The sequence below is a fragment of the Hakea prostrata genome, unplaced genomic scaffold (genome assembly GCF_041222555.1).
Source record: "Hakea prostrata isolate BN-2017 unplaced genomic scaffold, UWA_Hpros_2 contig_27, whole genome shotgun sequence".
NCBI classification, from domain to species: domain Eukaryota; kingdom Viridiplantae; phylum Streptophyta; class Magnoliopsida; order Proteales; family Proteaceae; genus Hakea; species Hakea prostrata.
In genome coordinates, this window is record NW_028291146.1 from 286,198 (window position 1) to 358,286 (window position 72,089).

General features: G+C 41.2%; 1 protein-coding gene and 1 pseudogene across 1 annotated transcript; both read left to right on the forward strand.

Annotated features, from left to right (window-relative positions):
- The first annotated feature begins 16,581 nt into the window (after window positions 1-16,581).
- On the forward strand, window positions 16,582-17,340 carry LOC148999193 (exopolygalacturonase-like). The gene is made up of 3 exons (XM_089141395.1): window positions 16,582-16,773; window positions 16,878-17,018; window positions 17,107-17,340. The coding sequence occupies exons 1-3, from the start codon at window positions 16,582-16,584 to the stop codon at window positions 17,338-17,340; spliced, it is 567 nt and encodes a 188-aa protein (XP_088997521.1).
- A 33,280-nt stretch (window positions 17,341-50,620) lies between these two features.
- Window positions 50,621-52,370, forward strand: LOC148999194 (exopolygalacturonase-like; annotated as a pseudogene).
- The last annotated feature ends 19,719 nt before the right edge of the window (window positions 52,371-72,089 follow it).

The following is a 72,089-nucleotide window of genomic DNA, read 5'->3' on the forward strand; positions in this document are numbered from 1 at the left end:
CATGATTTCTTCTTGTGCCTTACCTTCCCTTTGATAGGAGGATGATCTTAAATCATTCCCATGACTGATCCTTCTATCCCTGCTGTTCTAGAGTGGACCTCCATACACTCTATAACCTTGTGAATTCTCCACATGATGATTTTGAAAAGAAATCAAGTGTGATCTCCATGATTTGTTATTCCTTCTAATTCTTTCAAGACTTCAAGCTTTTCATCCCCTATTCTTCAATCAAAGAATTGTAATCTCTCTTGTGTTGTATTGATCTACTCTTGCTATGATTTATTCTTTGAGATTGAGATTATGAAGTAGATGTTGCATCCTTGTAACATATTGATCCTTGCAACCATCTCTTCTACAATCTCCTTTCATTCTTAAAGTTTTATGATCTTCATATTAATCTTCGCCATGATCCTTGTGAAATCTTCATGAAGCCATGATCATACTTTCCATTTGATTTCAAAGCATGTCAGATTTACTCCTTGTTTTCTTACAAAAAGACTTATTGTTATTTGTTTTCCGTGGACTTTGGGAAAAGGAAGCCAAGATAATAGGAAAGTACCCCTGCCTTTTTGAAACCAAGCACTCTCCCAATTTCGAGGACGAAATTATTTTAAGGGGGGGAGAATGTGAAATCCAGCCCAAACCTAGCCAGGGCACCCTATCTGTTTTGGGTAAAGAAGGGTTAGTTTAAATGTTTGACCTTAAAGTTGGACCTTGATTTGATCTTATCTTTTTGCTTGTAGACCCTTTTGGTTGACGATTTGGTGTCGGAACCCAAGCCCATGGACATTGTCGATGATGCCCCTCACTTGAGAGCATTGTCAGTGTTAGTTTTGAATCTGCGCACCGAAGAGGGGTGAATTAGTTGAAATACCTAATGAACTCTTGTGCCCAATCTGAATATAGTTCCCGAAACTAGACTTCTTGATGGACTTGTAGGAGAAAATCTCACTCAATTTGACCCCATATAACCTTCCAAATCCCTGTCCGAAGTTGCTGAACTATGCCTGTCAAATCCTGCTTGCGCATCGAAGAAGATGAGCCTAGTTGGTGGACCTAATGAACTCCAATTCTTGATCCGAAGGTATTTCTCGAAACTAGACTTCTTGATTGACTCGTAGAAGAAAACCTCACTCAATTTGACCTTGTATAGCCCTCCGAATCCCTGTTTGAACCTTGCTGTCCCGATTGGTCGACTCATTGGTCGACCTGGACCAAAGAGACCAATCCAATCGACCAATGGTGTCTGAATTTACCAATTTGGTCCTGTCTCCTCTATTTAAGTCAAATCTCGGGATTACTTTGCCTCCTATGCCTCCTAAGTCTCTGGAATGAGTTACAACCCTAATCTAATCAATTCCCTTGCATTCCTTGGTGATCTCTCACAAGACTTGAAGTAATCTTCTTCCTCTCGCATCAAAGGTATGTCTACTCTCTTTTCTTTCTTCTCCATCTCTGATTTTCTTTCTTTAATATGTTCTTGGCTGAGATCAGGAAGAAGATGATGCACTCTTGCAACCATCCACTCCATGATCTCATCTTGTTCCTTGAGATCTATGATCATCATCATGATCTCAACCCCAGCCAGTGGAATCTTTGAAAACCCTAACCTGGGTGATTATCTGAGAACCTTTTTGGTAACCTCCCATGTGAGGGAAACCTCATGGGTAATGTGGAGGTTGATCTAAATTCAATATTCTTGTTGTAATTGGCCAATCATCAATTCCCTCCCTCCTGTGATCTTAACCTTTTTATGGGAACCATAAGGGTGAAACCCTAATTTCTTGGGTTAGATCAAGAACCCATCTTTTGACCATGATTATCTTCCCATAATGTTTCTATTAACCTAAACAAGATTTTCTTATTATGTTCTTGATTGCAACCATTCCCTTTCTTCCTGTGATCATAACCTTTTCATGAGAGCCATAAAGGTTGAAACCCTAATTTCTTGGGTTAAATCAAGAACCCATATTTTTACCATGACTTGATGATTTTATCTTCCCATATGATTCTAATACATCCTAGGAAGTTCCCCTTCGAATTTCGGATCAATCCGACTTCAAACGAAGAAGTTATGGCCAAAACAGTTTTCACTATTCCGCATCGACTCGATTGGTCGATCGATTGGTCGACCGGGTCAAGAGACCAAGGCAATCGACCAATGAAGTCGGTAGCTTCAATTTTTCGCTCGATTTGATTCGTTTGCTCTCTGATCTTTTAGGTATCTTTCCTAATGTTGTATCTATGCTTGTTAGGGGTTTATTTGCCCTGTTTGGTGTCTCTCTCTTTGATCTTTGGATTATCTTCGGCGATAATCAGGTAAGGACAGTTAATTCCTTAACTACATAGATTGCTTGTTCTCTGGTTTCTACTTTATGAAACTATGAGATTACCTACTGTTATTGTATTTTAATTCTGATCTCCTACTGTGGGAACAGTAGCACTTATTTATATCATCTTTTCATTGTTTATGTTATATGAATTACTTATTACCGCTTAATCTCGATGTTGCTTTTACATTCTCTTTTATATGATGAACTACTGGTTGTGTATGTCATGACTGATCTGAGAATGTGTTTGCTTAAGTTTGGTTTGGGATTGGGAAGTGTCCTTTGACACTTCTGTCCTTGGACATTGTCGGAAATAGTATGGGATGTTTCCGGGGTTGCCCATCGACACTTTCCCGAATCAATGGTTGTCATACCTAGGGATGTCTAGCAGTGTTTGGCTAGGATACACCCCTGTTATATCAGACCCGATTCGGAAGGGTATTGAGACCGAACGACCCGTGGTAGCAATGGGGATTCACGGGCGCTCAAGACCGGTAACCAACCCGTGAGAGGACGGGAATCACATTGTGGGGGCCATTTATTGGAGGGTTGCATATGGCTAGACTTGGGCTCATGGGCGCTCGAGACCGGTGAGTTATATCCGTGAGAGGACATGAGAGCTTCCCGTTTACCATATGTGGATAACCAATAGGGTTGATGAGTCCGTAGTCCGAGTTGGTCGGTGCCATAGGATACGCTGACTCTAGGGCGAAGGATACCGGAAAGGATCGTCAGGGACGAGGAATGGACGTATCTGGAACTGAGTTGATATAACTGACTAGATGACTTGCATTGGGCTAGGCTTTTCCCTGACATGCGCCGGTACTTATGCCAAACGGTTGTGAGAGAGTGTGTTGACTTAACCCCTTACCATGGAAATTGTCCGAGAAGGATGCAGGACCCAATACCAATCGGTCGCCCGAGATATCTTAAATGGTTGGAGGGAATCCAAGATATCTTAAATGGTTGAGGATGTGAGCGGACCTACCCAAAGAAGTACGGTGCTATGACTTAAAGCATGTCTGCCATAGAGACCAGCATACATAGAGTTTAGATGCATACATACATTACTTGTTTCATATTGCATTGCATCTTGTTATGGTTTGCTTCCATGTTATTTATGTTGTTATGGATTAACTTGCCTTACTGAGTTTCTTTCGAAACTCATTCCTTTTTTTGTGCAATCTGTTGTTAGCCTTCTCTACAGGTTTGTATTTCTTTGACGGCCCGTATGAGGAAGCGCAAGGTGAAGAAGATGAAGACTGAAGAACAAGAAGAGCTGATTGAAGATGTGGATTAGATTTCCTTTGTTTCTTCTAGACTTATCTTTTACTTTACTTGTATTAGCTTAGAGCTTTATTTAGATTTCGATCTACCTTCCGCATGTGTTTGTAGGGTATATTTCCGCTATACTCTACAGTTGTCTTTTGATTTGGTATCTTGTTATTCCGCACTCTGATATTCTATAGTGATCCTTTTGAGATCCTTTTTTGACTTTTCTTATAAATTACTTGAACATTATGATTTGTTCTTGCTTTTGATTATGTTATTGTGCGAAATGGATATGATCGTTCCTAAACTTGATCTTTTGGGCTGTGGATCACACTCTCGGGTATGCCAGATAGGGTACCGGCTGGGAGGATGTGACAGATATCCTTTGCCTCGGATTGATGACCTTTTTGATCAGTTGAAGGGTGCTGCTGTCTTTTCAAAGATTGATTTGAGATCGGGATATCACCAGCTGAAGGTGAAGTCAAGTGACATCCTTAAGACAGCGTTCAAAACAAGGTACGGACATTATGAATTTAAAGTGATGCCTTTCGGCTTGACTAATGCCCCTGCCGTGTTCATGGATCTCATGAACCGAGTATTTCACGATGTACTCGATAAATTTGTAATCGTTTTCATTGATGACATCTTGATTTACTCAAAGAATGAGGAAGAGCATGCGGAGCACCAGAACTGCACGTTGCAAAGGTTGGGAGAAAAGAAACTCTATGCTAAATTTAGCAAGTGTGACTTCTGGCTCTCAAGTGTAGTGTTTCTTGGCCATGTTGTTTTAGCCGAGGGTATTCGTGTTGACCCAGAGAAAGTCCAAACTGTTACTGATTGGGAAAGATTGAAGACCGTGACCGAGATAAGAAGTTTTCTTGGATTAGCAGGATACTACCGGAGATTCATTGAAAACTTTTCTAGGTTGGCTGCCCCTATGACTAAGCTAACTAGAAAAGAGGAGAAGTTTGTCTGGACCGATTCTTGTGAGAAGAACTTCGAAGAGCTGAAAGTTAGATTGACAAGCGCGCCGGTTCTGACTATACCTGATAGTTCCGGTGGATTGACAGTCTACACTGATGCTTCTAAAATCGGTTTGGGTTGCGTGTTGATGCAACACGGAAAGGTAGTGGCTTATGCCTCTCGACAACTAAAGGATTATGAGCGGAACTACCCCACTCATGACTTAGAGCTTGCAGCTGTTGTATTTGCTTTGAAAATTTGGAGACACTATCTATACGGTGAGACGATCGCCATCTTCACGGATCATAAAAGTTTGAAATACTTCTTCACCCAGAAGGAGTTGAATATGAGACAGAGAAGATGGTTGAAGTTGGTCTCTGACTATGATTGTGACATCCAGTACCACCCGGGTAAGGCAAATGTAGTGGCGGATGCTCTTAGTAGAAAGAGTCAAAGAAAAGAATTGGATTTAAATGCTTTGAGTCGGCCTTTGTTGTCCTCGATGGAAAGATTTGGTTTGGAAGTGATCCCTAAGGGTTCGGATTGTATTCTCTATGCCATGACTGCAAGATCCTCCCTTAGAGATAGAATTGTTGCTTTGCAAAGTTTTGATCAAGAGTTGAAAGAGAAGATTGATAAGATTGCCTCGAATTCAGAAATGGACCCCGCTTTTAGTACATCTATGGATGGTACCTTATTGTTTAGAGGTAGACTCTGTGTGCCCGCTGTTGATGAAATCAAGAAAGAAATATTGAAAGAAGCACACCAGTCCATCTTTACAGTACACCCTGGAAGTACCAAAATGTACAAGGACTTGAGGGAACATTTTTGGTGGAATGGTTTGAAAGCAGATGTTGAAGACCTTGTTGCCAGGTGTGGAACTTGCCAACGTGTGAAAGCTGTTCGCCAACCCCCATCTGGATTACTTCAGCCCCTTCCTATTCCTAGTTGGAAGTGGGAAGATATCTCAATGGACGTTGTGACTAGCTTGCTGAGGACGAGTAAGGGAAATGACACTGTGTGGGTGATTGTTGATAGGTTGACTAAATCAGCCCATTTCATTCCTATGAAGATCACCTACTCCTTGGATAAGCTAGCTAGACTTTATGTGGACAATGTAGTTCGTCTACACGGAGTACCAGTGTGTATCGTTTCGGACCGTGATCTTAGGTTCACCTCAAGGTTTTGGAATGGATTGCAGAAAGCCTTGGGAACCTAATTGAATCTGAGTACAGCTCATCACCCACAGTCTGATGGACAATCTGAGCGGACAATTCACATTCTTGAAGACATGCTTAGGTCTTGTGTGGTTGACATGGGTGGAAATTGGGATGAACACCTAGCCTTAGTCGAGTTTGCCTATAACAACAGTTATCAAGCAACAATAGGCATGGCTCCGTTTAAGGCTTTGTATGGTAACACTTGTAGAACGTCCTTGTATTGGACAGAGACTGGTGAAAGAAAAGTCTTAGGTCCAGAGATGATTGAAGCTACCAGTGATATGGTTGACATGATTCGGGAAAGGATTATGTATGCTCAATCTAGACAGAAGTCATATGCCGACAAGAGAAGAACCGACTTAGAATTTCCAATTGGAGAGAAAGTCTTCCTTAAAGTATCACCTATGAAAGGGGTGACAAGATTCAATGTGAAAGGAAAGCTTAGTCCCCGCTTCATTGGACCTTTTGAGATTCTGGAAAGGGTTGGACCGGTAGCATACCACTTGGCCTTGCCTCCGTCACTTACTGGAGTTCACAATGTGTTCCACGTTTCAATGCTTCAGAAATACCTAGAAAACCCGGAGCACATACTACAGCAAGCACCCGAAGGACATAGTGCCGATCTTTCTTATGATGAAGGACCAGCCGAGATCCTAGATAGAAAGGACAAGCAGTTGCGGAATCGCACCATCCCTCTGGTGAAGATCCGATGGAAAAACCATACCCCTGAAGAAGCTTCATGGGAGAAAGAAGAAGACATGAAGGAGAAGTTTCCTCATCTTTTTGGAAGCACAGGTACGCTTTCAATTTCGAGGACGAAATTCTTTTAAGGGGGGGAGAAGGTAATATCCAGCCCTATTCTAACCTTGACCCTGACCCGGATCCACTGTTGTATTCAGGTCCGAGGACCCTAAGCGGTGGAAGAAGAGATTTATGGACCATTCTGATTGATGATCATGATTAGGAGACCGAGCCCATGGACATTGACAATGATACCCCTTGCTTAAATGCATTGTCAGTGTTTAAGGAAAGTCTGCGCATCGGAGAAGATTAATATGGTTGATGTACCAAATGACCTTCTGTGCACAATCCGAAGGTATTCCCAGAAACTAGACTTCTTGATTGAATTGTGGAAGAAAACCTCACTCAATTTGACCTTGTATAGCCTTTCAAATCCCTACTTGAAGTTGCTGTTCTAAACCTGAGTTTTCTGCTGAAAACATTTTGGTCGATCATTTTGGTCGATACCATCGACCAAAATGTCCTAGTCTGCCAAGTTAATGATTCCATGGAATATTCCTTTTCTATTTAATATGACCTCGAGCCTTGAGCCTTTTGCAATCATTTTTCTCACCTGGGAACGTGGGGAGAGCTTCCCAAAGCAGATCCTTGGTTAGTGTGAAGGGTATCTCATCAAAGACACTTAGTTTATCATTGATTCTTGCCTTCATCTTCTACACTAAGGTATGACTCTTCATTCCACTCTCTACCCTACCATTTCCTACTCTTTTCTATTGTCATCTTGCTGATGGGACATTTGGAATGGTGCTGCAACCTTGCAACCACCACTCCAAGTGCCTACTCATGCTCAATCCATGATTCCCTTAGCCATTCATTGATGCTAATGCTTATATCTCATGCCTAGCATATGTATTCCATGATTTACCTATTAACATCATACCATTTGATATCAAACTGAGCTATAAAGTGTATTATGTTCATGTTTAACATTGCCATATGATTCCAATCGAATTTCTATTAGTTTCTCTAGCTATTGCATGCTATTCCTCATCAATGCAATCAATTCCAACTCATGCCATGATGTTTATCACTTGAACTTGATAGCTCAAATTGGGGCTTTTTAATTAGACCATTGGATTGGGTAAATTCCTTGATTTATAGTGTCCTACTACTGTTGTTAAGTATGCCTCCAAGTTTCAGATTGATCCGAACACCGGAAGACTCATTTCGGACCAAAATCCCCAAAATCCACTATTCTGCCCGAGGATTATTTTGGTCGATACCATCGACCAAAACCATCGACCAAAGCTGTTGCTGACAGCAACCTTCGTCAGTTTTGACTCAAATGACATCCAATCTTCCCGACTTCTTTTCTAACTTATTATTGATGTTTGTTTAGGGCCTTAACACTTCTATTGGACTATTCTTGGTATTCTCAATTCATCATCAACTCATCCAAGGTAAGGATGGTTATATCCATAAACATATAAGTCATCGAATATTGAACTATGCTTTATTCAAAAAATGAAATCCCTAAATTTCTTTCAATCATTATGATACTGATACATATGTGTTAGAACAGTAACATTTAAATCTTTATACATTTGTTGTGTTACTCTATCATTTTTATTTGCTTATGTTTATAATGATTCTTTTCAATATCATGATTTGAGTACTATTATGAATATGCATTGGATGCATGAGAAATGATGAGATCTGATGTGTGATTGCTTACGTATGACTTGGGATTGGAGGGTGTCCTCTCGACACTTCTGTCCTTGGGCATCAGAGGGAATAGTATGGGATGTTCTCCGATGGTGCCTATCGACACTCTCCCGAGTTATTGGATGACATACATAGGAGTGTCTAGTTGTGTGGCTAGGTTCATCCTTGTCATGTCAGACCCGAATCGGAAGGGCATTGAGACCGAACAACCCGTGGTAGTGTATGGTTGGATGGGCGCTCTAGGCCGGTAGCCAATCCGGTAGGGACATAAACCATGCTACGGATACCTGAAATGGGCCATTTATTGGTAGAGTTGCATATGGATAGACTTGGGCTCACGGGCTCTCAAGACCGGTAACCAATCCGTGAGAGGACGTGAGAGCTTCCCGTTTACTATATGTGGATGACCAATAGGGTTGATGAGTCCGAAATCCGGGATTTCGCTGACTCTAGTGTGAAGGATACCGGAAAGGATCGCCGGGGGCAAGGAATGGACGTATCTGAATCTGACTTGACCGACTGAGTAGATGACTTGCATTGGGCTAGGCTTTACTGTGACATGCGCCAGTACTTGACCAAATGGTGATGTGAGAGAGCGGTGACCGATTCCCCTTACCATGGTTTTTGATGACTTTACCGATCTTCCCCGGGCATTCCCAAAATATGGAAATGGGAGAGTGACTGACGACCCAGAGAAGTACGGTGCTATGACTTAAAGCATGTCTACCTTAGAGACCAGCATTCATAGAGTTAGGCTCATATCTGCATCATATGTTCCATATCACATTGCATTATTATATGTTATGAATGTGTATGATTTCTAATTATGGAATAACTTCCTTCCTGAGTTCTTCGAACTCATTCCTTTTGTGCAAATGTTTTAGATTACATTCCAGGTACCGAAGATTACGATGGCACCTCCTATGAGGCGGACTATGATTCCACATACTACCCTTTGGGTAGTGGCATCGGTGAGGATTCGTATATTGCAGCCGAGGAGGATTATTATTCGCACCATGGTTAGCCCCACAGTTGTGCGGGAGCGGCAGCGCTGGGTTTACTTCATCCGTACTGTTGAGGAGACTACCATTAGTATAGAAGAAACCCTAGCATAGTGCCCCATTCCCCAGGTGTATTTGTGGAACCTTGGATTTTGTAATTAACGTGTCTTTGAATTATTCCGGTGATACTTGGATATGTAACTAACTTGATTTAATACTTTTCCGCTGCCTTGAAAGGGTGACTACCATACCTTCTCGCCCTTTTTGATTTTGATCATACCTTATTTATTATCTATATTCCGCACTCTGATTTAGTTAATCTTGTCTTATTCATGATACTTGATATTAGTTGTTTTTACCATTGATTATTACTGTTCATGATTGTGTTACCGTGTATGTGGGACGCATGGACCTCAGATCATTGATCCTTGGATTGTGGATCACATCCCGGGTATTCCAAATGGGGTACCGGCTGGGTGGATATGATGATCGGGAAGTTGAGATCTGACTGAGGCGCACGACAGAAAAAATATCGTTTGCGCCATCCTTTGTGATTAGAAGGGCAAGTTCCTTTGGCAAGAATGCTCACATCCTCCCAGCCGGTACCCTAACTGGCATACCCGAGAGTGTGATCCACAGCCCCGAAGATAAGTATCGAGGAAATCATCCTCCCACATATACAATAACATAATCATAAACAGGAAAAGAAATCAAGTTTTAATATTATAAACAAGGTTCAAAACAAATAATGAACAATCAGTATAATCGAGTGCAGAAAGATACCAGATATCCAATGATATCAAAAAGGAGTAAAGTGAGGCGGAAACTCACTTCACCAAAAATAGCGGAACGTAGTATGAAAATCAAAAGGAATTACAACTGAAACAAATGTACTAAGAAATAAACTAAGATCAAGCGTCTTCAAGTTTATAGATAATGTCTTCATAAGTATGGACTTCATCAATCCAATGAATCCGTTCTAACTCTATGCAGTTCTCAAAAGTAGTGCGCAGCTTGATCCGCCTAGGAATCATCAAAGTAATCTTGATCGTTGCCAGCACTTTGCGTGTAATACGCTTCATCAACTTGTGCTTCGCTGTACTGCTCGTCATGATAATCTATATCTGCAGGATAATCTAACAAAAAGAAATATACAAAAGGAATGAGTTTCGAAGAAACTCAGTAAGGTAGTTAATCCATAATATCATAGATAACATGTGGAAAAACATAACATGATGCAATGCAGTATGAAACAGATAAAGTATGAATGCATCTAACTCTATGTATGCTGGTCTCTATGGCAGACATGCTTTAAGTCATAGCACTGTACTTCTTTGGGTAGGTCACGCGTACAGCTCCTGTTCGTAGTGGGTCCGGCATCCCTCTCGGACAAACCATGGCAGGGGGTTAAGTCAACACACTCTCTCACAACCATTTGGCATAAGTACTGGCGTATGTCAAGGAAAAGCCTAGCCCAATGCAAGTCATCTACTTAGTTATATCAAGTCAGTTCCAGATACTTCCATTCCTCCCCTCTCGGGATTCTTTCCGGTATCCTTCACACTAGAGTCACGGATATTACTCACCGGACTCATCAACCCTATTAGTTATCCACATATGGTAAACGGGAAGCTCTCATGTCCTCTCACGGATATAACTCACCGGTCTCGAGCGCCCATGAGCCCAAGTCCAGCCATATGCAACCCTCCAATAAATGGCCCCCACAATGTGATTCCCGTCCTCTCACGGATATAACTCACTGGTCTTGAGTGCTCGTGAATCCCCATTGCTACCACGGGTCGTTCGGTCTCAATACCCTTCCGGAATCGGGTCTGATATAACAAGGGTGTATCCTAGCCAAACATTGCTAGACATCCCTAGGTATGACAACCATTGATTCGGGAAAGCGTCGATGGGCAACCCCGGAAACATCCCATACTATATCCGATAATGTCCAAGGACAGAAGTGTCAAAAGGACACCTCCCAATCCCAAACCAAACTTAATCAAACACATTCTCAGATCAGTCATGACACACACAACCAGTAGTTCATCATATAAAAGAGAATGTAAAAGCGACATCAGATTAAGCAGTAATAAGTAACTCATATAACATAAATAATGAAAAAGATGATAGAAACAAGTGCTACTGTTCCCACAGTAGGAGATCAGAATTAAAATACAATAACAGTAGGTAATCTCATAGTTTCATAAAGTAGAAACCAGAGAACAAGTAATCTATGCAGTTAAGGAATTAATTGTCCTTACCTTCTAACTCGAATGGAATCTTAAAGAATCAAGTATGATCTTGACTAAACCGGAGAAGACAGTCCTAAACAAGTGCACACAACATGTTAGGAAAGATGCATAAAGGAAAAGATCATAAATCAATCGAAACAGACCAAGATTGAGGTTGCTGTACTCATTGGTCGATTGATTGATCTGCTAGACCAGTCGACCAATGAGTCGACCAATGCAGACAATGGCCTGCAAGAATCCGAATTTTGAGAATCCAGAACCAAATTCGATGGTTCAAAAGGATACAAATTAGAGGGGAATTCTCATGGTAGTATTCTAGGATATAGAGAATATCAAATCATAAATCAAAACAAGTTCTCAAGTTACAACCTAGAAATCATGAGGTTAACCTAATTAGGTTGAACATAGGTTAGGAGGGAAAAATAGAAAAATTAAAGATAATGAACTAGGATAAGAAAGAATTCAGATCTAGTAAAGAAAACATAATAATTGGGTTAACATGATCAACAAGGGGGTTCCTGGGTTTAATCCAAGAAAATTAGGGTTTCACCCTTTTGGCTCCCTGGACAAATAATTGTGACATCTGAATGAACAAAGACAAATCAAAACAGGAAAATATAGATGATTAAGTTTTAGGTTAACACAAGGTCACCCAAAAAGGATTTCCCTTTCACAAGGTAGGTTACCAAAAGTTCTCCAGACAATCACATAGGTTAGGGTTTCAAAGAATTAGGGTTAGATTTTCAAGAATTCAACAGGCAGGGTTTAAGATCATGATGATGATCATGAGTCTTAAAGAATATGGTGAGATCAGAGAATTGATGATTACAAGAATGCTTCATCATCTTTCTGATCTCAATGAAGAACAGAATAAAAGAAAAAAATCAGAGATAGAAGAGAGAGTGAGTGAAATCATACCTTTGCCGAAGAAAGATGAAGAATTCTTCAAGTCTTTGCGAGAAATCACCAAAGGATGCAAGGGAATGGGTTAGATTAGGGTTCTAACTCATTCCAGAGGCTTAGGAGGCGGAGGAGGCGGAGTATTCCCGAGATTAGACTTAAATAGAAGAGACAGGATTCAAATTTCAAAAACAGAATCAATTGGTCGATTGATTGGTCGATTGGACCAATCGACCAATGAGTCGACCAATCAAGACAGCAACTTCAAAACAGGGAATTGAAGGCTCAGATAAAGTCCAAACATCAAGGGGTTTTGCACACACCTAGAGTGACATACCTAGGAGTTAGAAATGCTTTTGAATCAATACAGAGACCACTCCAAGACCATCAACTAATCCAATCTTCATCTAGGTGCAGTTTCCACCATTGGGACACTAGCATCAACACTCATGGATTCCAATCCAGCCATCAAGTCTTCAACGGAAATGGCCCAAAGATGACTTCTTGCCTTACTTTGGGTCACTGGACCTACAAATAACATAGTTTCTGGATTAGGGTCAGGGCTGGGTTTCACAATGCTGCCCCTCTAGTCAAGCTCAGTCTTATTACGCTTGGAGAGTACAACCCAGCCGGAAGGATGGGAGATAGAAAGAAGATGAAAGTGCACAAAAAGAGCAAGAGATGGCATAACGCCAAGTTCAAAACACAAACCCAAGAAGCCGACGATGAGACGCCAGCTATTGGGAAGGAGCATTCCAAGGAAAATGTCCCAGTGATTCAGAATGGCTGAGAACAAAGGATTGAAAAAAGGAAAGCAAACCCCGCTTTCCAGTGCATCTATGTACAGGGAAAACTCGCCCGGAAGGGTCGAATCAACCCTCTCATCAGGATGGGGAGCCCTAATATGATAAGAGGAAGGAAAATCAAAACCCTGGATTGCCGAAAGAAGGGTTTCCTCCTTGTAAGAGGAGGGAACAGAACTAGGTCCGCCATTAGACCTAGAAATTTGTTTTGACTGCCAAGAAGACTCGGTAGTCACCCTAGGAGTCTTGGAAGATCCAGACTCAGGAAGGGCGGAAGGAGTTTCGTCCTTTCTCTCTAAACTTTTATGGGAAACTTTAGCAAATTCGCGCCAGAGGACAGTTAGGGTTTTATTATCACTATCCGACTGTTCGGAAGGAAGGGAAGCAAAAGCTTCGTTACCACTACTATTACTTACACTGGGTACCAGGGAAGAAGAAACCCTATTATCCTCCATTACAAGTTTCAGTAAGGTACAAAAAAACTGGAGACAGGAAGTTTAAATTTTGCAAAAGGATCATCAAACTTACTGATTCAGTGAAGCAAAGGCTTGAGAGCGAGAAGGCGCAAAGTAGACGACGAAAGTTCAAATTCCAGACAAGAAGAATGAAACCTATGAAGACAATGAACCGCTTTTAAGCACCCGCATGAGTGTTCGAGGACCTAAACGATAAAGATTGATTCAACATCAACGGTCAAGATTTGAAGACGTTTTGAAAGTTTGAACTCACAAATCCAAAACAGGCGTTCGGAAACCGTCGCTTGGGTTACGTGAGCCACGATTGATCGCCTACAAAGAGACGCGTGGCATTGTCCTCACAACACTCGAGGAAAAGTGACCACCGCATTAAATGTGATATTACATTTAGTGGAATATGCAGAGACTATTTCCTGACGAAGAACCCAGTTAAAAACCAAGCCCTCGGAATTGACCGAATGCTTGGTCCTGGGGGGCTCGTGATACGGAGGAAATATGATCGAACCTGGTTCGTACTCGGTTTGACGCTCGACCCCGGTCGAGGGGAGAGGGAATCGACTCGCTTCCGAGCGAGCCGGGTCTAGAAGATAGCTTGCTGAGGAAGAAAAATAAATCGGCCAGAGGCACACCCTAATCCGACATATGGATTAGGTTAATTACCCTAATGATGGCAAACAAAACTTGGCGGCTGTCACTTATCATTATTGAAGGGATAATCCTTGAATAACCAAGAGGTTATCTCAGGAGTCCTCTACTAGTTCAAACTAGTAGAAGTCTATTGCTCAACGGATCTAACTGTTAGGATCCAATGACTATCCGAAGAAGGCTCAAATGCATCCAACGAAGAAGATTGGAAGGTACACTCTATATAAACCTTACTTACCTACGAGGTGAGAAGGACTCAGATCTATATACACACTGGTAGACGTAAACTATCAGAGGTTTACGATCTAGAACACTTTCCTAGTTTTTCATTCCTTAGCTCTGTGCGTCTAACAGAGCCGTTTGTGATTATGCTCATCAACTGACTTAGCCTTCGGAGGTGGACTCCCGACCCCAACGGTCAGGCCACATCTGAAGCTTTCATTTTATAGGTCATCTCAAGGAGATCTAAGGGCTGAGCAGATTTTGGACACATCAGAGGCTATGTCCAACATTAGGTTTTTCACTATATTATTCATGAAAACAACTACATACAATGCTCTATTAGAAGAGAATAATTATATGGGAGCTTAGAAACCCTAAGCCACCGCTATTCATGGCCCCACCCTAAACAGAAAACAAACTTCAAGGCCCAAAAAAACATGGACCCTCTACAGGCTATGGAGGCATTGCCTACACACCTCCGCTCACTCACCGGGTAGCTGGACCCGTGCTTGTCTGCAACACAATGAGAAGCATGAGCCATACTCAACAAAAACTAATGTGATTTACTTGATAAAATAATGATACATTGGTTATAATTTTGCCAATAACCCTCAAAGCACACCGTTAGCACTCATATAAATAATCCCTAACTATTCACATTTTACCGGTATTTATAACCCATAATCAACCTTAATCCCCCCTCTCTCTCTCTGCCACTTGGCATGATCTAAGGGCCTATCATTCTCCCTTCCTATTGCTTATATACAGTTTTCTCCTCCCCTTATTCTTCTCTTTTGTTGTTTTTTTGGGTAATTTGACATTCTATGCTCCCCTGTTTTGCTCGAATTTAAATTATTAGTTTATGTTTGAAACTTCTAATGAGTTTTAGGTCTGGAATCAATATATTCATTCAACCTTTAAGAGTTCTCTACTTTTTGAGACTTTAGCTTACAGTTGGAGATGGTGCCCCAGCCTTCAAAAAGTCTATGTTCACTGAAATGACATCGCCTTCTTCCTTCAAACCCGCCTTCACCATGTCCAGTTGGGCAGCTCGGAACCTCCTCACAATCTCTATGCTCTTCAATAAGTTCTCCATGGCACCGTCGTCGTAAGGTTTTGACCTTAGTGGCTTTGATCACTAACCACCATGGACATCTCTCCGCAAAGAAAACACGATAATTTTCATTGGGTGATGCAATCCTTGCAGAGTTTCAAATCAAGGGTTTGTGATTCAAGGCCGATGGATTTGGCTTGAGAGTGAATGAAATCTGCAGCAGCATAGTATTCAGGGCAAGGTATTGTTGGAACCTGAAGATTATCTCCGTTGAATCATCTGGTAACGAAACAAGTACTGTCGACATGAATAAGAAGAAGAGCATAATGGAAATTCTCTCCATTTTTTTTTCTTTCAGGAGAGAGAGCACTGAGAGTAGTGAAGTTGTTCTTCCAGCTCTGTCTTTAAAGAGGTGAACTCTCCAGTTTGAAACCATTTCTCTAAGAGATTTCGAGAGATCAAACCAATGCAAAAGAAATCGCACGGAATAGAACCAAAAGTTTCCAGTCGACTAATTGGAGCAAAAACCATGCATTAGAAGGTTGTTAACGTAAAAAATGCATGCAATAATCATGCAGGAAATATATATTGTTTGATTTAGTGATTTAAGGATTCTTTTTAATATGAAAAATAAAAATTTATGCATTTGATTCACTTTGTGAAGATGTCACCAAGGTAGAGTGCTTACATCCGCAGAAGTAGAAGGAAGGGAGGAAGAGAGGGATAATAGGTAGTTCATTCCCGATTTCTAGTGGATATTTTAGCTGACGATTGTGGCTACAGAAAAAAGTAGATATTCTTGGAAGAAGTTAGTTATGGCCGTTGGTATCCAACCCAAGTATCACAATGTTGAATTTCATATAAATTTGAATCTCCTGTTGAGAGGAAAATGGGAAAGATCATCCTAAAAACAAATTAAGTTCCATCCAAGAAAAAGAAAAAGAAAAAGCCAAATAAAAAAAGGAAGAATTATGCATGGTGCTATTCTTTTCTGGATTTTCTTAACTTCTTTTACCTGGATTGTTAATGGAGAAAGAATCCTTGGAGAAAAAGCAGTTGCAACGACCCCTAAAAAGACAGCAGCTGCACCAGGAGGCTCCGGCGGCACTTTCGACATTATGCGTTATGGCGCTAAAGGAGATGGACGAAGTGACGATACCAACGTAATCAATCCACAATTCTTAATTCTCATTCTTTTTTTCTTTTTTCTTTTCTTCTTTTTCTTTTATGGTTTGCAGAGAGATATTATGAACCCTAAATTTTGCAGGCTTTCATGGCGGCTTGGAAAGAAACATGTCAATCTTTAGGTTCAGCTACACTTTCCATACCAAAAGGAAGCTTCTTAGTTGGTCCCCTTAAATTCAAGGGGCCCTGTAAAAACACTGGTTCCCTTACTGTCCAGATGCAGGTGTATTTCTATAGCAAAAAAACCATTTCTTTCTTCTCAAAACAGATTGGATTGTTCCCTAACCTGAGGTTTTCGATTATCTATACAGGGTGACTTGAAGGCAATCATGGATTTGGGCAAGTATGATTTGGATGATTGGGTCGAGTTTGGATGGGTGACCGGATTGACGTTGACCGGAGGTGGGACTTTTGATGGCCAAGGCGCTGTATCATGGCTTGCCAATAAATGCCCTAAAAGTCTCACCAATTGTAAAGTTCTTCCAACAGTAAGTGGATATGGATTCAACTATTTTACTTGCTGGTTTTGTGTAATCTATCGTTAGGGTTTCATTAACAAAGGTAACTTATTTTGGATACAGTCAAGATAAAACATTGCGGCACAAGGCTATTTGGATTTTCTGGAGAGTCTATTTCGGTAGAAGGAACTGTGGAACTGACAATAACACTGGGAACACATCCACAACCGGTAACTACAGTTACTAAATTTTTGTTAATAAAAAGTCTATCAGCATACAATATAATTCTCGGGAGACCAACGTTGAATGCTATTGGGGCAATAGTTTCGACGAGATATTTGAAGGTCAAGTTCCCAACTGAAGGAGGCATTGGAGAATGCAAATCGGATCTGAAAACTTCAAGGCAAAGCTATACAACCTTTTTAAAGGATTCAAAAGCACAAGGTAAGGCACTCGCCCTTACTGTGGAAGTTACGGATAAAAGGGATGAGGAAAAAATTCAAAGAGGTGAACCGGTAGAAAAGATGGAGAAATTTTGTTTTGGTTTGGAGAATCCAGAAAAAGGGACCATGATAGGAGTTGATCAGAACAGTCAGGACAAGGAGCAATTGAGAGAATTTCTTCAGCAAAACAGTCAGGACAAGGAGCAATTGAGAGAATTTCTTCATTTAGCGCCTGGTCAACACAAGACATGCCAGGTTTAAGCAGAGAAGTGGCAGAGCATTGCCTTTGGATAGATAAATCTATCAAGCCAGTGAAACAGAGGCGAAGGAATTTCTCATCAGAAAAACATGATGCAATTAAAGTTGAAGTGGACAAGCTTAGGAGATCTGAGTTTATTGAGCAAATCGAGTGTCCAAGGTGGCTAGCGAATGTGGTAATGGTAAAAAAGCATAATGGAAAATGGGAATGTGTGTAGATTACACTAATTTGAACAAGGCATGTCCCGAGGATTGCTATCCTTTGCCGTGAATTGATCAGTTAATTGATGCTACATCAGGTCAGCAAATGTTGAGTTTTATGGACGCTTATTCTGGTTATAATCAAATTCTTATGAAAAGGAAGACCAACCTCATACGACATTCATGACCAATCGGGAAAGCTATTGTTATAAGGTTATGCCTTTTGGGTTAAAAAATGCCGGTGCAACATACCAAAGGGCAATGAACAAGCTGTTTGCTGATCAGATTGGAAGAAAGATGGAGGTTTATGTAGACAATCTTCTTGTAAAAAGTCAATTTAGATATGATCATCTCGCTGATTTAAGAGAGTGCTTTGATGTATTGAGGAGAAATGGAATGAGACTCAACCCTGAGAAGTGTGCATTTGGAGTTTCATCTGGTAAATTCCTTGGTTACATGGTCACGCGAGGGGGTATCGAGGCAAATCCAGAAAAAATCAGGGCTATCTTAAATATGACAGCACCCAGCAGTATGAAAGAAATTCAAAGCTTAACAAGAAGAGTTGCAGCATTAAGTAGATTTATATCAAGATCAGGAGATAAGTGTGCACCATTCTTCAAGGCGTTGAAAAATCTAAATGCACTCAACGAATTCAAATGGTCGGAGGACTATCAGAATTCATTTGAAGAGCTAAAGAGGAGGCTTACCAGTCCACCAGTTTTATCTCGACCAAAGCCCGGAGAGAGCTTGCAGATATATCTATCTTCTTCAAAGGTGGCAGTAAGCGCGGTGTTAATCCGGGAAGAAGGTACTGTCCAAAATCCTATCTACTTTGTAAGTCATACATTGTTAGATGCAGAATCTAGATATCCGGAATTTGAGAAACAGGCTTTCGCCTTAATAATAGCAGCCAGGAAGCTCAGACCTTATTTTTAGGCTCATCCAGTTATTGTTCTTACCAACTGGCCTTTAAAGAAAATACTGCATAAACCTGATATGGCGGGGAGAATGGTGTCATGGGCAGTAGAGTTAATAGAACATGATATAGATTTTAAACCTAGAACTGCGATAAAAGCACAAGTTTTGGTTGATTTTATTGCTGAAAGTATTTCATCACCAGAGGGGGAAAAAGATTCTAGTGAGGTGTCTTCTGTGTGGACCTTACATGTAGATGGGTCAAGTCATTCACAGGGATCAGGAGCGGGGGTGATTTTACAAAGTCCATTCGGATTTGTAATTCAGAATGCACTCTGGTTTAATTTTCATGCTTCAAACAACGAAGCAGAGTATGAAGCTCTTATTGCAGGATTACAACTGGCCAGATCCCTCTGTGTACAAAGCATTGAAGTAAAGAGTGATTCTGAGCTGGTGGTCAGTCAAGTCACGGGAGCATATGGTGCAGAAGATGATCGAATGGTCAGCTATCTTAAAAAAGTATGGCAATGTAAGGAGTGGTTCACACATTTCTCAGTCACGAGGATATCTCAAAATCAAAATAATGAAGCAGATTCTCTGGCAAAATTGACATCCGCAAAATCTATTTCTATTCCACAAGCTGTATATTATGAGGAGCTAGATATTTCGGCATATTCAGAGCCAAAGATAATGGAAATTGACGCGGAGATATCTTGGATGGATCCTATTATACAGTATCTGAAGGATGGTTTTCTACCTGAAGATAGGGAAAAGGCCAGAACTGTGAAAAGAAGAGCCGCCAGGTTTATTCTAAAGAATGAGCTATTATATAAAAGAACAGTTTCTGGGCAACTTTTGATATGTTTGGGACCCTCTAACGCTCTTTATCCCTTATCGGAGGTCCACGAAGGAATTTGTGGAAACCACTTAGGTGGGAAAGCTTTGGCTTATAAAATTCTAAGACAAGGATTTTATTGGCCACGTATGCAATCTGAGGTGATTGAATATGTAAGAAGGTGTCATCAATGTCAAATTCATGCCCCAATTCAGAACCAGCCAGCAGAGCATCTAACATTAATTCTTAATCCCCTTCCATTTGCCATGTGGGGTATGGATTTGTTGGGGCCTTTTCCTGTTACAACTGGAGGGAAAAAGTTTTTAGTGGTTGCAATCGATTATTTCATGAAATGGGTAGAAGCGGAAGCCCTGGCAACAACTACAACAAGTAATATTGAAAAGTTCTTCAGAAATCATGTCATATTCAGATATGACCTACAAAAGATTCTACTGACTGATCACGGACCACAATTTGACAATGAAAGATTCAAAGAATTCTGTGCAGACTATCATATTGAATGCAAGCACTCGTCTGTGGCATATCCTCAATGCAATGGCCAAATTGAGGTAACCAACAGAACACTTTTGCAAGGAATAAAAAGGAGGCTAGATGAAGGACATAGCTTGTGGATTGATGAACTACCTCATGTACTATGGGCGTATAGGACTACAATCAGGACTCCAACAAGAGAAACTGTGACACCCAGCCCAAATCTAGCCCGGAAACCCGATCTGTTTTGGGTGAAGTAGGGTTTGTTAATGTTGACTTTGAAGTTGGACCGTGATTTTAGTTTTGTTTAATGTTGACTTTGAAGTTTGACCGTGATTTCAGTTTTACTATCTTTTAAAATCTTAGGAAGCCATATCAGACCTTTCCCTTAGAGTTGATCCAATGTCCCAAAATGAGGAAGATGTCTTTGTGGGCCATCTCAGTAGAAGATATGGTGTTTGACCCAAAACCCATGGATATTGATGATGGTGTTTCCTTATGGAAACCTTATTTGATTTGGTGTTGAACTATTTATTTGTGAAGAAGAACTTGATTGATGGACCTAAAGCTTAGTTGGACCTGGTTTGAAGACATCCCTCCATACTAGGTAAGTAGTATGATGTGTTGAAAGAAGCCCATCCAAAAATATTGAAGTTAAGCCCATTAAATCCTTTGTTTTGAACCAAGCTGTCCAGGCAGTGGCATTTTGGTAAATATCTGTTTTGAAGGTTTTCAAAAGCTTTATTTCTTTTAATTTCGTGGTAAACTATTCCCATTATGTTTCTAAACCTCTAGATTGTTGGATCGACCTTTGAACTTCCTCTTTGGCAATCAATCAACCACCGGGGGTAGTTTGGTCAGTTTGGTGAAACCCTAGTAATTCTTGGACTCTTTGTGCTATTTAAAAGGGGGAACTCCATGTTTTTCACTCTCAATCTGTTTCTAAGCCTTGGAGAACGTGGGATAAGCCCTAGATCCTCTCCTTCGAAGCCAAGGAAGATCCTCAAGCATCTGTTCAGATTTCTTCATCGGTTTCTCTTCTAAAAGGTTAGTATTCAATTCGTTTCTTCTTTAATTCATTCTTTCTTCTCTACTTCTGATTTTCTGATCATGAGAAGGGTATTACACTGCTGTAATGACCTCTTCTTTAATTCTTTTAGCCCTAGAGTGAATTCCACAATTCACTCTATGTTCTTGAAAGCCATATGGCGATGATCCTTGAATTTAATTCCACCAAAGCTCTTAATGATACTTTCCCTAATTTTCTACCTATCTTTATAATTGTGGGGAAGGTCTCATATTATTACCATGACCTTCCCTTGTGTCCTCATGATTGATGAGTTGATCCCTAATTTTCCTTGGAACCATTGGAAGCCAGAAGGGAGAGATTTTGAGGGGAAATTCTTGGGTAACTCTTATGAGAGGGTAAGCAATTGGGAACCCTTTTATTTTCTGTTAATTCATTGGACCCTCCCCAAAACCTTTCTTGATTGTAAATTCTTTGTCCTAAGGGTGAATCTTATTCTCCTTAGTCTTTCCGTGGGATACACGGATTCTTGTTAGTAATCCCTAATTGTATGATTTGAATTTCTTTCCCTTCACTTTAATTGAAAACCTTATTTTCTCTCATTAGTAGACCCTTCCTAATTCCATTCTTTATTTTGAAATATTAATGAGATGTTCCCTTATCTATCTTGGGTTGTTTTTGTGGGAGTTAATTATGGGTAACTCTCATGGGAGGTAACCAACTCTCATGAGAGGTAACCATATCTGAGACCCTATTGTTCTTTTATCTGTTGGAAACTTCCCAACACTTTTTCAGATTGTGCATTCTTTGTTTCTCTTTCCCATGGGTGAATCTTGATCCTTTGTTTCTCTTTCCCTTGGGTGAATCTTGATTCTTTGTTTCTCTTTCCCTTGGGTGATATTTGTGTTAACCTAAACTTGATCACTATATTTTCTTCATGATCCATGTTTAACCTAATTAGGATTTCTAATTATTCTTTCTTCGTTCTTGTTCTTGATTGAGATCAGGAAGAAGATGATGCATTCTTGCAACCATCTATTCCATGATCTCATCCTATTCTTTGAGATCTATGATCATCATCATGATCTTAACCCTAGCCAAATAAATTCCTTGAAACCCTAACCCTTGAATGATCTTTCTGGAAACCTTTTGTAACCTTCCATGTGAGGGAAACCTCATGGGTAATATTTCTATTAACCTAAACTAGATTTCCTATGATTTCTTGTTATTTTGATAACAATCACTCCGTCTCTTTCCGTGATCATAACCTTTTCATGAGCCATATGTTATGATGAAACCCTAACCCCTTTATTATTGACCTATTGAGATTGATTTTTCGGACTATGATCTCCCCCATGTCTTCATTTGGGTTAGGTTGTACTTGGTCATCAACCCCATGAGCAAAGCACCCTTGTATAGCAATATACATGGGGGCGGTTGCTAGTGGCGGTCGATTGAACCAAGCGACCGCCTGGAGCGACCGCCCGGTCTGTTTTCGGGGTTTTACCCTATTTTGCCCCCTGATCGTTATAAATAGCATCCCTCGCCCTATTAACGCATTATTATGTTATGGATTGCTATTTTGGGCGATTAGATAGTTGTGGAAACGTACGGGATTCAGGTCTGAAGTGTTGTTAATGATATGAAACATTTTCTCTTCTATTCTTGGTGATTCTGATTAAGGTAATGAATCTCCATCTGCAATTCTCTTCTTTTTAACCTCTAATTGATATGAACCCATCTCCTTTTTGTTAGTGGTTACCCAATTGATTTGTTGTACTCCCTTTCCAATGTTCTTGATGAGATCCTGTCTAGAAACGAATCCCTGCATTTGTTAATGGATGGATCTAGTCAAGGGAAAAGTTTCTGGGTAATCCATTTATGATAATTGCTAGGTTTCTTTTCACCTAGTGTCTCTTGGAGTGTTAGATTCGAGACTTTGGCAATGATTACTCGAAATCCGGATTGAAAATGGATGATCGAAGCCCTGAGTTTCGGATCTGAAACTCTCCGTTTTTGGGGCGGTCACTAGTGGCGGTCGCTCAACCTAAGCGACCGGCTCAAGCGACCAGCCGGTTTCCAGTGTCTATGTAGGTTTGATTTTTGAATTGTTTTGACTCTTGACTCTTTTATATTCTTGTAACCCTATGCCTAGGTGTTCTCTGTTTCAAATAAAAGTCTTATAATAGTTTCTGGAATTCAAGTTAGAGGAGTTTTACATAATTACAGGTAAGGACATGCATTCTTATTTATATGCAATTACATATACATGATGATTCAGCTGTTCTATTTACTATTCTTTGATCATGTATCTTGCTATAATTGTATAAAGCATGTGAATCTTATTGTATACTCGCTGTTTGTGGTGTTCCTTGATGTACTTCATCTTTTATGATATTGCACAACTGTTCATGATATGATAAAGAGTGATGTAGTGTGATTGTGATGGAAGGGGTATTCCATTGGGATATCTTGGCTTGGGATATCGAAGGGCTGTGGAATGGGACACATGCTTGCTGATGTCTCCAGCACTATCATGATTACTTGATGACATACTTAGGTAGTCTAGAATTGCATGGCTAGGTACCCCACATGCTATTACCCTTTCGGCAAGGGAATTGAAGCCGGGTGACCCGTGGCAATGGTGACGTGACTATGTTTCATCCTACAGCGGTAACCTGTCCGTGCGGAGACTCAGTGGTCCACTGTTGGTCATGTAATGGTAGGGTTGCATATGTTAGGGTTGGGCTCATGGACGTCCAAGGAGCGGACCGAGTGTCGCGAGGAGTCATGAGAGCATCCACCCCAATAATATGTGGATGACCATAGGGTTAAGGAGTGGAGTCCAACAGAGGTAGCCAGTCCGTGAGGATTCACACTCCTAGGTTGTGAAGGATACTGAACCAAGTTGGTTGGTGCCATAGGGGAAGTATCTGGACTTCATATAGTATGTTGCCATTATGACTTGCATTGGATTAGAAACCCCGACATGCGCCAGTACTCATTGCCAATGGTTGTGGTGAGAGAGTGTTGACTTAACCCCCAGCCATGGTTTGAGAGCCAGGTGTGGACTTAACCCTTTGCCTAGGATCCCTATAGAAATAACCAGTCCTTGCCGGATCAGAGTGATGAGACTTACCCAAAGGAGGGCTGGTGTATATCTTAAAGCATGTTAGACATTAGAGACTTGCATAGTTAGATCTTAGTAGCATTCATATTTCTGCATATCATCCATATCATTTCATATGTGCATTCGTGGATTGTATTGACATATATATGAGAATTGCTTGTTCCTTACTGAGTTCGTTGGAACTCATTCCTTTCATTGTATGTATTATATAAACTGTATAGATGGTTGCACAACGTCGGAAGTTGCAGATGATTCGTATGAAAGAGCCTTCTCGTTTGAAGCTGATGTGGCACAGACAGTGATACATGAACTTGCAGAGCATGAAGCCTCCTGAAGATAAAGATTATTTAGTTATTCTTTTTGCTTCCGCTGAACTCGATATTACATTTGATTCTTGATTCTTTCCTTTGATTATTTCTTGGATATTTATTGGAGTATTTGGACTCCTGTAACATTTTTATTAATTATTGCACTATTCTTGCTCTTGATTATCTGTATTTGTATTTATTATTATTGATAGACTAAAACCATGGATCCTGTGACGGTTCGCACCCACGGGTTGTCGGGCGATTAACCGGGCCCGGCGAGTGGGGTGTGACAGAAACACCTTTCAGATTGGCATATGGGTCAGAAGCATTGGCTCCAGTGGAGGTTATGGTGGGATCAAACAGATATGAGGGATTTGATCCAATAACTAATGAAGAAGGACTGCTGGCAAACCTTGAATTTTTAGATGAAGTCAGAGAAAAAGCCTTATACCATAATATAGAATACCAGAGGAGAACGGCAGCGTATTATAATGCTCGAGTCAGACATAAATCTTTCAGAGTAGGAGATTTGGTTTTGAGGAAAAAATCAGCATCAGATCCAAGGAACTGTGGAAAGCTTTCTGCAAATTGGGAGGGGCCATATGTGGTGACAAAAACTCTGAGCAGAAACACATATTGGCTGAAAGATTCTCATGGGAGCTATTTGAAACGACCGTGGAATAATTCACCTTAAGAAATATTATCAGTAGAAAGGAGACAAGATTTTCTGGTATTCTTGGAGAAATCATCTTATTAAGCATGGTCATCTTAAATTTCTTCTTCATTACTAATCTAAGGAACATTTTTGCGAACTAGTCTTCTGATCACGTCATTTCAAAGTTGATCTAGGGTCATTCCTTCCGAGGATGATCCCGACTTTCCGAAGTCAGGCCCAAGTGGTCAGCTTTATGAAATCTGATCACGCCATTTCAACGCTGATCCAGGGTCATTCCTTCCGAGGATGATCCCGACTTTCCGAAGTCAGGCCCAAGTGGTCAACCTTACGAGGTCACGTCATGCCTTTTCAACACTGATTCAGGGTCATTCCTTCCGAGGATGATCTCGGCTTTCCGAAGTCTGGCTCAAGTAGCCAACCATCTGAGGTGTGATTATGCTAGCTGATCCGGATCATTCCTTCCGAGGGTGATCCCGACTCTTCGTGAGTTAGGCTCAAGCAGCCAGCCTTCGGAGGCCTGGTCATGCTTTCCAAAGCTGATCAAGGATCATTCCTTCCGAGGGTGGTCCCGACTCTTTGTGAGTTAGGCTCAAGTAGCTAGCCTTCCAAGGCCTGGTCATGCTAAGCTGATCACGGATCATTCCTTCCGAGGATGATCCCGGATCACTCCTTCCGAGGATGATCCCAACTTTTCGAAGTCAGGCTCTCGTAGCCATCTTTCTAAGGCAGCATTCGGATCGAGAACAACGGAATTAATAAAAAAAAATTAACTCAAGGATCAGGTTACATCGAAGGCTATTTATCGAAGTTCAAAGATTATGTGTAAATCATCATCTCAAATATTTTTTCTTCAGAAGTATTTCAGCAGAAGTCAATGAAAAATACAAAGTTTGATCAGAGATATATACATCTAATCAATTATGAGTTGGTTAGAAGATGATAGCTAGCATTACAAAAGATACTATTCTATCAAAGCCAAAAAAAGCAAAAGAAAGGAAGAAAATTTCATTAATATAAAAAATTGACAAGTTCAAAAACCTCATATGCAGAAGAGGTAAACAAGGAGGAAAAAAGGTAAGTTCATAAACAAAGGAGAGTGTATTCTTCAAACTTATGGTTTTGCATATGGATCAACATCTGTAACATTACCAGATGGATCAACATCAGCAGTATCATTAGCAGCAGTCTCTTTATCATCTTGAGCAGGTAAGTTGTCATCAACATTGTTATCTGAATCACTGGCAGAATGGTCTTGGCCAGAACTGGAAGACTCACTCATATCATTGTCAGAATCATCTTTTGATGAGCAATCAGAGTTGGGATATTTCAAGTTCCTAAGCTTAAAAAAGGTTCTGGATGGGAGAAATTCTAGGGATAACAGTTTGAAATCTAAATCAAGATGAATCTTAAGGATTTCTGAAAATATTTGATCAGAGCAATCCTTTACCATATTCTTGCAAAATCCGAGGAAAGTTGGATTATCTCCAACTTCCTTCACTGAGGAGGTAACTGAATTTAAGACTATTTGATTTTCACTTTGTATTCTTTTCTTCTCAACTTCAAACTGTTTCCTCTCTGCTTCTAAATCTTCATGCAGTAAAGTTTTGAATTTTAAAGTTTCATCCGGAAGAACATAAAGACTTTTTTTCTCTTTAGAAACCAAACTAAGAGAAGCATTGAGATTATCTCTTTCTGTTGTCATTTAACTGAGTCTCAATCCCAAATCATTATTTTTATCCTCTAAAGCAGACTTCTCCAGTAAAATTGAGCTGAAAGCTTTCACATGGTATTCTTGAGCCAACTCTAAAGTTGTATTCAATTTTTCAATCTCATTGTACTTTTCCTGAAGTTCATTCTTTTCTTTCTCAATACTTTGTGATCAGAACAAGGCTCTGGTTAGCTTTCCTTTAAAATCCTCTCTTTTATCTATGGCTATTCTGGCCCTATCAAGGGCATCATTCTTTAACATTTCGAGCTGAAAAAGCTCATTCCTATAATTCAAAACAGCATCTCTCAACATAGAAATCTCTTCCTGCAATTCAACACAATGGTCAGAGCAAAGTTCATAGTCAGTGTGTAAGCTATCAAGATCATTCATCAAATCAATCTCTTTGAATTCAACATCTGTTAATTTTCTCTCTGAAGAGTCCAATTTTCTCCGAGGATCTTGTACCTCATTGACCAGTTTGAAATTCCTTTTGATCAGTTCATCATTTTCCTGAGACAAAGTTTTCTCTCTCTCCAACACTTCAGAAAATGCATTGAAGGCAGCCCCAAAACATCTGTAGATCAACCAATATATATGTATACATTAAAAACAATATAAATAATTAGATCAATAGTAAATTAATTCTAAATAGAAGAATGAGAAAAAGGTCTATTTCTTACCCCCACCCATGAGAGTAAAGATCAGAATCAAACATTCGAGTAGTTTTCCCCTTGTCACGGGGGATTCTGCTTTTTGTGCCCCATTCTCTGGCAGCCTCCCAATTGCGGCTGGCCATATGATTTTCTTTCAAAAACCACTCAGGGTGGAAGGGATTTCCGGAGTCAGCAATGCTCATGGTATCATCCGGCTGGTCAGGGACTGGTTGGAGATTAGCTATCTCAAGAATGTTCTCAGGATTTACATTTACAGCAACATCATTTGAACCAGTCTGCATGATGATATTTTCTTGGTCTTCATGACCATTCTGAGGATCAATTACCATAAGAGCTTCAGGTGGGGCAGGATTATTCTCTGGTGGAACAGCTTCATGGATTTCCTCGGGATGGAGAATATCCTGGTTATTTTCCTCCAATGGAGGAGCATCTTGATCATTTTCTTCAAAAGAGGGAACATTGGTGTCTGGGGCAACAACATCCAACACAGGGATGGATAAAGGTAAAACATAAACGGAGGGTTCATTCACATGGTCCTTGGCAACAACATCCAAGGGAGAGACAGGAACATCAACATTTACATCACACAATTGGTCAGCTATTTCCTTAATAATATCACCTGCAACATGTATTAATATGTCTTCAACAATTCTCTTCAGATGATCAGAAGAATAGTCAAAAAAAATCCTTACCTCGATCTTCATCCTAAACCATCTTTTTTAGGAAGATAGAAGTATTGTGGGGTAAATCAGCTGATGTGTGTGATAGTAAGTTTTCTCTATTTTCCTCAACATCAGCCTCGGTGGCAGCAGGAATTTCTTCATGTGGATTATCTTCAACAGTGGGAACTTCTGTAGGAACAGTATGGAATTCATTTATTTTCTTCCTCTTCTTTAAGCCAGACGAACCCTGGTAAAAAACTGGACCTGTGGACCTAAGTCTGCATCTCAGTGTATTGGAGGTTCTGGAGGTCCTCATCTTGGGACCAGGGGTCTTACTTGCAACAGTTTTCACAATTTGAACATCGGTATTTTCTCTGGCGGTATCTTCTGGAGCCAAGATGGTTTTCTCTTGATCAGGGGAATCTTTTTCAATAGTTTTTCTTTTTGAAGGGTGACAGGCAGTATGTTTCCTTTTCTTGGAGGGTTTGGTAACCCTAGAATCGGATTTCTTTTCTTCTGAAACAATTCTTCGGAGATCAGCAACACTAGGGACCGGACGAGCAATTACTTCTAATGATAAAAGTATATGATGATGAATAGGGATTACAAAAAGAGAGAAAATAAGGGGAAAGGAAAGAAAGGTATACAGTTGTTATTATCTTTACCTGGAAAAAGGCCGTGACTAATGAGGCCTGCATCTGTTTTCAACTTGGCTGCATCTATTGGAGTTTCGGTGGGAATCATACTCCAGGTTACTCGATCATATTCAGTAAGTTCGGGACGCACTTTCAGAGGAGATAAGGATTCCAAAGAATGTAATCACCATCGAGACCGAAAGTTTGGATTTGGAATGGCACAGAAGAAATACTTTTCCCACCATTGCTTGTTGTCGTGAGGAATGGAGGAATCAATAAAAATTTTGGAATCTCTTCCCAGTTCATTCACAATGCAAGTTCTTCTGGCAAAATGAAGGTATCCGCGTTCACGGGATACTTTCAGGGTGTAGTAATTTCTGAAAAGGACAACAGATGGGGTACGATTCATCTGGAGGATAAAAGCAAAAAAATAGTAAACTAGTCTCCAACTGTTTGGAGTAAGTTGAGAAGGGCAGACATGATAGTAGACCAATAAAGATTGAACTATGGGGATCAGGGGGATTCTAAAGCCTGAGTCAAGATGATCAAGGTAAATGGTGATAACTCTTGGGTCAACTAAGTAGGGACGGTCGGAGGAGTCAGGATCCCATATTCTAGCATTGGAAGGAAAATGGTAACTTTCCAAATAAGAGTCCAGATGGGACTTCTTTATTTTGGTGGGATACCACTCGGGACCAGCATGCTTTGGGTCCATTTTCTCTCTGGACATATTGACAGGAGTATAAATAAGGATGGCTTCATCGTGAGCATATGGAACAGGTTTCCAGTCTGAAGGATTATGCTGAGAGGAGGAAGCACCAGATACGTCTTTCATCGTTTGGAGGTATATCAGGTTGAGCAGAGGTATTGGGTACTGAAGGATTAGAAGCAGGATCCATGGCGGAGACAAGAAAGGAATAAGAAGAAAACCTGAAAGATAAAATCTGAAAAGGAGTGATAAAGAAAATGGCAGATAGGTATGTTTGATGTTCACGAAGAAGGGGAGCAGAGTACGGAAAGGAGTAGGTGGCAGTTGACAGATATATAAAGAATGAGAGAAGATTTCTTGAAAGAAGGGGGAAATGCACGATGGTCCAAAATCAATGGTCATTACCTTTTGTAACCGACACGTGGGATCAATCGATGGACGTATGAAAACTGAAGTTGATAAGAATGAGGATGATGTGTGAGAGGGTAAGGGAACAACATGAAGATAATACATGGGAAAAAGAAGAAATTAATGATCAAGCAGTGGTAACATTAAGGAAGTTGGAAAGTTATATTTGAAAATTCATAAAAGGTCTGACAGGAAAGTGATTTCAGCCGGCTTTAAGATAATTTGGGGGCTGAGTACAGTAATATAATTTCAACCATTGCAGAGGACATAATTTCATAAGGGACATGGTCATAAGTCGACTTTCAAGATAATGATGATATGGTGACTTGGCATCAAAGTTTTGAAGAAATCAAGGATTATCTGGGGAAAAGGCGTAATGGCTGAGCAGGGAATACTATATAATTTTGACAGAAAGGATTAAACCTACTGATCAGAGTCTCATGTAAGTCCAACCTGATCAGTAGGCTTGGGGGCTTATGTTGTGACTAAAATATCCACTGCCGGTTCATACCGGCCAAACCAATCTTAGCCGGATTCGATTGAGAGATAAAGGAAGGATGATCAACGACGTCCAAAGAGGAGCAATGATCCGATAGCTGTGATTGAAAAAGTGTTATAAGCGGGAAAGCCAGTATAAAAGGGAGGGAAGATTCGTAATAAGGTAAGTCTAAAGGATCGACCAAACTCTAAAGCTCACTCTGATTGAACTCCATTAGTAGCATTTTTAGAAGCTCCGGAGAGCTCTCAAACACCATCTTCACCATATTGACTAGATCGTCGGAGACAAGACGTCGATGAAGACGATCGGCTCCATTTCTTACTGGTATTCTGTTTCTTTAAGGAGTGAGAGGTTGATCGATCGTAGAGCAAACCAGATCGAATCAGATCTGAGGAGTTCGGTGCAGAAAACTACGGTTCAAGGTGAAAACTACGGTTCAAGGCGATCGGCAGAAATAGCACCAACAATCACATCTTTCTTTCGTTCTGATTTCTTTTATTTTATCTTTATCCTTATTTTTTGGTAAGGGTTCTTACTTTTATTCGACCTACAAAAAAATCTACAAAAAGAACAAAAAATAAGAACTTATCAAAAAATTCCCTCAAAAAAACGCAAGTGAAGTTTGAAGCTTCAAACCTCTGCAACTTAAGGCGGAAGGCCAAGAATCTACTTCGAATCCATTGATTTAGCTCTTCATTTTTTGGTATTAAAGTATTGGTTTTCAACTTGATCAGAGGTTTTGATCCTCTTCTTGAATCCTTTGCTGAGTTCTAAATTTCAGCAGCAAGAGCTCTGATCACCATGAAAGAGAATCTGTTATGGGCGACGGTAAAGGCCTAAGTCATTATGGAGATTATTGTCAGAACAAACACCGCAAAATAGCGAATCGGAAAAGAAACAAAAATGAAAACATATAGGGATTTAACGTGGTTCACACACCGATGTGGTATACTATGTCCACGGGCGAAGAATAAGAGATTTTCCACCTTGTAAATGAAAGACAAAATGAGATCTTACAACCAATCGCTAAGAACGGCGTTACAAGAACTCTAATCGAAAATCTCAAATCTCTCAGTAATGTGGTAAGCAAACATAAGATACATATCTATAGACTCTAATCAGGTAAACGGGTCGGGCCCAAGCCCAACTCTTCCACCACAGATCTCCACAAAAGGGTCATTCAGGTCGCCCACTAAAATATGTCGGTGCGGGTTCATCTTCCAAATTGGGTATAAGAATTCGGGTCAAGGCATAACAATTCTAAGACCAGATTTTTATCAGAGGTTGCAACATTGAAGGATTACTATTTACCTAACTTGATATGTTCTGATAAAATTTTAATTCATTTTGTTTTGTGTTGTACATGCTCGAGTGCTTTTGGTTGTCAAAATCCATGAGAAATAAAAATGAGATTTAATAGCAAGGGAAGAGACATTTTTTAACTCTGAGCCTTGACATTGAATAGAACGTTGACTGTAGAGAACAAGTTCTTCTTTCGCAAGTTGCAGGTTTGGTGAGTTTTTTTCCTTCTTATTTATTTGAAGAGCTAAATGATGGATTTAAGTGAACAGTGGATTTAAGCAAACAGTTGGTCTTCCTCTTTGGTTTGAGAAGTTGCAGAGGAACGGTTTGTTTTTCACCATTGTTTTCAATCCCTACCATTTATTTGCAGGGAGTTAGTTTGATGATTGGGTTAAATAAAAGAAAGAAACTCGAAATAATACAATGGTATTTTGGTCACAGAAAATTGTAAAAGCAACGGTTTTTGTAAAGTTGTATATAGTTGCTCATTTCTGAAAACCACAGGGGAACCAAATGCAGAAGAAATCTATTTTGAACAAAAGGTGACTGGAACAAAATTCAAAATGTCCAGATAAAAATTACTTTTTATCTTATTTTCTTTCCTTGTACCCTAATCAAGAGGTCAAAATTACCTATGCGAGAGAGAGAAATTGTACCAAATGTGCAGATGAAAATTACTTTTTATCTTATTTTGAACAAAAGATGACTGGGCCAATTGTCTAGTTATTTTGAACTGATAAGACAGTGACCAACTAATAAAGCTGTAACTCTTTTTCTCTATTAGGAACCCGTGAATCGAATGCAAAATTGTTAATATTAGAACGATCAATCACACACAATCGAATAGAAAACAAGGAAGAAGGAGACACGGACTTTACCCTGGTTCACCTCAGTGTGAGGCTGATACAGAGGAAATATGATCGAACCTGGTTCGTACTCAGTTTGACACTCGACCCCGGTCGAGGCGGAGGGAATCGACTCGCTTCCGAGCGAGTCGGGTCCAGAAGATAGCTTGCTGAGGAAGAAAACTAAATCGGCAAGAGGCACGCCCTAATCCGACTTATGGATTAGGTTAATTACCCTAATGATGGCAAACACAACTTGGCGGTTTTCACTTATCATTATTGAAGGGATAATCCTTGAATAACCAAGAGGTTATCTCAGGAGTCCTCTACTAGTTCAAACTAGTACATGTCTATCGCTCAACGAATCTAACTGTTAGGATCCAACGACTATCCGAAGAAGGCTCAAATGCATCCAAAAAGAAGATTGGAAGGTACACTCTATATAAACCTTACTTACCTACGAGGTGAGAAGGGCTCAAATCCATATACTCACTGTACACGTAAACTATCATAGGTTTACGATCTAGATCACTTTCCCAATTTTTCATTTCTTAGCTCTGTGCGTCTAACTGAGCCGTTTGTGATTAAGTTCATCAACTGACTTAGCCTTCGGAGGTGGACTCCCGACCCCAGCGGTCGGGCCACATCTGACGCTTTCGTTTTTGCAGGTCATCCCAAGGAGATATAAGGGCTGAGCAGATTTTGGACGCATCATTTAGCGCCGTCTAAGGGAAAGACTTATAAAGCTAGGGTGACTAGATCGACAGTAGCCGCAGCCACTACTGCACAACGTGATACTGGTGTTCAATTTCCTGGAGAGAATAATCCAGATATTCCCCAGGGAAGTGTACCTCTTCTTGAGGTAAATGGTGGTCAAGGAGTGTAATATCAAGCCCTATTCTAACCTTGACCCTGACCCGGATCCACTGTTGTATTCAGGTCCGAGGACCCAAAGCGGTGGAAGAAGAGACTTATGGACCATTCTGATTGATGATCATGATTTGGAGACCGAGCCCATGGACATTGACAATGATACCCCTTGCTTAAATGCATTGTCGGTGTTTAAGGAAAGTTTGCGCATCAGAGGAGATTAATATGGTTGATGTACCAAATGACCTCCTGTGCACGATCCGAAGGTATTCCCCGAAACTAAACTTCTTGATTGAATTGTGGAAGAAAACCTCACTCAATTTGACCTTGTATAGCTTTTCAAATCCCTACTTGAAGTTGCTGTTCAAAACCTGAGTTTTCTGCTGAAAATATTTTGGTCGATACCATCGACCAAGGACCATCGACCAAAATGTCCCAGTTTGCCAAGTTAATGATTCCATGGAATATTCCTTTTCTATTTAATATGACCTCGAGCCTTGAGCCTTTTGCAATCATTTTTCTCACCTGGGAACGTGGGGAGAGCTTCCCAAAGCAGCTCCTTGGTTAGTGTGAAGGGTATCTCATCAAAGACACTTAGTTTATCATTGATTCTTGTCTTCATCTTCCACACTAAGGTATGACTCTTTATTCCACTCTCTACCCTACCCTTTTCTACTCTTTTCTATTGTCATCTTACTGATGGGACATTTGGAATGGTGCTGCAACCTTGCAAGCACCACTCCAAGTGCCTACTCATGCTCAATCCATGATTCCCTTAGCCATTCATTGATGCTAATGCTTATATCTCATGCCTAGCATGTGTATTCCATGATTTACCTATTAACATCATACCATTTGATATCAAACTGAGCTATAGAGTGTATTATGTTCATGTTTAACATTGCCATATGATTCCAATCGAATTTCTATTAGTTTCTCTAGCTATTGCATGCTATTCCTCATCAACGCAATCAATTCCAACTCATGCCATGATGTTTATCACTTGAACTTGATAGCTCAAATTCGGGCTTTTTAATTGGACCATTGGATTGGGTTAATTCCTTGATTTATAGTGTCCTACTACTGTTGTTAAGTATGCCTCCAAGTTTCAGATTGATCCGAACACCGGAAGACTCATTTCGGACCAAAATCCCCAAAATCCACTATTCTGCCCGAGGACAATTTTGGTCGATACTTTTGGTCGATACCATTGACCAAAGTTGTTGCTGACAGCAACCTTGGTCAGTTTTGACTCAAATGACATCCGATCTTCCCGACTTCTTTTCTAACTTATTATTGATGTTTGTTTAGGGCCTTAACAATTCTATTGGACTATCTGGTATTCTCAATTCATCATCAACTCATCCAAGGTAAGGATGGTTATATCCATAAACATATAAGTCATCAAATATTGAACTGTGCTTTATTTAAAGAATAAGATCCCTAAATTTCCTTTCAATCATTATGAGAGTGTTACACATGTGTTAGAACAGTAGCATGTAAATCTTTATACTTTGTTGGGTTACTTTATCATTTTGATTTGCTTATGATTATAATGATTAGTTTCAATATCATGATTTGATTACTATTGTGAATATGCATTGGATGCATGAGAAATGATGAGATTTGATGTGTGATTGCTTATGTATGACTTGGGATTTGGGGGTGTCCTACTGACACTTCTATCCTTGGGCATCGGAGGGAATAGTATGGGATGTTCTCCGATGGTGCCTATCGACACTCTCCCGAGTTATTGGATGACATACATAGGATTGTCTAGTTGTGTGGCTAGGTTCATCCTTGTCGTGTCAGACCCGAATCGGAAGGGCATTGAGACCGAACAACCCGTGGTAGTGTATGGTTGGATGGGTGCTCTAGGCCGGTAGCCAATCCGGTAGGGGACATAAACCATGCTACGGATACCTGAAAGGGGCCATTTATTGGTAGAGTTGCATATGGATAGACTTGGGCTCACGGGCGCTCAAGACCGGTAACCAATCCGTGAGAGGACGTGAGAGCTTCCCGTTTACTATATGTGGATGACCAATAGGGTTGATGAGTCCGAAATCCGGGATTTCGCTGACTCTAGTGTGAAGGATACCGGAAAGGATCGCCGGGGGCGAGGAATGGACGTATCTGAATCTGACTTGACCGACTGAGTAGATGACTTGCATTGGGCTAGGCTTTACTGTGACATGCGCCAGTACTTGACCAAATGGTGATGTGAGAGAGCGGTGACTGATCCCCTTACCACGGTTTTTTTGATGACTTTACCGATCTTCCCCGAGCATTCCCAAGATATGGAAATGGGAGAGTGACTGACGACCCAGAGAAGTACGGTGCTATGACTTAAAGCATGTCTACCTTAGAGACCAGCATTCATAAAGTTAGGCTCATATCTGCATCATATGTTCCATATCACATTGCATTATTATATATTCTTAATGTGTATGATTTCTAATTATGGAATAACTTCCTTGCTGAGTTCTTTGAACTCATTCCTTTTTGTGCAAATGTTTTAGATTACATTCCAGGTACCGAAGATTACGATGGCACCTCCTATGAGGCGGCTATGATTCCACATACTACCCTCCGGGTAGTGGCGTCGGTGAGGATCCGTATATTGGAGCCGAGGAGGATTACTATCCGCACCAGGGTTAGCCCCACAGTTGTGCGGGAGTGGCAGCACTGGGTTTACTTCATCCATATTGTTGAGGAGACTACCATTAGTATAGAAGAAACCCTAGCATAGTGCCCCATTCCCCTGGTGTATTTGTGGAACCTTGGATATTGTAATTAACTTGTCTTTGAATTATTCTGGTGGTATTCGGATATGTAACTAACTTGATTTACATCTTTTCCAGCTGCTTTGAGAAGGTGACTACCACACCTTCTCACCCTTTATGATTTTGATCACACTTTATTATTATCTATATTCCGCACTCTGATTTAGTTACTCTTATCTTATTCATGATACTTGGTATTAGCTGTTTTTACCATTGATTATTACTGTTCATGATTGTGTTACCGTGTATGTGGGAGGCATGGACCCCAGATCATTGATCCTTGGACTGTGGATCACATCCCGGGTATTCCAAATGGGGTACCGGATGGGTGGATGTGGCAAGGAGGACATGATCCTCCGGGGATATTCCTAGATCAATTGGATCAGGTAAAGATTCAACTTTTGGAGGTGAGCCAAGCACTCCGTGTGCTAACCAGACGAGTGGTATTACCACAAGAACCTTATATTGCGATTCAGGGAGGCGTGTATTGCCACGGGATCAAAGATTGACTGAAGATCAGAATATTGGTCAGAACTTTAACGAGGGTGACCGAGGGCCTAGGAGAATTGATGATCAACCTAGGCGGGACGGTCGGTTTGACAGACCACAGGAAAGTACGACCGATTGAAATACAAGGTTGGATACAGTAGTGAGGACTCACTCACCGACTGTTAGACGAACCGTTCGTGATGATCGAGCAATTCGCGATGAGCGGAATGTTCGTGACGGACGGGCCGTTCGTGATGATCGGATAGCTCGTGATGATCATGTTGTTTGAGGTCATGATCGTAATGCAGAAGATCACTCGACTCATATTGATCAAGAATTGGCCAATATCAATAAAAAAAAACTAGGACAATTGGCTAGAGGAAGAATAACTAAGGATATTTATTTAGTTATTCGGAAAACCCCCTTTGCCGAGCCAATTGCGGGATATCAGTTTCCCCACAACTTTCGTTTGCCTACCTTTTCTACATTCAATGGCTCCGGAGATCCTACGGCCCACATCGGCTATTACCAGCAGACCATGGCAGTTGCAGGTGATTCTGATGAAATTCTCTGCAGGGTTTTTGGTTCATCTTTAACCGGAGTAGCACAAAAGTGGTTTCCGAACCTCCCATCTAGAAGCATTGTAAACTTTGATGAATTGCCACACAAATTTATAGGGTGATTCCAGAGTGGAATTCAAGTCAAGAAGACAGAAGAAACCTTGTTTACCATTAGACAAGGAAAGAGCGAATCGATCAGAGAGTATACGAAAAGATTCAATAGAGTAACAATGGAGATAGAGAATTTGGATGAGCAAGTAGCTAAAACTGCTCTATTCACTGGAATCCCTAATCGAAGACTCCTGGAGCAATTACTATAGGATATGCCTACACCTTATGTTGAGTTGGTACAGAGATTCCAAAAGCAGGCTGAAGTCATGGAGATCTTAGATGCGCGCCAAGGAGATAACAAAGCCTCCACTAAAGAACAGAAGGCTCCTGAGCAAAAGCAGAAGCCAAATAGAATGTTCGAGTTCGGGTTGGAAAGCCTCAGGCTTGGCGGCAGAGATCTCCCGGTAAAAGTGAGTAAACTCCATTGCATGCTCCTCGGGTTGATATTCTGAATATCATCAAAAGGCGAAATATTTTGAAGTGGCCACCCAAAATTCCTCTGAAGCCTAGAGAGCAGCAAGATTGAGAAAAATATTGTCGATTCCACAAGGATTATGGTCATTATACTAATTATTGTCGTCATTTAAAGGCAGATATTGAGAGATTAATATCTCATGGACATTTGTCCAATTTTGTCAGCAGAAGAAGGGAGGAGCCACGTGAGGCTGCCCCTAAAAGAGATTGTTCGGTTAGTTTAGAACGACCGAAGGAGGCTTCGAATTCTAAAAAAGGTAAGGAAGTGATTGATGCTACTCGGTCACCGATCCTTACAATTTTCGGAGGCCCAGAACCCGAATCACTCCGGAGGTTAAAAATAAAATCTAAATTTGTTGGAACCGGAGAGACGCAGAAGCGGAAGAGGCCAAATGGTGAAGATTCTATCACCTTTGGCGAGGAGGATGAAAGAGGCGTTTGTCTACCTCATGATGATGCCATAGTCATCAAGGTAGAGATTGTGCGCCGGGAGGTACATAGAGTTTTAGTTGATACAAAGTCTACAGTTGACCTAATTTCTTTTGAAGTGTATCAAAAGCTGAAGGTGGATGAGGATTTGATGGAACCGTCATCCACGCATTTATATGGCTTTGCAGGATCGTCCACAATAGCGGAAGGATCTGTCCAGTTGGATTTATCTATTGGAAGTTTTCCCAAGGAGACTACCGTTCGAATCAATTTTTTGGTGGTTCGGGAACTTCCAGCTTATAATGTTATCCTTGGATGGCCATCGTTGTCCAAGATTGGTGCTATTGTTTCGACGAAACACCTGAAGATAAAATTCCTGACGGACATGGGAATTGGTCAAGTTTCCTCTGATCAGAGGATCTCTAGGCAATGTTATGTTGCCTACTTAAAGGACAAGGAGGGCCCGAAGAAGGTGACAGCCCTGCCTATAGAAGTTTGAGATGATCGGGAAAAGCAGAAATGCAAAGGCCCAAGCCAGTAGAAAAGTTGAAGCAAGTCCAGCTGTGTACCGAGGATGAGAAAAAGATTACTTTTATCGGGTATGAGCAGCTGGAGGAGTTCAAGGAGTTGTTGAAGTTTTTTCTTCAACAAAATAGTGATGTATTCGCATGGTTTGCCCAAGACATGCCAGGAATTGATCGGGCTGTCGCCGAGCATAAACTCTGGATAGATCCAAAGGTGAAACTAGTTATCCAGAAGGGGAGAAATTCTCCATTGAAAAATACAAGGCCGTTCGGGGCGAAGTCGAAAAACTGAAGAATTCTTGTTTCATAGAATCAATTGAATGGCCAACTTGGTTAGCCAATGTGGTAATGGTCAAAAAGGCGAATGGGAAGTGGAGGATGTGTACAGACTATATAGATCTCAACAAGGCTTGCCCTAAAGATTGCTATCCGTTGCCACGGATTGATCTCTTGATAGATGCGACTGCAGGATATGAAACATTGAGTTTCATGGATGCCTACTCAGGGTATAATTAGATCCTTATGAATAAGGATGATGAAAAGTTTACGGCTTTCATGATGATTGTGAAAGCTGTTATTACAAAGTCATGCCATTTGGCTTGAAAAATGCAGGAGCTACATATCAGAGGGCCGTCAACAAGATTTTCAAGGACTTAATCGGGAAGAATGTTGAAGCTTATGTTGATGACATGCTAGTAAAGAGCTTTAAAAGAGCAAGTCATATCGCAGATTTAACAAAAGTATTCTCAGTGCTGCGAAAATATCAAATGAAGCTGAATCCAGAAAAGTGCGCCTATGAAGTTTTTTTAGGCAAAATTTTGGGCTCTATGGTATCACGGAGAGGTATTGAGGCTAATCCAACCAAAATACAGGCTCTAATCGACATGGAAGCTCCCAAAACTGTTCGTGATGTGCAATGCTTAACAGGGAGAATTGCCGTTTTGAATCGTTTCATCTCCAAGTCTGGGGAGAAATGTTTACCATTCTTCAAAGCACTGAAAGATTTGAGGGGCAGCAAGGAAGCGAATTGGACTGAAGAGTGCCAGAAAGCTTTTGAGGAGTTAAAAGAAGCATTGGGACAGCCACCACTTTTGTCCCGACCGGAGAAGGGGGAAATCTTACAGCTATATCTAGCGGCGTCCCTTTCAGCGGTCAGTGTAGTACTTGTTCGTGAAAAAGATAAGAAACAGTGGCCAATTTACTATGTGAGTCACATGTTACTTGATGCGGAGACACGATATTCGCAAATCGAGAAGCAGGCTTTAGCTCTCATGACAGCAGCCACGAAGCTACGGCCGTACTTTCAGGCTCATCCAATAGAGGTATTTACGACTTTCCCTCTTAGTAAAGTTCTCAATAAACCTGATTTGTCTGGAAGGATGGTAGCCTGGTTGGTCGAACTCAGTGAGTTCCATGAGCTTTAAGCCCAGAACGACAATCAAAGCTCAGGTGTTAACTGATTTTGTAGTAGAAACTACTGCACCAATGGAGACCACTATTGAAGATCCCATTATACCAACCATTTGGGAAGTATATGTGGATGGCTCGAGTAATAAGGATGGAGCAAGAGCTGGAATTCTATTGAAAAGTCCACCAGGATTTATCATTCGATATGCATTGAGATTTGCATTCGAAGCTAGTAATAACGAGGCAGAATATGAAGCCTTGATAGCTGGACTTAGGTTGTCAACAGCTTTGGCAATTGCAGATGTTACTATTTGTAGTGACTCTCAACTTATAGTCAACCAAGTCCAAGGGGAGTATGGTATTAAAGAGCCTCGCTTGAAAAAGTATCAAGAGATTGTGCAGGCATTTCAAAAAGAATTTAGGAGTTTGAAAGTATGTCAAATTTCGAGGACAGAAAACATAGTGGCAGATGAGCTATCCCGATTAGCCAATGCCAAAGAAAAAAATCTAGACCCTTCGGTCTACATTGAAGAGATAACATTTCAAAGTTATCATGAGAAAGAAATTTTTTATATTGAAGCAGAGAGTTGCTAGATGGATCCGATAGTTGAATATCTGAGAGATGACAAACTACCTGAGGATCCGAAAGAGGCAAGATTGATCAAGATATGATCAGCAAGATTTGTCATGCAGAATGGGAGATTATACAACTGGATGGATCCGATAGTTGAATATCTGAGAGATGACAAACTACCTGAGGATTCGAAAGAGGCAAGATTGATTAAGATACGATCAGCAAGATTTGTCATGCAGAATGGGAGATTATACAAAAGATCTTATTCTGGACCCCTTCTGAGATGTTTAGGTCTCGAAGGAGCGGACTCGGCTCTTGCCGAAGTTCATGAAGGAATTTGTGGGGCTCACATGGGTGGACGAGCCCTGGCACACAAGAATCTAAGACTTGGGTTATATTGGCCTAAGATCCAAGAAGCTGCTATGGAGTATGTTCGTTGATGTAGCAATTGTCAAATTCATGCTATAGTATCAAAGCGCCCAGCGGAAACCATGACCTCGATTCTAGATCCCATCACTTTCGCGATGTGGGGAATTGATATCATGGGCAAATTCACCAAGGCATCAGGCGGACGGGAATATCTGATAGTAGCAATTGATTACTTCACGAAATGGGTTTAAGCCAGTGCCCTGGCAACAATCACTGAGAAAAAAATGAAGAAATTTGTGCTTGAGTCAATCATATATCGCTTTGGGATTCCTAACATTATCATCACTGACCATGGCACCCAGTTCGACTGTCCACAATTTGAGCAATTTTGTGGAACATACATGATTGAGCATCATATGTCCTCAGTGGCATACCCCTAGAGCAATGGACAGGTAGAAGTTACTAACCGAACACTGCTTGAGGGGATAAAGAGAAGACTTGAGGCTGACAAGGCCTTATGGGTCGAAGAACTGCATAATGTACTGTGGGCTTATCGAACTATGGTTCGAACACCCACAGGAGAAACTCAATTCAGGTTAGCATATCGGTCAAAAGCATTGGCACCTGTGGGGATAATGGCGGGAACATTACGGGATAGAGAGTTCGAAGAAAAACGAACGACCAAGGACTGCTTGATAGTCTTGATTTGTTGGACGAAGTTCGGGCAAAGGCAATAGCACGAACTCAACATTATCAAAGAAGGATAGCGTCACATTATAATACCCAAGTAAAGAATCGTCGGTACTTAGCAGGAGATTTGGTGTTGACAAATACCTTAGCTTCAGATCCACGCCACCAAAGAAAACTGGACCCTTCCTAGGAAGGACCTTATATGGTTGTAATACCAGTTGGTTCAGGAGCTTACAAGCTAAAGAACGTCAACACCCAGAAAGAGTTGGATCGTTCGTGGAATGCCAGGCATCTCAAAATTTTTTATCCTTGATGATGATTTCAATTTTGTTCATGATGTAACCAATTTTAACTCAATCAATGCAATTATAGGTTTTCAACAAATTATCTTTTGATTGGGGGGCATCATACACCACAAAATCCAACTACAAGGCATCGGGTGAAAAATCCGTGTGGGTCCTTCAACACTTTTTGGAATTTCTTAAGTCAAGGCATCGGATGAAAATCCGAGTGAGTTCCTTCCGCAAGGCATCGGTTTGAAACCCGAGTAAGTTCCTTCAAGACTTATTGAATTTTCGAAATATCCTTAAGTAAAGGCATCGATTTAAAACCCGAGTGAGTTCCTTTTCAGACTTATTTTATTTCGCCAGAAATCCTTAAGTAAAGGCATCGATTTAAAACCCGAGTGAGTTCCTTCTAAGACTTATTGTATTTCTCAAGAAATCCTTAAGTAAAGGCATCGGTTTAAAACCCGAGTGAGTTCCTTCTCAGACTTATTGTATTTCTCCGGAAATCTTTGAGTAAAGGCATTGTGACTGGCAAAGTTCAAGATGAAGTTAATTTCTTATTTCTCCAAAAGACCGAAAGAGGCCAACCTTTATATCAAACATACATATGAGATTACAAGAGTTGGGATACAATCTTCGGTCAAAAAAGAAAGTCATCACCGGTGATCATTAAGAAATCATACAAGATCAGACAGACTTTGCGTAACAAACACAAGAGTCAAGCAGCAGCATGGATTCAATAAAAAGAAGAGGAGAAATGGGGATTACAAAAGCATTTCAGTATGTACAAAATCCTCTGCAATTTCATAATCTTTGTCCAGCTTGTCCAGAAGAAGTATGGTCCTAGACCAAACTTGCATTCAAGGCGAGCTCTTCATAATTGAATCATTCCAGGGTAGAATAAACATGAGAATCTTCCAGGTAATGCATAATATCCGGATCAGAAGGCGGATGATCAGTCTTATTTTTGGTCCAGTCAGGAGAAGGAAGATCCAGGTTGGTAAAAACTTCAGGATGGCAAACAGCCCTGTAAGGATTCATATCAAAATGAGGATCCTTCCTTAGTATCGATTCCCATACTTCGTTCTCACCATCCCGGTACGCCTGCAAGTTATAAGCATTCATCATGTCAACAAAGGGCTTACTGTGTAAATACTTGAAGATCCAGGCTCTGCGAACGTCAGCTGGAAGGGATTCGGGCAAAGGAATGACAGCTTGCCTTTGAGGTAACGCTTCAGATCCTTTGGCTCCTGACTTTCCAACTTCTCGCTCCAGTTGCCGGATCTTCTCCCTGGCATCATCCAAGTATGAACGAAGATGCTCGATCACCGAATTCTTTTCTCCTGCAACCTCCCAAGCTAGCTTCCTAAGGCGAGCAATTTTAGCATCCTTGGCTTTGGAGTCTTCTCGATGTCTGGAAACCTCATTCCTCAAGTCACTGAGCCTAAAGGCTGCTTCCACTTGATTGTGGAAGTTACTAGTAAGACTCCTGCAAACAACTTACGAGTTAAACAAGAGCAGAAGAGTAATCTTCAGAATCAAAAGATAATGAAGAAAGACTTACATCACCATTGACTTCATAAAGTCCTCATCTAGAAGTTTGGAAAGAGTTGTGCTCCCAAAAGTCATTCGAGCAGTAGTACACCATTCCAATGCTTTGTCAAACTCGTTTGACACTAATTTAGGTGAAGGATGAGAAGGATGAGCTACATCAAGAGAAGGATGAGCTGCATCACTTGCCAACCAACGACGCTTCCTAGTGGCAAAATCCTCCAACTCCAAAGGAGAGGAAGAGGATGCCAAACAAGCATTAGAGTTGGAAATAGAAGCAACACTTGCTTGGACCGCACCTTCATCAGATGCCAACATAGTTGCCTCAGATGTCTGAAGGGTCTCCTTCGGGGATGCACGAACGGTCTCTACAACAGGGGCATCAGCAGCGCCATCAGCAACGGAGTGATCAAGATCTTCCTGGGAAGAACGAGCGATCTCTTCAGGCAGAGGAAGCGTAGGAGTGGCATCAATAGAAACTGTGGGAATCTGATTTGAAGATTCACCAACAGCAGCAGCCTTACGCATAGAGGATTCACCAGATGAAACCACCTCGCTGGCCCCAACCGCCGCTGATACTGGAACGATTTTCTTACAGGATTTCACCCTAATAAAGTTTGGATTGATTCTGAGAGCCATTGTGTACACAGAAAAAGCCGTATCAGTACAAAGAACCAACAACACAAGAAACAAAGGAAAATCTTGGTTCTCTATCAGATATGAACTACTCAGAATACCCATTAAGTAAACCCCAAGTATTACTACTGTGAAGTTTACTCGGGGGGAAGGAGAAGAGATTGATGATAGCAAAAAGCTCACTTGTTCAGAGGCTGATAGAGCTATTGTTGGAGTATGAGGAATACGGATGCAGAAGACGGAATGTCGTTTTTGCAAATCTAACTTGCAGATAGCAGGATAGATGGAGAGTACCCTCGAAATATTTAAATAGCCTCAGGTATTAAGACGACAATTGAGAGCCAAAGGCAACCAATGGCCTAGATCGAAAAAATACTTCGAAATCCTCAACAAGCAAGATCAACGGTCATAGGGAGGCCACGTGGAAAGGCACCTGATATAAGAATACCTCCAACCGTCGCACCACCATTTAAATAATGGTTGTATTACCAATTCATTGAAAACAGTGAATGATGTACCAAGGCAAGAAAACGTTTGGACTTCTCAGCAAATGAAGGGAAACGTGTAGACTTTGCAATAAATGAAGGAGTAAGGAAGAATAAAGGCTAAGGCATCTTTCCAAAACATCTCTTCATGATATCTTTACAAGATTATCATTCGTCGAGGAATACGAAGTTAAGTGATAGGGATTATCATTTATATTTTGATTTTTTTAGACAAGCTTTTGATAGGAGACGAGGAAATATAAAGGCAAACATGGAAGAAGTATCTATTCATTAATGAGGAGGATCAATCTTTAAAAAAAAAAAAAAAAAAGGTAACTCCCTAAGCTTCTTCCTCATCGTTGCCCGAAGAGTCCTACACAGGAGAGCCTTTCTCAGGGTCCTGAGAAGAGCCTTCCTCAGGATTGGCATTATCCGAGTCCTCTTAAGCAGCAGCCTGTGACTTTTCCTCTTGGAGTGGCGGTTCGTCAGCAAGATATTCCTCATATTTTGGGTCAGCTGTAAAAGGATCATCCTCTTCCCGAGCCCAGTCAGGGAGATCCATTTTTAACTTCCCGAAGACCTCTCTGTGACATACCTCACGAAAGGGAGTTGTATCGAAGGAAGGGATGGATTCAATAATCTTTTCCCAAATGTCATTCTGCCCCAAGCGGGCAAGCTTGGATGTTGAAGGCACCAAGAAGTTTGGAGAAAGGTACGCTGTTTAGGTACATCCAAACACAATCCTTTGGAAGCTCCGGCTTGATATGCTCGGGTTTGCTAGGAACCGCCAGCTTCAGAATATCTTCATTCTCTACGCACTTAAGCTCAAGTCTGTCACTGAACAATGTGGCAGCTGCTTTCTGCTTCTTAGCCTCGCGCTCGGCAGCAACAGCGCGAGCCGTTGAAGAGTCGAGGGCCTTTTTTTTAGGAGTTCATCTCCTCGTCTTGCTTTATCTGCAGCTCCTTTGCAGCTGCCGTCAGTCGGTCTATCTCGGAATTGGCCTTGGCCAAATTCTCTTCAAATGTCTGCAGTAAGGAGCCGTTGCGGCCAACCCGGCTCAATGCTTCCATGTGCTGATAAAAACTCAACACAACATTCCTAGGGAGGAGGATATTATCAAAAGAGGTCATAAGAGATTATGAAAAAATCAATGAAAAATCAGGAAGGTCAGTACCTTGTGGACTGACTAACAAGGGCATCATCGTTCAGAGCTGCAAAATCCTGACGATCGGAGGGCAGAAGACTGAAGGACCTCCATTCTACAGCTTTCTCAGGGTTTTGTGTCACCCTATCAGTCTGCTTCAATGTCCACTGAGGAATGACGACTTCCTCACAATCTTCAGTATTTTTGGATTTTTTGTGGGAGGAAGCATCAACTGTATCGTGCTTCCTTTTGGTTCGAGCGGAGGAGGAGATATTTGACCTCTCCACCATTGGCTTCTTCCCTTTTCCTGAAGCATCAACCACGGGTTTGATATTCCTGATACCCTTGTAAGAAGGGTCGGGAGAGGGAACAGAAGCCTCTTGATCAGCAGTTAGGGCTCGGGGTGACCGTTGCTCAGCTGTCACAACAGCCCTAGCAGCCTTCGCCCGAAGATGCTCAGGGTTCATTCTTGGAGGCACTACAAAGAAGAACAAGAATTAGAATTACGAAAAGACATATCACTCGTGTAAATTTGAAGGATGATGGTTAGAAGCTCACAATGAGCCAAGCCCAGTACTGAAGGATGGAGTTGTACTCCACCTCAAGACCATGTATCTCCTGATACCATGGAATGGATTTGATCGTCTTGACTGTCATTTCGTTTTCTTTGGATAAAGGAAGGACCCGGTTACTTTCAAACTATGAAGTATATTGTTTCCAGATGATCGAGAAGTTGAGATCTGACTGAGGCGCACGACAGAAAAAGTATCATTCGCGTCATCCTTTGTGATTAGAAGGGCAAGTTCCTTTGGCAAGAATGCTGCCCCTCCAGTCAAGCTCAGTCTTATTACGCTAGGAGAGTACAACCCAGCCGGGAGGATGGGAGATAGAAAGAAGATGAAAGTGTACAAAAAGAGCAAGAGATGGCGTAATGCCAAGTTCAAAACACAAACCCAAGAAGACGACGATGAGACGCCAGCTATTGGGAAGGGGCATTCCAGGGCAAATGTCCTAGTGATTCAGAATGGCTGAGAACAAAGGATTGAAAAAAGAAAAGTGAACCCCGCTTTCCAGTGCATCTATGTACAGGGAAAACTCGCCCGGAAGGGTCGAATCAACCCTCTCATCAGGATGGGGAGCCGTAATATGATAAGAGGAAGGAAAATCAAAACCCTGGATTGCCGAAAGAAGGGTTTCATCCTTGTAAGAGGAGGGAACAGAACCAGGTCCTCCATTAGACCTGGAAGTTTGTTTTGACTGCCTAGAAGACTCGGCAGTCACCCTAGGAGTCTTGGAAGATCCAGACTCAGGAAGGGCGGAAGGAGTTTCGTCCTTTCTCTCTAAACTTTTATGGGAAACTTCAGCAACTTCGCGCTAGAGGACAGTTAGGGTTTTATTATCACTATCCGACTGTTCGAAAGGAAGGGAAGCAAAAGCTTCGTTACCACCACTATTACTGACACTGGGTACCAAGGAAGAAGAAACCCTATTATCCTCCACTACTAGTTTCAGTAAGGTACAAAAAAAATTGGAGACAGGAAGTTTAAATTTTGCAAAAGGATCAGCAAACTTACTGATTCAGTGAAGCAAAGGCTTAAGAGCGAGAAAGCGCGAAGCAGACGACGAAGATTCAATATCCAGACAAGAAGAATGAAACCTACGAAGACAACGAACCGCTTTTAAGCACCCGCACGAGTGTTCGAGGACTTGAACGATAAAGATTGATTCAGCATCAACGGTCGAGATTTGAAGACGTTTTGAAAGTTTGAACTCAAGAATCCAAAACAGGCATTCGGAAACCGTCACTTGTGTTACGTGAGCCACAATAGATCGCTTGCAAAGAGATGCATGGCATTGCCCTCACAACGCTCGAGGAAAAGTGACCACCGCATTAAATGTGATATGACATTTAGTGGAATATGCAGAGACACTATTGCCTGACGAAGAACCAGTTAAAAACAAAGCCCTCGGGATCGACCAAATGCTTGGTCTAGGGGGCTCTTGATACGGAGGAAATATGATCGAACCTGGCGCGGGCCCGACCCGGCGAGGCGGGGACGCCCGAAGAGCGATGAGGAAGCAAACGGCGGGCCGCCAACCGACAGGATAGGTTAACCTAAGATGGCGACACACGCGCCATCATTGAAGGGTAATCATGAAACGGAGGTTTTCGGTCCTCCTAGTCAAACTAGTGAGTCACGCCAACGGTCTAACTGTTTGGTCCAACGACTTCCGAGGGCTCAAGCTCCAAGAAGAAGTTGGAAGGTACACTCTATATAAACCTTACTTACCTACGAGGTGAGAAGGACTCGATCCATATACACCTTGGTAGACGTAAACTATCGGAGGTTTACGATCCAGAACACTTTCCCAGTTATTCATTCCTTAGCTCTGTGAGTCTAACAGAGCCGTTTGTGATTAAGTTCATCAACTGACTTAGCCTTCGGAGGTGGACTCCCGACCCCAGCAGTGGGGCAACATCTGACGGTTTCGTTTTGCAGGTCATCCCAAGGAGATCTAAGGGCTGAGCAGATTTTGGACGCATCAGAGGATATGTCCAACATTAGGTTTTTCACTATATTATTCATGAAAACAACTAGATACAATGCTCTGTTAGAAGAGAATAAGTAAATAGGAGCTTAGAAACCCTAAGCCACCGCTATTCATGGGCCCAACCCTAAACAAAAAACAAACTTCGAGGCCCACAAAAACATGGACCCTCGACAGGCTATGGAGGCGTTGCCTACACACCTCCACCCGCTCACCGGGTAGCTGGACCCGTCCCTGTTTGCAACATAATGAGAAGCATGAGCCATACTCAACAAAACCTAATGTTATTTACTTGATAAAATAATGATAAATTGGTTATAATTTTGCCAATCACCCTCAAAGCACACCGTTAGCACTCATATAAATAATCCCTAACTATTCACATTTTACCGGTTCATTTATAACCCATAATCAACCTTAATCCCCCCTCTCTCTCTCTGCCACTTGGCATGATCCTTGGGCCTATCATTCTCCCTTCCTATTGCTTCTATATAGTTTTCTCCTCCCCTTATTCCTCTCTTTTGTTGTTTTTTTGGGTAATTTGACATTCTATGCTCCCCTGTTTTGCTCAAATTTGATTATTCATTCAACCTTTAAGAGTTCTCTACTTTTTGAGACTTTAGCTTACAGTTGGAGATAGTGCCCCAGCCTTCAAGAAGTCTATGTTCACTGAAATGACATCGCTTTCTTCCTTCAAACCTGCCTTCACCATGTCCAGTTGGGCAGCTCGGAACCTCCTCACAATCTCTATGCTCTTTAATAAGTTCTCCATGGCACCGTCGTCGCAAAGTTTTGACCCCAGTGGCTTTGATAACTAACCACCATGGACATCTCTCCGCAAAGAAAATGCGATAATTTTCATTGGGTGATGCAATCCCTATAGAGTTTCAAATCAAGGGTTTGCGATTCAAGGCCGATGGATTTGGCTTGAGAGTGAATGAAATCTGCAGCAGCATAGTATTCAGGGCAAGGTATTGTTGGAACCTGGAGATTATCTCCGTTGAATCATCTGGTAACGAAACAACTACTGTCAATATGAATAAGAAGAAGAGCATAATGGAAATTCTCTCCATTTTTTTTTCTTTTAGGAGAGAGAGAGCACTGAGAGTAGTGAAGTTGTTCTTCCAGCTCAGTCTTTAAAGAGGTGAACTCTCCAGTTTGAAACCATTGCTCTAAGAGATTTCGAGAGATCAAACCAATGCAAAAGAAATCGCACGGAACAGAACCAGAAATTTCCAGTCGACTAATTGGAGCAAAAACCATGCATTAGAAGGTTGTTAACGTAAAAGATGCATGCAATAATCATGCAGGAAATATATATTGTTTGATATAGCGATTTAAGGATTCTTTTTAATATTAAAAATAAAAATTTATGCATTTGATTCACTTTGTGAAGATGTCACCAAGGTAGAGTGCTTAAATCCGCAGAAGTAGAAGGAAGGGAGGAAGAGAGGGATAATAGGTAGTTCATTCCCGATTTCTGGTGGATATTTTAGCTGACGATTGTGGCTATAGAAAAAAGTAGATATTCTTGGAAGAAGTTAGTTATGGCCGTTGGTATCCAACCCAAGTATCACAATGTTGAATTTCATATAAATTCGAATCTCCTGTTGAGAGGAAAATGGGAAAGATCATTTTGAAAACAAATTAAATTCCATCCAGGAAAAAGAAAAAGAAAAAGCCAAATAAAAAAGGGAAGAATTATGCAAGGTGCTATTCTCTTCTGGCTTTTCTTAACTTCTTTTACCTGGAATGTTAATGGAGAAAGAATCCTTGGAGAAAAAGCAGTTGCAACAACCCCTAAAAAGACAGCAGCTGCACCAGGAGGCTCCGATGGCACTTTCGACGTTATGCGTTATGGCGCTAAAGGAGATGGACGAAGCGACGATACCAACGTAATCAATCCTCAATTCTTAATTCTCATTCTTTTTTTCTTCTTTTTTTTTTCTTCTTTTTCTTTTATGGTTTGCAGAGAGAGGTTATGAACCCTAAATTTTGCAGGCTTTCATGGCGGCTTGGAAAGAAACATGTCAATCTTCAGGTTCAGCGACACTTTCCATACCAAAAGGAAGCTTCTTAGTTGGTCCCCTTAAATTCAAGGGGCCCTGCAAAAACACTGGTTCACTTACTGTCCAGATGCAGGTGTATTTCTATAGAAAAAAAAAACCATTTCTTTCTTCTCAAAACAGATTGGATTGTCCCCTAACATGAGGTTTTCAATTATCTATACAGGGTGACTTGAAGGCAATCACGGATTTGGGCAAGTATGATTCGGATGATTGGGTCGAGTTTGGATGGGTGACCGGATTGACGTTGACCGGAGGTGGGACTTTTGATGGCCAAGGCGCTGTATCATGGCCTGCCAATAAATGCCCTAAAAGTCTCACCAATTGTAAAGTTCTTCCAACAGTAAGTGGATATGGATTCAACTATTTTACTTGCTGGTTTTGTGTAATCTATCGTTAGGGTTTCATTAACAAAGGTAACTTATTTTGTTGCAGAGTGTGAAGTTTGTTAGCATGACCAAAACAGTAGTGAAGGGGATAAAGTCTTTAAATAGCAAGTTCTTCCACATTGCTTTGCTCAGCTGCACAGACTTCCAAGGGAGCGATATCACAATCACTGCACCAGGAGACAGCCCTAACACAGATGGAATCCACATAGAACGAAGCAGTGGTGTTAGCATCTCTAATTCTGTAATTGGTACCGGCGATGATTGCATCTCCATCGGACAAGCCAATTCCAATGTCCACATCAATGGTATCACCTGCGGACCTGGTCATGGCATCAGGTTGGTGCATGAATCAATCTTGATCTTAAATCCTGCTACAAAACCTCAAATTCATTCACGAATTTTGTTGATATGATTTTTTCTTGTAGTGTTGGAAGCTTGGGGAAATACCCGAAGGAAGGTGATGTGAGAGGGCTTACTGTTGAAAATTGTAAATTAAGTGGAACAACGAATGGAATTAGGATCAAGACATGGCAAAACTCACCCGACGCCCGGTGCGGCTTCTAACATGACCTTTGAACACATTGAAATGAAAAGTGTTACTAATCCAATCATCATCGACCAGACATATTGTCCTTACGCCAAATGTGATGAAAAGGTTAGTAGCTAGAAACCACCAAATTCGTTCATTGCTGCAACTTTTTTGCTTCGTTGAGGCGTTTTAACAAACACTTTGGAACATGACAAATGGATTAATATTGCAGGCACCATCAAAAGTTGCGTTGAGTGACGTGTCCTTCAGGCACATTACAGGAACTTCAGCTTCTCCAGTGGCAGTGACATTAGAGTGTAGCCAAGGGGTGCCATGTAAGAATGTGAATCTTGAAGATATTCACTTGGAACCTGCAACAGGAGGAACCGCAACTACGTCATCGTGTCAGCATGTCAATGCCAAATATATTGGAACCCAGATTCCTCCAGCCTGTAAATCCACCCTGTAAACATAGGGTTTGGCTCCTCTCCAGAGGGTGAATATCTCCCCCGGGGGGCCCACTGAAATCTAACATCTTGCCAAGTGGAATATACCGATTCAAGGATTCTTTTTACCATAATTTTAATCTATGCCCCCCTTAGCCAATGGAAAGTTAGTAGGATGGCCAGGAACCTGACTTCTCTCGAAAGTGAGAGGTCGTGGGATCAACCCTGCCGGCGGCATATGTAATATCTCCATCCCCCAATTTCCCTATGTATAACCAACTAAGAACACTCAGTTGTTTAACAGTTAATTCAATAAATTTTATGATGAAAATACCTTTGTGTCCTTTTGGATTTCGTTTATTTCTTTACTAATGCTGGGTTTCCTTAATGTAATATATTATGTGTGGGTCCCAGTTAGACAAACAATATTTGTCGTTATTAAGTATATTCAAATTTCAAACGTGACGGGACAAAAATGCCCCTTAGGTTATTTAATACATTGTGTTAATATATGGTTGTTTTTTTTTGGGGAGAAAATTAATATATGCTTTTAAAAAGAGATAATTGGTCATTAAGCGTTAATTATATTGTTAATATATATAATAACACAATGTATTAAATAATATGAGGGCATTTTGGTCCTTCTCCGTTTGAAATTTGAATATACTTAACGGCGGCTAACAATGTTTGTCTAGTTGGGACCCACACGTAATGTATTACGCTAAGGGGACCCACATTAGTTTGTGGTCCACTAGGGAACTAAACAAAATCACAAAACTAAACTCCAACCAAAATAAATTCGAGGAAAAAAAAACTTACCAAACTAAACAAAATCACATCTTTCTTTCGTTCTGATTTCTTTTATTTTATCTTTATCCTTATTTTTTGGTAAGGGTTCTTACTTTTATTCGATCTACCAAACAAATCTAGAAAAAGAACAAAAAATAAGAACTTATCAAAAAATTCCCTCACAAAAACGCAAGTGAAGTTTGAAGCTTCAAACCTCTGCAACTTAAGGCGGAAGGCCAAGATTCTACTTCGAATTCATTGATTTAGCTCTTCATTTTTTGGTATTAAAGTATTGGTTTTCAACTTGATCAGAGGTTTTGATCCTCTTCTTGAATCCTTTGTTGAGTTCTAAATTTCAGCAGCAAGAGCTCTGATCACCATGAAAGAGAATCTGTTATGGGCGACGGTAGAGGCCTAAGTCATTATGGAGATTATTGTCAGAACAAACACCGCAAAATAGCGAATCGGAAAAGAAACAAAAATGAAAACATATAGAGATTTAACGTGGTTCACACACCGATGTGGTATACTACGTCCACGAGGAAGAATAAGAGATTTTCTACCTTATAAATGAAAGACAAAATGAGATCTTACAACCAATCGCTAAGAACGGCGTTACAAGAACTCTAATCGAAAATCTCAAATCTCTCAGTAATGTGGTAGGCGAACATAAGATACATATCTATAGACTCTAATCAGGTAAACGGGTCGGGCCCAAGCCCACCTCTTCCACCACAAATCTCCGCAAATGGGTCATTCAGGTCGCCCACTAAAATATGTCGGTGCGGGTTCATCTTCCAAATCAGGTATAAGAATTCGGGTCAAAGCATAACAATTCTAAGACCAGGTTTTTATCAGAGGTTGCAACATTGAAGGATTACTATTTACCTAACTTGATATGTTCTGATAAATTTTAATTCATTTTGTTTTGTGTTGTACATGCTCAAGCGCTTTTGGTTGTCAAAATCCATGAGAAATAAAAATGAAATTTAACAGCAAGGGAAGAGACATTTTTGAACTTTGGGCCTTGACATTGAGTAGAACGTTGACTGCAGAGAACAAGTTCTTCTTTCGCAAGTCGCAGGTTTGGTGAGTTTTTTTCCTTCTTATTTATTTGAAGAGCTAAATGATGGATTTAAGTGAACAGTGGATTTAAGCAAACTGTTGGTCTTCCTCTTTGGTTTGAGAAGTTGCAGAGGAACGGTTTGTTTTTCACCATTGTTTTCAAACCCTACCATTTATTTGCAGGGAGTTAGTTTGATGATTGGGTTAAATAAAAGAAAGAAGCTCGAAATAATACAAGGGTATTTTTGTCACAAAAAATTGTAAAATCAACGGTTTTTGTAAAGTTGTATATAGTTGCTCATTTCTGAAAACCACAGGGGAACCAAATGAAGAAGAAATCTATTTTGAACAAAAGGTGATTGGAACAAACTTCAAAATGTCTAGATGAAAATTACTTTTTATCTTATTTTCTTCCCTAGTACCCTAATCAAGAGGTCCAAATTACCTATACGAGAGAGAGAAATTGTACCAAATGTGCAGATGAAAATTGCATTTTATCTTATTTTGAACTGATAAGACAGTGACCAACTAATAAAGCTGTAACTCTTTTTCTCTGTTAGGAACCCGCGAATCGAATGCAAAATTGTTAATATTAGAGCGATCAATCACACACAATCGAATAGAAAACAAGGAAGAAGGAGACACGGATTTTACCCTGGTTCACCTCAGTGCGAGGCTGATATAGAGGAAATATGATCGAACCTGGTTTGTACTCAATTTGACCCTCGACCCCGGTCGAGGCGGAGGGAATCGACTTGCTTCCGAGCGAGCCGGGTCCTGAAGATAGCTTGCTGAGGAAGAAAACTAAATCGGCAAGAGGCACGCCCTAATCCATCCGACTAATGGATTAGGTTAATTACCGTCACATCCTGCCCAAATACACCCAGCCTATACCCTATCTAGGTTACCCGGGGGAGTGATCCACAGCCCAAAAAATCAAGTTTAGGAACGATCATATCCATTTACCACAATAACATAATCAAAAGCAAGAACAAATCATTCTAATCTAATAAGTTAATAGTAAAAGTCAAGAAAGGATCACAGAAGTATCAGTAAAGAATATCAGAGTGCGGAATAACAAGATACCAAATCAAAAGACAACTGTAGAGTATAGCGGAAATATACCCCACAACATATGCGGAAGGTAGATCGAAATCTAAAGCAAGCTCTAAGCTAATACAAGTAAAATAAAAGTCTAGAAGAAACAGGAGAATGTAATCCACATCTTTAGTCGGCTTTTCTTCTTCTTTAGTCTTCATCTTCTTCACTTTAGGGTCATGCTCTTGAAGCTTTAGATCAGCATCTAGCGCACGATCCCATCGACGAATAAGATGATGCCAGCTGCCATCAATAGGAGTTGTCAGTGCAGCCCAAATCCAAGTGTTGGCTGCCTCGTTGTTCATTACCTTGTCCAAGGACATCCGGAGCTGTACCATGTACGGAAAGGTCCTCCGTACTGGGGCACGGGTTCTCTTTCGTACCTGCAATGTCATCTAAAAACAAGTCCCCCAAAGGGTAAGCTCAAAAGAACTTAGCAAGTAAACCAAACACAATAAGCATCTTCACATGCATTCACAAACAAACATATATGCAATGATATGAAACAATAAATACAATATAATTCCAACTCTATATATATATATGCTGGTCTCTATTGGCAGACATGCTTTAAGTCATAGCACCATACTTCTTTGGGTAGGTCTCAATCACACATCATCAGTTGGCAAAGGGTCCTTCATCCATCTAGGACAATCCATGGCTGGGGGTTAAGTCACCGGTCTCTCACATAACCGTTTGGTGTAAGTATTGGCACATGTCAGGGTAAAGCCTAGCCCAATGCAAATCTTCTACTTAGTCATATCACCTCAGATCCAGATACGTCCATTCCTCGCCCCTAGCGATCCTTTCCGATATCCATCACACTAGAGTCAACGTATCCTATGGTAGAACCAACTCGGACTAAGGACTCATCAACCCTATAGGTCATCCACATATAGTAAATGGGAAGCTCTCATGTCTTCTCACGGGTTGGTTACCGGTCTTGAACGCCCATGAGCCTTAGTCTATCCATATGCAACCCTACCCATAAATGGCCCCCACAATGTGATTCATGTCCCCTCACGGGTTGGTTACCGGTCTTGAGCGCCCATGAATCCCCATTGCTACCACGGGTCGTTCGGTCTCAATACTATCCCCAATGATGTCCAAGGACAGAAATGTCAAAAGGACATTCCCCAATCCCAAATCATACCTAAACAATCACAATCATAATTCAGTCATATCATCCACGACAGATATCTTATCAAATAGAAGAGTATAATAAGACAAGATTAAATGAATAGGAAACATACATGAATAAGCATTCATTCATGATCAAGTACATAAAGTAACTAAGGAAATAAGATCCTACTGTACTTATAGCATTCATATCATAATGGAAACTAACATAACAGTAGCTAAATCATGCATTCATGTCATAATACATAAAGACATGTAAATAGGCATATTGTGAGTTGGAATACTCACCTCGTAATCCGAACTTATAGTCTTCAAATAAGAAATCAAAGAACAGATCCAAAATCACCTAAACAAGCTTGACAAAACATGTATAGGTCATAAAAAGTGATTCCAAAAGATTGGAGTCGAAACGGATCAAAAACAGAGTTGCTGTCACTGCGGGTTGATTGGCTAGGTTTAGTGCTCCAGTCGACCCAGGCAATATGCCCAAGAGCAAACCCGAAAAAAAAAAATAGAATCTTGATCCAAAACCTATGCTACACAAACCGGAATGCGACGAAACTTGGAGAAATTGTCTAACATAGTAGTCTAAGACTAAAAAGCATAATTTAGACATCAAACCACCATTAAAACCATTACTTACTAATTTAGAATCATAGTTTCTATTTTGGAAAACAAGACATTCTAATTTGGAAAACAACATGGTTTTCATTGAAAACAAGCTATGAATGAAAGAGATGAACTAGAGATGTTGAGATCTCATTCTAGTACATGAACACAGTAAATCAAGAGTAAGAATGATCATAGAGATGCATCTAATATGGTAGAAGAAATCAAAATAAGAACATGATCATAGTTTCAGAAGAAATCATGAAAATCATGTAGAGAATGAATATGAAATCATAGCATATAGAATGAGAAGAGATTGTAGAAGATATGATTGTTGAGATGCAATATCTTCCTTATAATCTCAGATCAGAGAAGAGAATGATCATAGTAAGAATGAATCAATAGCATAATAGATTGAATACTAACCTTTGATTGAAGAACAAGAGAGATAAAGCTTGAGAGTTGAATGTAGATCTTCTTCTACTCCAAAAGAGGCTTGGAGATGAGTTTCCTTCGTTCTCTAGGTGTTTTGGAGGCTAGGGATACTAAAAACACAAAGTTATGAGGTATATATAGAAATAAGGACCTAAACAGAAGATTCTGCTCGAATTCTATTTATGTGGGTTGATTGGCTGGGTTGAATGGCCCACTCGACCCAGCCAGTCGACCCAAGCTGACAGCAAAGCCTAAAACAGGGATTTGAGGGCCTTTCTCTTATCGGAATCAAACGAAACTTTCTACACAACAACTATAACTTACCTAGCATAGGAAAATGGATTTAAATCATATCTAACCATGCTCTAAGGTCATCAACCAATCTTCTCTTCATCAAGGTGCATTCTCTTTTCTAAATCAACCAAGCTCTTCAAGTAAGGAATTCCATCATCAATTTTCTATGGGTTTTTGAATCTACACTAAGGGAGAGGTCCGACTTGACTTCCCTTGGACCTTCTAAACATATCAACACCATACTCAAGGTCCGACTTCAAGGTCAAACATCAAACAAGTTCTTCTTCATCAAAACAAATAGGGTGTCTAATTTAGGTTTTGGGCTGGATTTCACATTCTCCCCCCCCCCCTTAAAATAATTTCATCCTCAAAATTGGGAGAGTACTTGGCTTCCAAAGAGATGGTGGTACTTCGCTTCTAACTGGACTTCCTTCTCTTAAAATCTACGGGAAACAAGTAACGATAAGACTTTTGTAAGAAAACAGGGGAGTAAATCTAACATGCTTTGAAATCAAATTGAAAGTATGATCATGGCTTCATGAAGATTTCACAAGGATCATGGCGAAGATCAATATGAAGAGAATAAAAACCTTAAGAATGAAAGGAGATTGTAGAAGAGATGGTTGCAAGGATGCAACATCTTCTTCGTAATCTAAATCACAAGGAATAAATCATAGCAAGAGTAGATCAATACAACACAAGAGAGATTACTAATCTTTTATTGAAGAATAGGAGATGAAATGTTTGAAGTCTTGAAACAATTAGAAGGAATAACAATTCATGGAGATCACATTTGATTTCTCTTCGAAATCATCATGTGGAAAATTCACAAGGTTATATAGTGTATGGAGATCCACTCTAGAACAGCAGGGATAGAAGGATCAGTCATGGGAATGATTTAAGATCACCCTCCTATCAAAGGGAATGGGAGGCACAAGAAGAAATTGTAGAGAGAATAGATCAGCTTCGAGGTAAACGTCTAATAAAAGAAACTAGGCAACTCATACGACAAAGAATAAATCGAACAATGTATATGGTATGTATGCATTTGGCACAACAACAAGGTTAGGATTAGGTGGGTTTTCACAATCTCCCCCCCTTAAAAAAATTTCGTCCTTGAAATTGAAAGCATACTTGGGCTTCCACTAAGATGAGCAAACTTCTTTAGGGGTGTGATTCTTCCACCAAAACTTTACGGAAATGGAAGGTACAATGAAAAATAGATCTAATAGGTAGAGAACACTGGAATCTTGGCTGGTTTCTTAAACAGCTAAGAGGAACTCAAAACAATACTCATAGGCACTTCAATCAAGACTAGCCAAACTCATATGGCAAGAATAAATCAAAACAATGCATATAGCTTATATGCAATGCATCAGTAAGGATTAAATCGGGCAACGCATATGATATGTATGTAATGTATAAGCAAAGAATAAATCAGGGCAATGCATGTGGTATTCATACTGATGCGTCCAAAATCTTCTCAGCCCTTAGATCTCCTCGTGATGACCTGCAAAACGAAAGCGTCAGATGTGGCCCGACCGCGGGGGTCGGGAGTCCACCTCTGAAGGCTAAGTCAGTTGATGAACTTAATCACAAACGGCTCTGCTAGAAGCACAGAGCTGAGGAATAAAGAATTGGGAAAGGTGATCTAGATCGTAAGCCTCTAATAGTTTACGTCTACCAGTATGTATCTGAATCTGTCTCTCTCACCTCGTATGGCAGTGAGGTTTATATAGAGTGTACCTTCGAATCTCCTTCGTTGGATGCACTTGATCCTTCTTCGGGTAGTCGTTGGATCTTAATAGTTAGATCTGTTGAGCGATAGACTTCTACTAATTTGGACTAGTAGAGGATTCCTGAGATAACCTTTAGGTTATGCGATGATTATCCCTTCGATAATGATTAGGCGCAGCCGTCAATTTGAGTCTGCCATCATTAGGGTAATTAACCTAATTCATAAGTTGAATTAGGGCGTGCTTGTAGCTGAATAAGTTTTCTTCCTCAGCAAGCCATCTTCTGGATCCGGTTCGCTCGGGAGAGAGTCGATTCCCTCTGTCTCGACCGGGGTCGAGGGTCAAACCAGGTATGAACCCGGTTCAATCATATTTTCTCCATATCACGAGCTCCCCAGACCAAGCGTTTGGTCGATCCCAAGGGCTTGGTTTTTAACTGGGTTCTTCGTCAGGCAATAGTCTCTGCATGTTCCATTAAATGTCATATCACATTTAATGTAGTGGTCACTTTTCCTCGAGCGTTGTGAGGGTAAGGCCACATGTCTCCTTGTAGTCGATCTGTCGTGGCTCATGTAATCCAAGTGATGGTTTTCGAACGCCTGTTTCGGATTCGTGAGTTCAAACTTTCAAAACGTCTTCTAATCTCGATCGTTGATTTTGAATCAATCTCAATCGTTCAGATTCTCGAACACTCATGCGGGTGCTTTTAAAAGTGGTTCGTTGTCTTCGTAGCTTTCATTCTTCCTGTCCGGAATTTGAACCTTTGTCGTCTGCTTCGCACCTTCCTGCTCTCAAGCTTTTGCCTCACTGAATCAGTAAGTTTACTGATCTTTTTCTTTTTGTACCTTACTGAATCAAGTAATGGCGGATAATAGGGTTTCTCTGGTATCCAGTTTTAGTAATAGTAGTGGTAATGAAGCTTTTGCTTCTCCTACTTCCAAACAGTCGGATAGTGATAACAAAACCCTAACTGTCCTCTGGCGCGAGTTTGCTGAAGTTTCTCAAAAAGGTGTAGAGAGAAAAACCGAAACTCCTTCTGTCCTTCCTGAGTCTGGATCTTCCAAGACTTCTAGGATAACTGCCGAGTCTTCTAGGCAGCCTCAAACTTCCAGGTCCAATGGCGGGCCTGGCTCTGTTCCCTCCATTTTCAAGGAGGAAACCCTTCTTTCAGCGATCCAAGATTTTGATTTTCCTTCCTCTTACCAGTTTTGTCCCGAAATGCTCCTTCCCAATAGCTGGCGTCTCATCGTCGGCTTCTTGGGTTTGTGTTTTGAACTTGGCATTACGCAATCTCTTTCTCTCTTTGTGCATTTTCATGTTCTTTCTATCTCCCATCCTCCCGGATGGGTTTTTCTGTCCAAACGCAATAAGGCTGAACTTGATTGGAGGGGCAGCATCCTTGTCAAAGGAACTTGCCCTTCTAACCACAAAAGATGGCGTGAACGATACTTTTTCTGTCGAGTGCCTACATCGGATCTTAACTTCCCGACCGTCTGGAGGCGGTGTACTTCTTCTTCTGAGAATAACCGAGGCCTACCCTTATCCAAAGAAGACGAGGCGACCATCATCTTCTAATCATCATCTTTTAATTTTACTGAAGTGATACGTCTTCAATTCTGACTTTTGCTCTTCTTTGCAGTGCCTCCAAGAATGAACCCCGAGAACCTGCGAGTGAAGGCCGCTAGGGCCATTGAGACAGCCGAGCAACGATCTCCTAGAGCCTTGACCGTTGATCAAGAGGCTTCTGTTCCCTCTCCCGACCCCTCTTATAGGGTATCAGGAATATCAGGCCCATGGCAGATGCTTCGGGTAAAGGGAAGAAGCCGATGGTGGAGAGGACTAATGTCTCCTCCTCCACCCGAACCAAAAGGAGGCATGATATAGTTGATGCTTCCTCCCATAAAAAATACAAAAATTCTGCAGATTTGTGAGGAGGTCTTCACCCCCCAGTGGACCCTGAAGTTGACCGACAGGGTGACACAGGATCCTGAGAAAGCTGCAGAGTGGAGCTCCCTCAGTCTTGTTCCTTCTGATCACCAGGAATTTGAAACCCTGGATGACGTTGCCCTTGTTAGTCAATCCACAAGGTACCGGTCTTCTTGCTTACTTATTTTTTCACAATTTCTTATGACTTCTTCTGATAATTTCCGCCTTCCCAGGAATGCTGTGTTGAGCTTCTATCAACACATGGAAGCATTGAGTCAGGTTGGCCGCAACAGCTCCTTGCTGCACACCTGTGAAGAGAATTTGGCCAAAGCCAATTCTGAGATAGACCGGCTAACTGCAGCTGCCGAGGAGCTACAAAGAAAGCATGAGAAAGAAGTGATCTCCCTCAAGGAGGCCCTTGATGCTTCAAAGGCTCATGCTGTTGCTGCCGAGCGCGAGGCCAAAAACCAAAATGAAGCTGCCACGTTGTTCGGTGACAGACTTGAATTTAAATGTATAGTGAACGAAGAATACTTGAAGTTGGCGATTCCCAGCAAGCCCGAGCACATCAAGCCGGAGCTTCGGAAGGATAGTGTTCGGAAATACCTGAACAACGAACCTTTCTCCCAGCTATTGGGTGCTTACAACGTCGAAGCTTATCACTTGGGGCAGAATGACGTTTGGGAGCGAATTCTCTCATCAATCCCTTCCTTCGATACTGCTCCCTTTCGTGAGGTGTGCCATAAAGAGGTCTTCGGGAAATTAGGCATGGATCTCCCAGACTAGGGTCGGGAAGAAGATGATCCTTTTCCAGCTGACCCACAATATGAGGCATATTTGGCTGACGAGCCGGCACTTCAAGAGGAAAAGTCACAAGCTGCTAAAGAGGACTCTAACAACGTTAATCTTGAGGAAGGCTCTTCTCAAGATCCTGAGAAAAGTCCTCGTGACCAAGGCTCCTCGGGCAACAATGAAGAAGAGGCTTAGGGAGTTATCTTTTTTTTTTTTTTTTTTTTTGTAAAGATTGACCTCCTTGCTAATGAATAGACACTTCTTTTTCATGTTGGCCTTACTATTTCCTCGTCTCCTGCTGAAATCTTGTCTTGAATAAAATATAAATGATAAAACTTATCACTTAACTTCACATTCCTTGACGAATAATAATATTGTAGAGATATTATGAAGATACGTTTTGGAAAGATGCATTAATCTTCCCCACTCCTTCATTTACTGCAAAGTCCGCACGTTTCCCTTCTTGTATCCACGAAGTTCAAACGTTTCCTTGCTTTGGTATACCATTCATTGTTTCCAATGAATCGGTAATACATCCATTATCACAATGGCGGTGCGACGATTGGAGGTATCCCTGCATCGGGTGCTCGCCTCCACATGTTTCCATGTGGCCTCCCTACGACCGTTGATCTTGCTTGTTACAGATTTCGAAGCGTCATTTCGATCTGGGCCATTGGTTGTCTTTAGCTCTCAACTGTCGTCTTAATACCTGAGGCTATTTAAAGCCTTCGTGGGTACTCTCCATCTATCCTGCTATCTGCAAGTTAGATTTGCTAAAGGGACATTCCGTCCTCCTGCTTGCTTCTGTATTCCTCGTACTCCAACAATAACTCGATCAACTTCTGAACAAGTGAGTTTTTTGATTACTCATTTCTTTCCCCCTTTCCCCCTGAGTGAACTGCACAGTAGTAGTACTTGGGGTTTAGTTAATCGAGTTTGGGCATTTGACAGAGAACTAGGGTTTTCCCTTGTTGCTATTGTTGTTGGATATCTGTACTGATACGATTTATATAGTGGCTCCCAGGATCAACCCGAACTTTATCAGTGTGAAATCTTGTAAGAAAATCATTCCGTCAGTGGTGGTTGGGGCCAGTGAGGTGGTTTCAGCTAGTGAATCCTCCAAGCGTAAGGCAACGCTGTTGGTGAATCTTCAAGTCGGATTCCCACAGTTTCTATTGATGTCGCCCCTATGCCTCTTTTTCCTAAAGTGATAGCTCGTTCTTCCCAGGAAGATCTTGATCACTTCGTTGTTGATGGCACTGCTGACGCCCCTGCTGCAGAGACCGTTGGTGCACCCCTGAAGGAGACTCTTTGGCCATCTGAGGCAACTATGTTGGCGTCTAATGAAGGTGTGGTCCCAGCAGGTGCTGCTCCTATTTCCAATTCTAGTGCTTGTTTGGCATCCTCCTCCTCTCCTTTGGAGTTGGAGGATTTTGCCACCAGGAAGCGCCGTCGGGGGACAAGTGATACAGCTCATCCTTCTCTTGGTGTAGCTCATCCTTCTCATCCTTCACCCGAATTAGTGTCAAACGAGTTTGACAGAGCGTTGGAATGGTGTACTGTTGCTCGAATGACTTCTGAGAGCGCAGTTCTTTCCAAACTTCCAGATGAAGCCTTTATGAAGTCACTGGTGATGTAAGTCTTGCTTCATTATCTTTTGATTTTGAATATTACTCTTCTGCTCCTTTTTAACTCGGAAGTTGTTTGCAAGAGTCTTACTGGTAACTTCCACAACCAAGTGGAAGCAGCCTCTAGGCTCAATAGGTTGAGCAATGAAGTTTCCAAGCTTCGGGAAATCTCTGAAGCTAAAGATGTTGAGATTGCTCGCCTTAGGAAACTAGCTTGGGAGTTTGCAGGAGAAAAGAATTCGGTGATCGATCATCATCGGTCAGACTTGGATGATGCCAGGGAGAAGATTCGGCACTTGGAGCGAGGAGTTGGAAAGTTAGGAGCCAAAGGATCTGAAACGTTACCCCAAAGGCAAGCTGACATTCCTTTGCCCGAATCCCTTCCAACTGATGTTCGCAGAGTTTGCGTCTTCAAGTATTTACACAATAAGCCCTTTGTTGCTATGCTGAATGCTTATAACTTGCAGGTGTACTGGGATGGTGAGAACGAAGTATGGGAATCAATATTAAGGAAGGGTCCTCATTTTGATACGACTCCCTACAATGTTGTTTGCCATCCTGAAGTATTTACCAAACTGGGCCTTCCTCCTCCTGACTGGACCAAAAATAAGATTGATCCTCCGCCTTCTGATCCAGATATTATGCATTATCTAGAAGATTCTCCTGTTTATTCTCCCTTGGAAGGATTCAATTATGACGAGCTCGCCTTGAATGCAAATTTGGTCGAAGACCATACTTCTCCTGGACAAGCTGGACAAAGAGTATGAAATTGCGGAGGATTTTATACATACTGAAATGTTTTTTGTAATCCTCATTTCTCCTCTTCTTTTCCTTGAATCCATACCAATGATTGACTCATGTGTTTGTTCTAGCAAAGTTGTGCTGATCTTGTATGACTTCTTTAATGATCATCGATGATGACTTTCTTTTTGGACCGAAGATTGTATCCAGCTCTTGTAATCTTATGTTTGATGTTGAGACCGGCCTCTTCTGGTCTTTTGAAGAAATAAGAAATTAACTTCATCTTGAACTTTGCTAGCCACTTGAATCGCTGTTGTACTAGGTCTTAGTTGTTTAGAACAATGCCTTTACTTAAAGATTTTCAGAGAAATACAATAAGCCTGAGAAGGAACTCACTCGGGTTTTAAACCGATGCCTTTACTTAAGGATTTCCGGAGAAATACAATAAGTCTGAGAAGGAAGTCACTCGGGTTTTAAACCGATGCCTTTACTTAAGGATTTCCGGAGAAATACAATAAGTCTGAGAAGGAACTCACTCGGGTTTTAAACCGATGCCTTTACTTAAGGATTTCCGGAGAAATACATTAAGTCTGAGAAGGAACTCACTCGGGTTTTAAACCGATGCCTTTACTTAAGGATTTCCGGAGAAATACAATAAGTCTGAGAACGAACTCACTCGGGTTTTAAACCGTTGCCTTTACTTAAGGATAATTTGAAAATTCAATAAGTCTTGAAGGAACTTACTCGTGTTTCAAACCGACGCCTTGTAGAAGGAACTCACTCGGATTTTCATCCGATGCCTCGACTTAAGAGATTCCGAAAAAATTCCATAAGTGTTGAAGGACCCACACGGATTTTCATCCGATGCCTTATAGTTGAATCTTCTTCTTGAATGTGGTGTATGATGCCCCCCAATCAAAAGATAATTTGTTGAAAGCCAAAAATTGCATTGATTGAGTTGAAAATGTTTACATCACGAACAAAATTGAAATCATCATCAAGGATAAAAAATTTTGAGATGCCTGGCATTCCACGAACGATCCAACTCTTTCTGGGTGTTGATGTTCTTCAGCTTGTAAGCTCCTGAACCAACTGGTTTTACAACCATATAAGGTCCTTCCCAGGAAGGGTCCAATTTTCTTTGGTGACGCGGGTCGGAAGCTAAGGTGTTTCTCAATACCAAATCTCTGGCTAAATACCGACGATTCTTCACTTGAGTATTATAATGAGACGCTATCCTTCTTTGATAATGTTGAGTTTGTGTTATTGCCTTTGCCCGAACTTCGTCCAACAGATCAAGACTATCAAGCAGTCCTTGCTCGTTTGCTTTTTCTTTGAACTCTCGATCCCGTAATGTCCCCGCCATTATCTCCACCGGTGCCAATGCTTCGGACCCATATGCTAACCTGAATGGAGTTTCTCCTATGGGTGATCGTGTCGCTAACCAATCAAAAATAAAATCCTATACTAATCTAGCAAGCGAAAAGTACGGGGTCGAACTATGGGGAACTAAAAGGCTAAGTTACTAAGATTAAATTTAACAAAACTAAATTTAAACTAAATCTATTAACTAATGTAAAACGTTAACTGTGAATATGTGAAGATCTTTGGGATTTCGAATCCCCAATTCTTTTCCCTAACCGATATAACTCTACACTTCAAAGTAAATTAGGGATGGTCTTCCTAGATATGCCCTATCTTCGCAAGACTATCATCCTTCGCGGAAGCTTGGCACGCTTAGTTCGCTGAGTTATAGAACATCTTTGGCCAAACTCAAACACAATCAACTAGAAGATATAGAACAATCAACTTAATGAAATAAGCATGGTTCATCTACATCCCAAAGCAAAGGAACTAGTTACTCATTATTACAAAGTTCATAAGAAAAATAAAGATGAGACATAGGGAGAGAGAGAGAGATGTGGTCTTCTTCTTCAGCAATGAGAGAGATGAGAGCCGCATTCGCCGTCTTCTTTTTTGTGGTTGGCTTCTCTTTTATGTCTCCCGCACACAATGAATCCCCTCTCTTTACCCGTCGATTTGACCTTTATTTTTTCGGAATTTGGAAAAACTCAAAACTGGAAAGTTGTAGATATCTTCAATGTCGTTTCATAGAATCTTGAATCATCGAAATCCAAGCTCATACGAGAGAGATACTCCTAAAATACTGAAGGTAGGTCTGTTTACCCGATTTTCAGATTTATTACCAATTTCGTTCCTTAGACCTCCACCTAGTTCCAATTTGGCTAAGATCTCACTTTTCGTGATTTCTTGAGCAGCAAGATTGAATGCCATGATTGAAAATCCACCAATATCTAATATATTTGCCAACTTTACTCCCAAAATCTCCTTAAACCTGAAAAATACACAAAAATACTCAATTAGATCTCTTTAATTAAATAAGTATGGGGAATTAAATCAAATAAATAATGGTAAATGCATGCTTATCAGTGGGTGTTCGAACCGTAGTTCTATAGGCCCACAGTGCATTATGAAGTTCTTCGACCCAAGAAGGCTTGTCAGCTTCGAGTCTTCTCTTTATTCCTTCCAGTAGCGTTCGGTTAGTAACCTCTACTTGTCCATTGCTCTGGGGGTATGCCACTGAAGACATACGATGCTCGATCATATATGTTCCGCAAAATTACTCAAATTGCGGACATTCGAACTGAGTACCATGGTTAGTGACGATAATCTTTGGAATCCTAAAGCGATATATGATTGACTCAAGCACAAATTTCTCCACTTTTTTCTCAGTAATTGCTGCAGCACTGGCTTCAACCCATTTCGTGAAGTAATCAATTGCTACTATCAGATATTCCCGTCCGCCTGACGCCTTGGTGAATTTGCCCATGATATCAATTCCCCACATCGCAAAGAGAATGGGATCTAGAATTGAAGTCATGGTTTCCACCGGGCGCTTCGATACTATAGCATGAATTTGACAGTTGCCACATCAATGAACATACTCCATAGCAGCCTCTTGGATCTTAGGCCAATATAACCCAAGTCTTAGAATTTTGTGGGCTAGGGCTCGTCCACCCATGTGAGCCCCACAAATTCCTTCATGAACCTTAGCCAAAGCTGACTTTGCTCCTTCGGGGCCTATACATCTCATAAGGGGTCCAAAATAAGATCTTTTGTATAGTCTCCATTCTGAATGACAAATCTCGCCGATCGTATCTTGATCAGCCTTGCCTCTTTCGGATCCTCAGGTAATTTGTCATCTCTCAGATACTCAATTATTGGATCCATCCAGCAACACTCTGCTTCAATATAAGAAGTTTCTTTCTCATGATAACTTGGAAATGTTATCTCTTCAATATAGACTGAAGGGTCTAGATTTTTTTCTTTGGCATTGGCTAGTCGGGATAGCTCATCTGCCACTGAATTTCAGTCCTCGAAATCTGAGATATCTTCAAATTCCGAAATTGGTTTTGAAATGCCTGCACTATCTCTTGATATTTCTGCAAGCGTGGTTCTTTAATACCATACTCCCCCTGGACTTGGTTGATTATAAGTTGAGAGTCACTATAAATAGTAACATCTGCTATAGACAATGCTTTTGACAACCGAAGTCCAGCTATCAGAGCCTCATATTCTGCTTCGTTATTACTTTCTCCGAATGCAAACCTCAAAGCATACCGAATAATAAATCCTGCTGGACTTTTCAATAGAATTCCAGCTCCTGCTCCATCTTTATTACTCGAACCATCCACATATACCTCCCAAGTGGTTGGTATAATGGGATCCTCAATGGTGGACTCCACTAGTGCATTAGTTTCTACTACAAAATCGGCTAACGCCTGAGCCTTGATTGTCGTTCTGGGCTTAAAGCTCACCTGGAACTCGCTGAGTTCAACTGACCAGGACACCATCCTTTCAGATAAATTAGGTTTATTAAGAACTTTATTGAGAGGAAAAGTTGTAAATACCTCAATTGGATGAGCCTGAAAGTATGGCCTTAGCTTCCTGGCAGCCATCATGAGCGCCAGAGCCTGCTTCTCAATCTGCGAATATCGTGTCTCCGCATCTAGCAATACGTAGCTCACATAGTAAATCGGCCACTGTTTTTTATCTTTCTCATGAATAAGTACTGCACTGACCGCTGAAAGGGACGTCGCTAGATATAGCTGTAATATTTCCCCCTTCTTTGGTCGGGACAAGATCGGCGGTTGTCCGAGTGCTTCTTTTAACTCCTCGAAAGCTTTTTGGCATTCTTCGGTCCATTTTGCCTCCTTGTTCCCCCTCAAATCTTTGAGTGCCTTGAAGAATGGCAAAGACTTTTCTCCAGACTTGGAGATGAATTGATTCAAAGCGGCAACTCTCCCTGTTAAACATTGCACATCACGAACAATTTTGGGAGCCTCCATATCAATCAGAGCCTGTATTTTGGAAGGATTAGCCTCAATACCTCTTTGTGACACCATGAAGCCCAAAAATTTGCCCGAGGAAACTCCAAAGGTGCACTTTTCTGGATTCAGCTTCATTTGATATTTTTGCAGTACTAAGAATACCTCAGTCAAATCTGCAATATGATTGCTTTTGTAAAGTCTTCACTAGCATGTCGTCAACATAAGCTTCAACATTCTTTCCTATCAGATCTTTAAAAATCTTGTTGACGGCCCTCTGATATGTAGCTCCTGCGTTCTTCAAGCCAAATGGCATGACTTTATAGTAGTAGCTTTCACGATCAGTCATGAAAGACGTAAACTTCTCATCTTCCTTATTCATAAGGATCTGATTATACCCTGAGTAAGGCATCCATGAAACATAGAGTTTCATATCCTGCAGTCGCATCTATCAAGAGGTCAATCCGAGGCAACGGATAGCAATCTTTAGGGCAAGCTTTGTTGAGATCTGTGTAATTTGTACACATTCTCCACTTCCCATTTGCCTTTTTTACCATTACCATGTTAGCTAACCAGGTTGGGCATTCAATTGGTTCTATGAAACCAGAATTCTTCAGTTTTTCAACTTCGCTCCGAACGGCTTCATACTTTTCAATGGAGAAATTTCTCCTTTTCTGTATCACTGGTTTCACCTTTGGATCTATCCAGAGTTTATGCTCTGCGACAACCCGATTGATTCCTGGCATGTCTTCAGCAGACCATGCAAATATGTCTTTATTCTGTTGAAGAAATAACTTCAACTCATCTTTGAGTTCCTCCAGCTGTTCAGACCCGATATAAGTAATCTTCTTTTTATCTTCGGTACACAGTTGGATTTGCTCTAGCTTCTCCACTGATTTGGGCCTTTACATCTTTGCTTCTTCCCGATCGTCTCGAACTTCTATAGGTAGGGCAGTCACCTTCCTCGGGCCCTCCTTGTCTTTTAAATAAGCAACGTAACATTGCCAAGAGATCCTTTGGTCAAAGGAAACTTGACCAATTCCCATCTTCAGGTGTTTTGTCGAAACAATAGCACCTATCTTGGATAAAGATGGTCACCCAAGGATAACATTGTAAGCTGGCAGCTCCCGAACCACCAAAAAATTGATTCGAACGGTGTATTCCTTAGGAAAACTTCCAATAGATAAGTCCAACTGGACAGATCCTTCCGCCACCGCAGACGACCCTACAAAACCATATAGATGCGTGGATGAAGGCTCCATCAAGTCCTCAACCACCTTCAGTTTTTGATACACTTCATAAGAAATTAGGTCAGCTACAGACCCTGTATCAACCAAAACTCTATGCACTTCCCGACGTGCAATCTCTACCTTGATGACTATGGCATCATCATGAGGTAAACAAACGCCTCTTTCATCCTCCTCGCCAAAGGTGATAGAATCTTCACCATTCAGCTTCTTTCGCTTCTGCGTCTCTCCGGTTCTGACAAATTTGGATTTTGTCTTCAAACTGCCGAGTGATTCGGGCTCTGGTCCTCCGAAAATGGTAAGGATAGGTGACCGAGTAGCTTCAATCACCTCCTTGCCCTTTTTAGACTTCGGAGCCTCCCTTGATCGTTCTGAACTAACCGAACGATCCCTTTTAGGAGCAGCTACGCGTGGCTCACGTGGCTCCTCCCTCCTTCTACTCACAAAATTGGACAAGTGTCCCTGAGATATTAATCTCTCAATATCTGCTTTCAGATGACGACAGTCATTTGTATAATGACCATAGTCCTTGTGGAATCAGCAATATTTTTCTCGATCCTGCTGCTCCCTAGGTTTCAAAAGAATTTTGGGTGGCCACTTCAAAATATTTTTCCTTTTGATGATATTTAGAATATCAGCCCGAGGAACATTCAATGGAGTATATTCACTTTTACCAGGAGACCTCTGGCACCAAGCCTGAGATTTTCCAACCTGATCACGGACATTTTTCTTTGGCTTCTGCTTCTGCTCAGGAGCCTTCTGCTCCTTATTGGAGACTTTGTTATCTCCTTGGCGCGCATCTAGGATCTCCATGACTTCGGCCTGCTTCTAGCATCTCTGTACCAACTCAGCATAAGTTGCAGGCATATCCTGTAGTAATAACTCCAGGAGTTTCCGGTTAGTGAGTCCAGTGAATAGAGCAGTTTTGGCTACATGCTCATCCAAATTTTCTATCTCCATCGTTACTTTGTTGAATCTTTTCAGAAACTCTTTGATCGATTTGCTTTTCCTTGTCTAACAGTAAACAAGGTTTCTTCCATTTTCTTGACCTGTATCCCACTCTGGAATCGCCCTATGAATTTGCGAGCCAATTCATCAAAGTTTACGATCCTTCCAGAGGGGAAGTTCGAAAACCACTTTTGTCTTTGCTCAGTTAAAGATGAACCAAAAACCCTACATAAAATTTCGTCGAATTTACCGAAAGCGCCATGGTCTGCTGATAATAGCCAATGTGGGCCGTTGGATCTCCGGAGCCATCGAATGTAGAAAAGGTAGGCAAACAAAAGTTATGGGGAAACTGATATCCCGCAATTGGCTCGGCAAAGGGGGTCTTCCGAATGAGTGAGTAAATATCCTCAGTCATCCTTCCTTTAGCCAACTGCCCTAACTTCTGATTGATGTTGGCCGATTCCTGACCAATCTGGGTCGGGTGATCTTCAGCGATATGATCATGACCTCGATTAACACGATCATCACGTTCCATTCAATCATCATGAACAGCCCGTCCTTCCCGAACATTCCCTCGTTGCGAACTGCTCGATCATCGGGACCGGTTCTTCTGACAGTTGGTGAGTGAGTTCTCACTCCTGTGTCCAACCATGTATTTGAATTGGTTGTACTTTCCTGTGGTCTGTCGAACCGATCGCCCCGACTAGGTTGATCGTCAATTCTCCTAGGTCCTCGATCACCTTCACGAAAGTTCTGACCGATATTCCGGACTTCAGCCAATCTTTGATCACGTGGTAACGTGCACCTCCCTGGATCACAATGGTCAGGCTCTTGTGGTAACACCACTCGTCTAGTGAGCATGTGGAGTGCTTGGCTCACCTCCAAGAGTTGAATCTTTACTTGATTCAATTGATCTTGGAATGTAACAGGAGGATTACGTCCTCC

Bases quoted from the DNA above. Each gene is read 5' to 3' on its own strand.
- LOC148999193 (XM_089141395.1), top strand. From the start codon at position 16,582: ATGCATGGTGCTATTCTTTTCTGGATTTTCTTAACTTCTTTTACCTGG. The intron at 16,774-16,877 runs GTAATCAATCCA...TAAATTTTGCAG, and splicing joins GACGAAGTGACGATACCAAC to GCTTTCATGGCGGCTTGGAA. The intron at 17,019-17,106 runs GTGTATTTCTAT...TTATCTATACAG, and splicing joins CCCTTACTGTCCAGATGCAG to GGTGACTTGAAGGCAATCAT.